Source organism: Oncorhynchus mykiss, chromosome 2 (genome assembly GCF_013265735.2).
Source record: "Oncorhynchus mykiss isolate Arlee chromosome 2, USDA_OmykA_1.1, whole genome shotgun sequence".
NCBI classification, from domain to species: domain Eukaryota; kingdom Metazoa; phylum Chordata; class Actinopteri; order Salmoniformes; family Salmonidae; genus Oncorhynchus; species Oncorhynchus mykiss.
This window is the reverse complement of record NC_048566.1, coordinates 98456865-98528953: the sequence shown is the minus strand read 5'-3', so window position 1 is coordinate 98528953 and position 72089 is coordinate 98456865. Positions and strand designations below refer to the sequence as shown.

General features: G+C 44.9%; 2 protein-coding genes across 2 annotated transcripts in view; both read left to right on the top strand.

Moving 5' to 3' along the window:
- Nucleotides 1-6956, top strand: part of edc3 (enhancer of mRNA decapping 3 homolog (S. cerevisiae)) — a 13693-nt gene extending 6737 nt beyond the window's left edge. Inside the window, exons 4-7 of the mRNA XM_036960421.1 lie at nucleotides 2249-2599; nucleotides 4823-4976; nucleotides 5417-5634; nucleotides 6311-6956. Of these exons, the coding sequence (XP_036816316.1) occupies nucleotides 2249-2599; nucleotides 4823-4976; nucleotides 5417-5634; nucleotides 6311-6645 (1058 nt within the window). The 3' untranslated portion in view covers nucleotides 6646-6956. The remainder of the gene's footprint in view (nucleotides 1-2248; nucleotides 2600-4822; nucleotides 4977-5416; nucleotides 5635-6310) is intronic.
- Nucleotides 6957-15092: 8136 nt separating this feature from the next.
- On the top strand, nucleotides 15093-54220 carry LOC110500720 (tyrosine-protein kinase CSK). Its single transcript, XM_036960381.1, has 12 exons — nucleotides 15093-15588; nucleotides 33390-33473; nucleotides 34799-34915; nucleotides 35972-36084; nucleotides 41842-42061; nucleotides 44569-44728; nucleotides 45045-45144; nucleotides 45751-45841; nucleotides 45975-46048; nucleotides 46394-46589; nucleotides 50031-50117; nucleotides 53005-54220. Exons 2-12 carry the CDS (start codon nucleotides 33459-33461, stop codon nucleotides 53185-53187), a joined length of 1356 nt encoding a protein of 451 aa, XP_036816276.1. The 5' UTR covers nucleotides 15093-15588; nucleotides 33390-33458; the 3' UTR covers nucleotides 53188-54220.
- Nucleotides 54221-72089: the final 17869 nt, after the last annotated feature.

The following is a 72089-nucleotide window of genomic DNA, read 5'->3' as shown; positions in this document are numbered from 1 at the left end:
TGTACTGCTGACCTGTACTGCTGACCTGTACTGCTGACCTGTACTGCTGACCTGTACTACCACTACTGACCTGTACTGCTGACCTGTACTGCTGACCTGTACCACTGACCTGTACTACTGACCTGTACTACTGACCTGTACTACCACTACTGACCTGTACTGCTGACCTGTACTGCTGACCTTGTACTACTGACCTGTACTACCACTACTGACCTGCACTACTGACCTGTACTACTGACCTGTACTACCACTACTGACCTGTACTGCTGACCTGTACTACTGACCTGTACTACTGACCTGTACTACTGACCTGTACTACTGACCTGTACTACCACTACTGACCTGTACTACTGACCTGTACTGCTGACCTGTACTACTGACCTGTACTACCACTACTGACCTGTACTGCTGACCTGAACTACTGACCTGTACTACTGACCTGTACTACCATTACTGACTGACCTGTACTGCTGACCTGTACTACTGACCTGTACTACCACTACTGACCTGTACTGCTGACCTGTACTGCTGACCTGTACTACTGACCTGTACTACTGACCTGTACTACCACTACTGACCTGTACTGCTGACCTGTACTGCTGACCTTGTACTACTGACCTGTACTACCACTACTGACCTGTACTACCACTACTGACCTGTACTGCTGACCTGTACTGCTGACCTGTACTGCTGACCTGTACTACTGACCTGTACTACTGACCTGTACTACCACCTGTACTACCACCTGTACTACTGACCTGTACTGCTGACCTGTACTGCTGACCTGTACTACTGACCTGTACTACTGACCTGTACTGCTGACCTGTACTGCTGACCTGTACTGCTGACCTGTACTGCTGACCTGTACTACCACTGCTGACCTGTACTACTGACCTGTACTACTGACCTGTACCGCTGACCTGTACCACTGACCTGTACCACTGACCTGTACTACTGACCTGTACTGCTGACCTGTACTACCACTACTGACCTGTACTACTGACCTGTACCACTGACCTGTACCACTGACCTGTACCACTGACCTGTACCACTGACCTGTACCACTGACCTGTACTGCTGACCTGTACTGCTGACCTGTACTACTGACCTGTACTGCTGACCTGTACTACCACTACTGACCTGTACTGCTGACCTGTACTGCTGACCTGTACCACTGACCTGTACTACTGACCTGTACCACTGACCTGTACTGCTGACCTGTACTACCACTACTGACCTGTACTACTGACCTGTACCACTGACCTGTACCACTGACCTGTACCACTGACCTGTACCACTGACCTGTACTGCTGACCTGTACTACCACTACTGACCTGTACTGCTGACCTGTACTACCACTACTGACCTGTACTACTGACCTGTACTACTGACCTGTACTACTGACCTGTACCACTGACCTGTACCACTGACCTGTACCACTGACCTGTACCGCTGACCTGTACTAGATACCATTCTTACGTCTCTCCGTGTATTTTTAAGTTGCTCACTAGCATTAGCTAACGCTAGTTAGCGTTGGCTTGCGAAACTACTTCTAACTTCCTTCATACTGGATGCAGAGACATAAAAATGATATCTACAAGTTAATCTGACTCTCGGAAAGTAGATCCGGCACTGTGGTCACGGCTGGTCATTTTTATAGTAAAGTTGGTAGGAACATATAAAATCATTGTGGAAATCTGTTGCAGCTCAAGTCGACTACAAAACCCACAATGCAATGCGCTCTATGGGCTGGCTAGATAGCTAGCTAGCTAGCTAGCAAGCAAACGTAGCTTCACATAATAATTTCAAGGTCAATATCAGCATGTGAAATAGCTAGTTAGTGCAGTTAATTTAGGTGATTTTACAGCTATCAATTTAGGAATCTACAATCTCACCATGTTAATTCGCGACGGCCATACAACGGCACCATGCAATGCACCTTGGGACTGACGAGGCAGACCAATAGGAGAAATGTAGTGGGACCCTCTGTTAAATTACACATTTCCTCGAGGTAGGAATATTGCAAAAAATATGATCAATGGCTCATTCGAGAAAAGACAACCTCCCACGTTATGACATCGGCCAGTTTTGAAATCGAACCTTTTATGATAGTCGTTATAACAACGTTATAACAACATTCAAAATGGGTGATACCTATGAGGATGGTAGTTTGAATGAAAATCCTCAATTCATTTCCTCATTACATATTCCATCCGTTTTCTAATATCTTTTTATTTTGGTATCATAGGGTCGTCCAGTAGTCGGGGCGCCAACCAGGTCACCCCGAAGAAGAGCGTCGTGAAGAACGGAGGAGGTGGTCAGAGGCAGCACAGGGACGATGAGTGTTTCGGGGACAATATGGACGACGGGCTTGACACGGACTTTGACTTCGAGGGGAACCTGGCGCTGTTCGACAAAGCTGCCGTGTTCTCACAGATCGCCGGGTCGGATCGCCGCGGTAACGGGGCCCGGTCGCGCGGTACGCCGCAAGAGCAGCAGCCGTCGCAATACCGCCACGACAAGAACATTCTGGAGACCAAACCTGTGGTTTACAGGCAGATAGTTGTCCCTCAGCCTGGGGCCAAAGAGTATTGCACTGGTACGCACGCATCTTCTCTTTCCTGCACCTGGCACCTACTACCCCGTTCAAAGCCACTTCAGTATTGTATCTTTCACACTCTGAATGGCACACAAGTCCATGTGTTCATACTTAAAATAAATCTCCTCCCCTTCGTCTCCACTGATTTTGAAGTGGATTTAACAGGTGACATCAATAAGGGATCATAGCTTTCACCTGGTCAGTCTATGTCATGGAAAGGACAGGTGTTCCTAATGTTTTGTCCCCTCAGTATGTGTATATATATACAGTGCCTTGCGAAAGTATTCGGCCCCCTTGAACTTTGCGACCTTTTGCCACATTTCAGGCTTCAAACATAAAGTTAAATAATAAAATAAATAAATAAAATACACACATAAATTACACAACACAATTGTATGAAACAAACTCTTTCTCCAGTAAGAAGGCTCTATAACATCTGCTATAGAGCCACCAACGTTAAAGACGTTCAGAGATCATTCCACATGAGAAGCTCAAAACAAAAATATAAAAACAGAATTACCGAACTCGGTTGAGATGGAAAGGGATTTAAATATTTTTTCAATATTTTTTTAAACTAGGCAAGTCAGTTAAAGAACAAATTCTTATTTACAATGACGGCCTACATAAAGCCTCCCCCAGCCAAACCCTCACCAAACCGGGACGACGTGGTGCCAATTGTGCGCCGCCCTATAGTACGACCAATCACGGCCGGTTGTGATACAGCCCGGGATCGAACACGAGTTAGAAATCCCTGAATCCGGGTTCTGTTAACTTCTTATATATACGTCTGAAGGTTAACAATGAGGTAAGGAGTTTTATGCAAGAGGCTTTTTTATAGACTAAAAGATCTAGGAGACTTCAAGGAGGGCCAACCTACTTTTTTGATCCAAATTATAATAATGTGTACTGATCCTATCGCCCGTAATAAAGCACAATGCGCTGTGATAAACCTTGTCCAATGACTTCGTTACAGTGGCACCTGCATTCATATAGATGGTTAGAGCGTTGGCGTTGGACTAGTAACCGAAAGGGTTGAGAGATCGAATCCCCGAGCTGACAAGGTAAAAAAAATCTGTCGTTCTGCCCCCTGAACAAGGCAGTTTAACCCACTGTTCCCCTGAACAAGGCAGTTTAACCCACTGTTCCCCTGAACAAGGCAGTTTAACCCACTGTTCCCCTGAACAAGGCAGTTTAACCCACTGTTCCCCTGAACAAGGCAGTTTAACCCACTGTTCCCCTGAACATGGCAGTTTAACCCACTGTTCCCCTGAACATGGCAGTTTAACCCACTGTTCCCCTGAACATGGCAGTTTAACCCACTGTTCCCCTGAACAAGGCAGTTTAACCCACTGTTCCCCTGAACAAGGCAGTTTAACCCACTGTTCCCCTGAACAAGGCAGTTTAACCCACTGTTCCCCTGAACAAGGCAGTTTAACCCACTGTTCCACTGAACAAGGCAGTTTAACCCACTGTTCCCCTGAACAAGGCAGTTTAACCCACTGTTCCCCTGAGAACAAGGCAGTTAACCCACTGTTCCCCTGAACAAGGCAGTTAACCCACTGTTCCCCTGAACAAGGCAGTTAACCCACTGTTCCCCTGAACAAGGCAGTTAACCCACTGTTCCCCTGAACAAGGCAGTTAACCCACTGTTCCCCTGAACAAGGCAGTTAACCCACTGTTCCCCTGAACAAGGCAGTTAACCCACTGTTCCCCTGAACAAGGCAGTTAACCCACTGTTCCCCTGAACAAGGCAGTTAACCCACTGTTCCCCTGAACAAGGCAGTTAACCCACTGTTCCCCTGAACAAGGCAGTTAACCCACTGTTCCCCTGAACAAGGCAGTTAACCCACTGTTCCCCTGAACAAGGCAGTTTAACCCACTGTTCCCCTGAACAAGGCAGTTTATCCCACTGTTCCCCTGAACAAGGCAGTTTATCCCACTGTTCCCATGAACAAGGCAGTTTATCCCACTGTTCCCCTGAACAAGGCAGTTTAACCCACTGTTCCCCTGAACAAGGCAGTTAACCCACTGTTCCTGGGCCGTCATCGTAAATAAGAACTGACTTAAAACGGACTTAGAACTGTCGTTAGTGCTGTCGGTTGCTACCGCTCTTTTCCAACCAAGGAGAAGATGAAGAAATATCAACAGTATTTAAACTTCTGAAGTGTTACCTGCCTGTGATCAGCAGCCAATGTCCTTCCCCTTCTCTGTGTTTCTCCGTAGACTCGGGCCTGGTGGTGCCCAGTATTTCCTATGAGCTGCACAAGCGTCTGTTGTCAGTAGCTGAACGTTATGGCCTCTCATTGGAGAGGAGGCTGGAGATGACAGGTGTGTGTGCCAGTCAGATGGCCTTGACGCTGCTGGGCGGGCCCAACAGGTAAGAAGCACACAACCTTGGACACCATTAGTCAGCCATTTTGAGACCTCGAGGAAGTACTCTAAATGAGTCTCATGTCCCAGACAATCTGTTTTGTAGATGCAAGTATTTACAACAATTCAAAATGAATGGAAAGATCTTTTTACCGATTTATATTGTTTATTTTGTCCACTTATTTAATGTGGTACAGATTCAATCAAAGTTAAATGGTTTATTGATTTGTATCCGATATTTATTGCTAGACACAAAAAAACAAATAGAATCCTCTTATGATACTCTCGCTCCCTCCAGACTGACCCCTAAGACGGTACACCAGCAGCCCATGGTGGCCCCCCTCTGTGGCCCTCGTCTCCATGGGGGGGGCCCAGGGCATCACATCCTGCTCTCTGCTCTCTTCCCTCCAGACTTCAAGCCTAACCCTAACCTTTCATTCATTACAGACTGACCCCTAAGAATGTGCACCAGCGGCCCACTGTGGCCTTACTCTGTGGGCCTCACGTCCAGGGGGCCCAGGGTATCAGCTGTGCTCGTCACCTGGCCAACCACGAGGTGGAGGTCATAATCTTCCTGCCTGACTTTGTCAAGGTGCTGGATGCCGTCTCCAGCGAGATCACGCTTTACACCAAGACAGAGGGCAAACAGGTCTCCAGTGTTGAAGGTGATGTATCAGCGATTGGATAAATGATGAACCAATGAGCGATTGGATAAATGATGAACCAATGAGCGATTGGATAAATTATGAACCAATGAGCGATTGGATAAATGATGAACCAATGAGCGATTGGATAAATGATGAACCAATGACCTGCTGTTATCGAATGCTAGATCTCCAGCTAGCTCTACCTCTACAAGACGAGGGCAAACCCGTCTCCACTGTTAAAGGTGCAGGATGCGTGTGTCTATTCTGTGTCATGGAGTTTAAGGGTTAGTCGGTAGGGTCAGGGCATTGTGAATAATGTTTTGTTTGCCATCTGCTCCTGTTTATCTTTTATTATCAGGCATGAGCAAGCCCTCTCTGTAAAAGTGCATGCAGTCCTCTATGGGCGGCAGGGTAGCCTAGTGGTTAGAGCGTTGGACTAGTAACCGGAAGGTTGCAAGTTCAAATCCCCAAGCTGACAAGGTACAAATCTGTCGATCTGTCCCTGAACAGGCCCACTGTTCCTAGGCCGTCATTGAAAATAAGAATGTGTTCTTAACTGACTTGCCGAGTTAAATAAAGGTAAAATAAAAAAAATATGGGACGGTTGAAAAGCAACTAATCTGTATAGAGGAAGAAAAATAAAATAAAATTGTCCCTGTAACCTAAAGTGAGAATGTTTTATGTCACCTCCCAGAGCTTCCGGACAGCCCCGTGGACCTTATCATCACCTGCCTGGACTGTCACGAGGACACCTTCCTTATGGACCAGCCGTGGTACCAGACCGCTGTAGACTGGGCCAACCAGAACAGAGCTCCCGTGCTCAGCCTGGATCCTCCAGTCAGCGGACAGGGCCACGCCGTAGAAGCCAAGTGGACACTGTCTCTGGGTCTCCCGCTACCGCTGTCAGAGGGAGTAGGTAGGGTTTACCTGTGTGATATTGGGGTTCCCCGACAGGTGTTCCAGGAAGTTGGGATCAAGTATCATTCTCCGTTCGGTTGTAAGTTTGTGGTGCCGTTGCACTCTGCGTAACTGAAGGGTTTCGAATTACACATGGACTCTTGGGCGCCCCCTACGTCTCTTGGGCGCCCCCTACGTCTCTTGGGCGCCCCTCTACGTCTCTTGTTCTGAGAAGTAATTTGAACTGTGTTTAACTGGACTGCACTGACCTTTCACCTTCAGATTGAACTTTGAACTCTCTCACTGACCATTCAGGGTAGTGTTCACTATGTGTGAAACTAAAGAAAACTCTGAAATTAAACTGGTGGAAGTTAGTATCTGAACTTAAGAAATGCTTGTTGGAGTGCCCTAATAAACACAACCCCTGGGTTTGAGGGATTGACTACAAGCAGGCCTTAAATTCTTGACATTTAACTTAAGTGTTAAAAAGCATTTATCCTTTTTATTACTAATGACCCTCGAGAAGACTTGTCCAATATACATTCATACAACACTTTTACAGGATTGAACCAAGGAATGACAGGAGAAGTATGACGATGACAACCTGGAGACATGGCTGGAAACTCCTCTGACCACCTCCTTTTATAATATAGACTATGTCCTCAGATAACGTTGGGTTCAGAAACCATGAGGCCGAGACAGGGGAAAACTAACCAACAGTCTGGCAGCCTGCTGCCGATGTGGAGAACCCATTTCATCCGGATCGGTAACCTCAGTTTCTGTGAAGGGTAAAGCGGGTCACCGCTAGATGTACTGTCTTGGGTACAGTCAAGTGATTCAACATCAAGAATGGCTACCGTTCCATCAACAGGAATGACACCATAGAAGAAGTCCTGGTGTTAATACACTGACTGGGATCAACATCCTCTGAGGTAGGCTTTAGAGGGAAAAAAAACAAGGAAATACCATCTCAGTGTTGGAGAAAATGGAGACCCCCCCCCTCCCCAGGAAATGCCATCTCAGTGTTGGAGAAAATGGAGACACCCCCCCCCCCCCCCCCCCCAGGAAATGCCATCTCAGTGTTGGAGAAACTGGAGACCCCCCTCCTCAGGAAATGCCATCTCAGTGTTGGAGAAAATGGAGACACCCCCCCCTCCCCAGGAAATGCCATCTCAGTGTTGGAGAAAATGGAGACACCCCCCCCCCCCCCCCCCAGGAAATACCATCTCAGTGTTGGAGAAACTGGAGACCCCCCAACCCCCCCCCCCCCCCAGGAAATACCATCTACAGCCATGTCTCAGGGCAACAGGTTTACTTTGTTAAATGTGATCTCGGAACAATTGTCTTTTGAACTTTTTAATTTGTTTTTTATGTTCTGTACCCCTGCAGATGTAAAAATGTTCTATAATGTTATTCTGCTAAGTAATGGTTGTCATGGTAATGTCATGGCATGCTATTTTCTGATAATGTGATGAGTGTAAGAGGGTGCCTCAGATCACTCTCTGTTGGTGTCTTGGTACTACAGTATGATGAAGAACAGGCCTGAGCCTATTGGCCGAGGACGGCCTGAGCCTATTGGCCGAGGACGGCCTGAGCCTATTGGCCGAGGACGGCCTGAGCCTATTGGCCGAGGACGGCCTGAGCCTATTGGCCGAGGACGGCCTGAGCCTATTGGCCGAGGACGGCCTGAGCCTATTGGCCGAGGACAGCACAGGACAGGTTGAAGGGATGTTTTGCTCAGGCCTAGTACAAAGACTCCACCTATCACGTCCTCTCCTTTAGTGAAAGTTGTGTGAAAACAGTCATGCAAAAAATGTTACCTGCAAGATGTCTGCTTTCTTTGGTATGTAAAATAGTGAGATGGACCTCACTTGACGTGGTCTTCTTTATCTTCTGCCTCCTGGACTTCCTTTGGACAGTCTTTACACTCGCCTAAACCAAATGTCAATCAGTCTTTAAAACTATGCTACAATTTGCATCATTCTACTACCTGCATTTGAGGTGACTGCTGTGCAAAGAGGATAGAATATGAGGATATATGTCTTTATTAGAATATGAGGATATATGAGGATATATGTCTTTATTAGAATAAGAGGATTTATGAGGATATATGTCTTTGTGTTTCAAAGTATGATATAACATTTCTTTTGTTCAACTTTTTTTTTTTTGGGGGGGGGGGGGGGGTTTGAGAAAGGAGAGATCTGTTGCTAATATGAACCAACTCGGTTCTAGATATTTCTACAGTACATTTCTACATTTGTATAATGAGGAAATGGTTTCGAGCAGATATTTGTGTTGATATGGGCAGCTGGCAATGGTTGATACGTCACCTTGTCTGTTATTTCCACTTTTTAAAAACTTTAAAATATTTTTTTTCAGTTTGAATTGCCTGCATGCTTGAGAGAGAGCCACATATCCCTGTAAAGCTCTCCTGCCTAGATGCTAGTTATCGTTGGTATCAATTACATTTCAAACCGTGTGAATGAATCTTGTTTACACACAGTTAAAAGGGGTTGTTCTCACTAACTTTTGTCTGTGGTTTTCATGGGAGTGCCCTAAAGTCATGCTGTGTGCCTGCCCAGTGGTTAACGGGTCTTTCCAAGTCGACACCGTTTGGGACTATAAGGTTCAATCTGCGTCAATATGATTGAGGTAATTGGCTTGAAAGTTCAGAGGGTTTGAATGGTGTCAGTCTTGTATTCTTTTGAATTTAACAACATGAATTGGGGTACTTAAGAGTACTAAATAGGTGGAAAACAGGTAACAGAACAAGGGCTATGTCAATAACTCAAATTTGACCAAAATGCAGATGAAACCTTGGTCCCAAGCTCTCATATTTTTTTAGAAGAGCCGCTAGACTATCAACTGCCTCGTTTTAAAAGGTGCTGTGAGAATAGTGTTGTCAAGGATCAAACACATTTTTAAAGTTTAAAAAAAAAAAAAATTCCTCCAGAGAATGGGTAGGCCTAATAGTTTCTCTGGGTCCTTGTTGAATAGTGTGTGGCAGACGAGGGAGGACATCTCAATCTGTAGATACGGGTTGGTTGACCGGTGAAACCCTCACTCTTTTCCAACACGTTTTAATGTATGTTCATTTAATTAACCAATAACGTCAGATTACAGATTATTCTGTAATCTGTGGCCAAATGTGATTTATGAATGGGATTATATCTGTAGTAGTCTCGTGCTCCAAACTTCATCCCTAATTCATCTGTGGGTCTACTGGCCTCCTCTCGGTGGGTCTACTGGCCTCCGCTCGGTGCTTCTACTGGCCTCCTCTCTGTGGGTCTACTGGCCTCCTCTCGGTGGGTCTACTGGCCTCCTCTCGGTGGGTCTACTGGCCTCCTCTCTGTGGGTCTACTGGCCTCCTGTCTGTCGGTCTACTGGCCTCCTGTCTGTCGGTCTACTGGCCTCCTCTCTGTGGGTCTACTGGCCTCCTCTCGGTGGGTCTACTGGCCTCCTCTCGTGGGTCTACTGGCCTCCTCTCTGTGGGTCTACTGGCCTCCTCTCTGTGGGTCTACTGGCCTCCTCTCGTGGGTCTACTGGACTCCTCTCTGTGGGTCTACTGGCCTCCTCTCGGTGGGTCTACTGGCCTCCTCTCGGTGGGTCTACTGGCCTCCTCTCGGTGGGTCTACTGGCCTCCTCTCTGTGGGTCTACTGGCCTCCTCTCTGTGGGTCTACTGGCCTCCTCTCGTGGGTCTACTGGCCTCCTCTCTGTGGGTCTACTGGCCTCCTCTCTGTGGGTCTACTGGCCTCTTCTCGGTGGGTCTACTGGCCTCTCGGTGGGTCTACTGGCCTCCTCTCGTGGGTCTACTGGCCTCCTCTCTGTGGGTCTACTGGCCTCCTCTCTGTGGGTCTACTGGCCTCCTCTCTGTGGGTCTACTGGCCTCCTCTCGGTGGGTCTACTGGCCTCCTCTCGGTGGGTCTACTGGCCTCCTCTCGGTGGGTCTACTGGCCTCCTCTCGGTGGGTCTACTGGACTCCTCTCGGTGGGTCTACTGGACTCCTCTCTGTGGGTCTACTGGCCTCCGCTCGGTGGGTCTCTGTGGGAATACTGGCCTCCTCTCGGTGGGTCTACTGGCCTCCTCTTGGTGGGTCTACTGGCCTCCTCTCGGTGGGTCTACTGGCCTCCTCTCGGTGGGTCTACTGGCCTCCTCTCGGTGGGTCTACCTGCCTTTTGAGAAAGGAGTAGCAAATCAATTGAATTTCTATTCAAACCATAGGGGCTGCTTTCCTGGATACAGATTAAGCCTAGTCCTTGACTGAAATGAATTAATTTTTCCATGGATAATCTCCCATTGTGCTTTTTAGTACTAGTCTGTGTCTGGGATACCACTCCTAAAGCTCATGGCAATATGTCTGGGACTTTAGGAATAACATGTTATGGTGAATCGAAGCAATCCTTAGTGTTTTTTAAAAAGGGGATCTTTGGTTTTCTTCTGGCTAAATCCATTCAGTCCAGGGCCCAGATTCATAACGTGTCTCAGTGTAGGAGTGCTGCTCTACGATCATTTCTTACATTGTTGATCATATGAATACGACATGGGTCCTAGATAGTGAATACGACATGGGTCTTAGATAGTGAATACGACATGGGTCCTAGATAGTGAATAAGACATGGGTCCTAGATAGTGAATACGACATGGGTCTTAGATAGTGAATAAGACATGGGTCTTAGATAGTGAATAAGACATGGGTCCTAGATAGTGAATACGACATGGGTCCTAGATAGTGAATAGGACATGGGTCCTAGATAGTGAATACGACATGGGTCTTAGATAGTGAATAAGACATGGGTCTTAGATAGTGAATACGACATGGGTCCTAGATAGTGAATAAGACATGGGTCCTAGATAGTGAATAAGACATGGGTCCTAGATAGTGAATAAGACATGGGTCCTAGATAGTGAATAAGACATGGGTCCTAGATAGTGAATACGACATGGGTCCTAGATAGTGAATACGACATGGGTCCTAGATAGTGAATACGACATGGGTCCTAGATAGTGAATAAGACATGGGTCCTAGATAGTGAATACGACATGGGTCCTAGATAGTGAATACGACATGGGTCCTAGATAGTGAATAAGACATGGGTCTTAGATAGTGAATACGACATGGGTCCTAGATAGTGAATAAGACATGGGTCCTAGATAGTGAATACGACATGGGTCCTAGATAGTGAATACGACATGGGTCCTAGATAGTGAATAAGACATGGGTCCTAGATAGTGAATAAGACATGGGTCCTAGATAGTGAATAAGACATGGGTCCTAGATAGTGAATAAGACATGGGTCCTAGATAGTGAATACGACATGGGTCCTAGATAGTGAATAGGACATGGGTCCTAGATAGTGAATACGACATGGGTCTTAGATAGTGAATAAGACATGGGTCTTAGATAGTGAATACGACATGGGTCCTAGATAGTGAATAAGACATGGGTCTTAGATAGTGAATAAGACATGGGTCTTAGATAGTGAATACGACATGGGTCCTAGATAGTGAATAAGACATGGGTCCTAGATAGTGAATACGACATGGGTCCTAGATAGTGAATACGACATGGGTCCTAGATAGTGAATAAGACATGGGTCCTAGATAGTGAATACGACATGGGTCCTAGATAGTGAATACGACATGGGTCCTAGATAGTGAATACGACATGGGTCCTAGATAGTGAATACGACATGGGTCCTAGATAGTGAATACGACATGGGTCTTAGATAGTGAATAAGACATGGGTCCTAGATAGTGAATACGACATGGGTCTTAGATAGTGAATAAGACATGGGTCCTAGATAGTGAATACGACATGGGTCCTAGATAGTGAATACGACATGGGTCTTAGATAGTGAATACGACATGGGTCCTAGATAGTGAATACGACATGGGTCTTAGATAGTGAATACGACATGGGTCCTAGATAGTGAATACGACATGGGTCCTAGATAGTGAATACGACATGGGTCCTAGATAGTGAATAAGACATGGGTCCTAGATAGTGAATACGACATGGGTCCTAGATAGTGAATACGACATGGGTCCTAGATAGTGAATAAGACATGGGTCCTAGATAGTGAATACGACATGGGTCCTAGATAGTGAATACGACATGGGTCCTAGATAGTGAATACGACATGGGTCCTAGATAGTGAATACGACATGGGTCCTAGATAGTGAATAAGACATGGGTCCTAGATAGTGAATACGACATGGGTCCTAGATAGTGAATAAGACATGGGTCCTAGATAGTGAATACGACATGGGTCCTAGATAGTGAATAAGACATGGGTCCTAGATAGTGAATACGACATGGGTCCTAGATAGTGAATACGACATGGGTCCTAGATAGTGAATACGACATGGGTCCTAGATAGTGAATACGACATGGGTCCTAGATAGTGAATAAGACATGGGTCCTAGATAGTGAATACGACATGGGTCCTAGATAGTGAATACGACATGGGTCCTAGATAGTGAATACGACATGGGTCCTAGATAGTGAATAAGACATGGGTCCTAGATAGTGAATACGACATGGGTCTTAGATAGTGAATACGACATGGGTCCTAGATAGTGAATAAGACATGGGTCCTAGATAGTGAATAAGACATGGGTCCTAGATAGTGAATACGACATGGGTCTTAGATAGTGAATACGACATGGGTCCTAGATAGTGAATAAGACATGGGTCCTAGATAGTGAATAAGACATGGGTCCTAGATAGTGAATACGACATGGGTCTTAGATAGTGAATACGACATGGGTCCTAGATAGTGAATAAGACATGGGTCCTAGATAGTGAATAAGACATGGGTCCTAGATAGTGAATACGACATGGGTCTTAGATAGTGAATACGACATGGGTCCTAGATAGTGAATACGACATGGGTCCTAGATAGTGAATACGACATGGGTCCTAGATAGTGAATACGACATGGGTCTTAGATAGTGAATACGACATGGGTCCTAGATAGTGAATACGACATGGGTCTTAGATAGTGAATACGACATGGGTCCTAGATAGTGAATACGACATGGGTCTTAGATAGTGAATACGACATGGGTCCTAGATAGTGAATACGACATGGGTCTTAGATAGTGAATACGACATGGGTCCTAGATAGTGAATACGACATGGGTCCTAGATAGTGAATAAGACATGGGTCTTAGATAGTGAATACGACATGGGTCTTAGATCTACACTCCTACTCTGAGAGAGTTTATTTTTTGTTTTTTTATTTACAGTAATTGTTGTTTTTTTTTTAAATCACATTTTAAATCCATCTGTTTCATTTTGGTCTCATTATAGCTTCCTGAAGAAAGGAGAGCACATTTCAATTTCAATTTGTGATCCTACAGGGGTCACCTGACGGAGGCTGACTCCTACAGGGGTCACCTGACGGAGGCTGACTCCTACAGGGGTCACCTGACGGAGGCTGACTCCTACAGGGTATAGGAGTTAGGGCCCTACGTTTGATCAGGGTCTAAATAGGTAAACTCAACTGACCATTAACAGCATGCATCTGACCAATATGGAATGATTGATTTATTCCCATCTGGTCCACCAGGGGGCCATAACAGCATGCTTTGTTGAGTTACAGGATACATAGTATTTTGTAAAACATTTTATACCAAAGGCCTTGTGAATGTCGGCGTTAATTGGTTTTCACGTGGACAGAGTTAAGGCAATGGAATGAGCCACAATGGAAAGGCGCCAGCTTCCGGAGTAGTAACCACCATGCGGTGAATAAAGATGGTTTCCTGGCTAAATTGGCCTGGATGAAATGTCTCGTTGAGGATGACGTATTATTCTGGGGTGATGGACAATCTTCAAATGTCAATTGTTATTCTGTGCTCATTGTCCACATACGGTATTAGAATTTTTCTTTGTCATGAGAAAAATGTACAAAAATAAAAAGGTTGATTTAACTCACTCATTGCTTACTTTTATTTCAGCCATTTGTAAATACATGTTTGGTATTTTATTAGGATCCCCATTAGCTGTTGCAAAAGCAGCAGCTACTCTTCCTGGATTCACACAAAACATGAAACATGACATAATACAGAACATCAATAGACAAAGAACAGCTCAAGGACAGAACTAAAGAAATAAAATAATAAATACAGAAAGGCACACGTACATATCAATACATACGCATTAAACGATCTAGGTCCAATAGGGGAGAGGCGTTGTGCCGCGAGGCGTTGCTTTATCTGTTTTTTTAAACCAGGTTTGCTGTTCACTTGCGCAATAGGGTAGCAGCGGATGTAGAAACAATGTAACGCTTTTTCACATCTTATCTATCAAACAGAACAAAATGTCAATAGATGCATCTATCTCTATGATACATTAAAGAGGATTTACATTATTTTTTTGATCTAAGAGGATATTTTCCTTTGTTAAAAATAATGAAATATTATCTGAGAAGCAGAGCAATCTGTTATGTATTAATTTCCGTGATGGGGTGGGTCATATTTTAATTTGGTCTTTTTGAGTAGCTATTGTACTTTCATGGACCAACGCGCGCATGCGTAGTGCAAGGGCTCACGGTAGGGGCGGAACACGCAGAACGTTGCAGATAGCAATTCAACATCTAGAACTGCTACAGTTCTCGGCAACAATGTTCTAATGATAAATGCGATACATTTCTATCTTCAACGTTCTGAACTTTGCGCTCGGTGACCCTCTTGGCTAACTACGTGCATTTCGTACTACTAAGGCCGACAAAACGGCGCAGGAGCACGATTTGAAGTTTTGTGCATTCATTTAGCTAGTTTTCACAGTCGGATTAATTTCCAGGAACACTGTGCTTCATCTCACTCGTTTTGTGACTGGGTTGAGTTGTTTCGATGGTTATATCGCTCGACGGTTGAGACTCCGCCGTGTTGTTTTTCATCAAGCTCAAGAACAATTGACTGCATCACCATTATTATTATTTTTTTGAATCGTTTTAACTGACTCGAATGTATATCACAACTGTCTCTGACATCTATTCCATCCACGTGTTTGCCACCTCTGCGTTCTTCTCATAGAGATGTATCGATTGACGTGTTGTTCCATTTGATAGGTAAGATGTTACAATTTTTGCAACATCCGCTGCTATTACTACTGTGTTCTGAAATTGACCGCAGAGTCATTTAGCCTTTATTTATGTTAGTCAAACAAACAAAATGGACAGATCCGGATTCATGAGTGGTCCCTCTGAAGAACACTTATAACAATCTAGCTGTTTGCATCGTGTGTTCTTACTCACTCGGCATCTTCCAAAACCACAGGTATTGGCTGCTGTTTATCATAGTTGAAAAGGGATTGGTTGGTCAGAATCTTGAGTTGTAGGGGCCTGTTTAGGGTTCTGGTCCCCCTCCCAAAAAACGGTTTACTGTGTAGAGAATAGGATGCTATTTGGGAAACAGTCACATTTTTGTACAGTAGCCGAGTCACACAGCCTAACGGATGACACAGTTCAAGGAACTGAAGCTCAGACGTATCGTTTTCCATCTCATTGCGTGATTTGAAATATTGGTGTGAATCCAATACTTAGGCTCAGCATTATAGTAAGGCAGTGTTTTAAACCCTAGAGATCTTCTATGAATGTAATTGCGATGACCACTTGTTCTGAATCCTACCAGCCTATTGGGCATCATGCTAAGGGGATTGATTGCACTCTGTCTGCACCAGGTGTATGGCACAAATATAGTATAGTGATTTAACAGGCACTCTTATCCCGACGCAGATATCAGTTGCCGCCTATATGTACCCCTCACTAAGGAGATACATCATGCCTTAACCATAAGGAATGTGATGGTGATGGGAAGTCATAATTATTCGCCCTACTCTCTTTCTCTTCCTCTCTCTCTATGCCCCTCTCTCTCTCTATGCCCATCTCTCTCTCTCTATGCCCCTCTCTCTCTCTCTATGCCCCTCTCTCTCTCTCTCTATGCCCCTCTCGCTCTCTCTATGCCCCTCTCTCTCTCTATGCCCCTCTCTCTCTATGCCCCTCTCTCTCTCTATGCCCCTCTCTCTCTCTATGCCCCTCTCTCTCTCTATGCCCCTCTCTCTCTCTATGCCCCTCTCTCTCTCTATGCCCCTCTCTCTCTCTATGCCCCTCTCTCTCTCTGCCCCTCTCTCTCTCTGCCCCTCTCTCTCTCTGCCCCTCTCTATCTCTATGCCCCTCTCTATCTCTCTCGCTCTCTCTGCCACTTCCTTTGGCTCGCTGGGTGCAATAGCGACAGCTGTCAGAACCACCAGACATCCTCCCACACAGCCTGCGCTCTGTCCTCATCTCCCTTCGCCTTTTCCCCCTCTCCTTCTCTCCCTTTGAGCTCACAGAAAGGCTGCATTATGCCTGTTAGGTACAAGGGGCCAAAATAGAGTGGCAGAGGGAATGGCCGAGCACGCAGAGGGTAAACGGACTGCTTCTGAAGAGGGTGTCACTCGGCCTTTAGCATTGCCAGACCAGAAACATGTTATCTGTAGGGGTGGATGGGCAGCAGCTTGAAGAGACAGTGGGCAGCAGCTTGTAGAGACAGTGGGCAGCAGCTTGTAGAGACAGTGGGCAGCGGCTTGTAGAGACAGTGGGCAGCAGCTTGTAGAGACAGTGGGCTTGTAGAGACAGTGGGCTTGTAGAGACAGTGGGCTTGTAGAGACAGTGGGCTTGTAGAGACAGTGGGCTTGTAGAGACAGTGGGCTTGTAGAGACAGTGGGCTTGTAGAGACAGTGGGCTTGTAGAGACAGTGGGCTTGTAGAGACAGTGGGCTTGTAGAGACAGTGGGCTTGTAGAGACAGTGTGCAGCAGCTTGTAGAGACAGTGGGCAGCAGCTTGTAGAGACAGTGGGCGGCCTTTGTTTTTGGACCCTTTTGGAGGACTTGGCTGAAATAGGGCTTTAACAACTCATTTGTATTTGCGGATGATGATGTATTGCTGTTTGGTATCCTTTTAAATTTCAAGTTAATTATGGCGTAATAAATACATGGGAAATCTTACTTAGCTGAGCTTGCACATAAAAAAAAAAATTAAAAAAAGCATTCACACTCACAGGAACTAACTCGGGTTCATATAATACCCTTTGGCCAAGCAATAGTGTGTGTGTCAGTCTTAGAGAGAAAATGGTCGCCTTGGGCCAAGGCAGTAGTTCTCCCAGTTAGGTCACTGACCTCTGGCTCTGACCCTCTCTATAAACAATAGCCAGCATACAGAGTTGCAGTTCTCACACACAGAGAGCTCCTTTGTAGCCGGATGGAGCTAAACAACAGAGAGAATAGTCAAATGGCACACCAGTGAAGGAAAGAATTGAGCCGGATGGAACTAAATGAGTGAAACTGTTACCCTGACTTGCGGACTGGTGCCTAGCTTGAGCAACACATGGAGCCGTGCAGAACAAAAGCTCTTAGCACTATTGTGGTTGCAGCAACATGCATTCTGACTCTGCCTGTAGTGTCTAGCTTGGAATCTGCACTGATATGTGCTGTTTCACTTCACCATGTCGATGGGAGTATATCAGTTTGAGTTCCAGGCTATATAGTTGCCGTGGCTACCAGTGAAATGCTCAATGCTGCCTAACTAATGCTGTAGGTGATATCCACCTCTCAGCCAATCAGATAATGCCGGGTCACATATATATCATCATCATCAGGCATATCCAGGTCAGTTAATGGTCTGTCCTAATGTGATTGACTGTGCTTTAGAATTGATTGGTTTACTTTTAATATCCCATAGAGAAATTGACTCCGGACAGGCATATTTGACATGCAATTTCTATGTTGTTGTCTTAGGTCTTTATGTAGTGTTGTCTGTCTCTTGTCGTGATGTGTGTTCTGTCCTATATTTCTATTTTATTCATTTATTTTTAATCCCAGACCCCGTCCCCGCAGGAGGCCTTTTGGTAGGCCTTCATTGTAAATAGGAATTTGTTCTTAACGGACTTGCCTAATTAAATCATAAAATAAAATAAAAATACAGATCACATACATCAGTTGACATAGCCTACTTACATAACCAGACATATAAATACACAGTATTGCCACAACTATATCTTCTACTGTGTTTCATTTCTACCGTCACCAACGTGAAGTTCACAGGAGCATGTCAAATTGAATGTCAAATGAAAGCGAAGAGTCAATATTTTTGTTGTTGTTGATATTAAGGCATATATACATTTTTAACCATTGTCCATCCTAAAAATTAAGTATAAGCAAAGGCTTAGATTTGTGGTCAAACAGATGAAACAAGGAAACATCTACCAGAAAAAGTCTTAAGTGTAGGGTAGCCTAGTGGTTAGAGCGTTGGACTAGTAACCGGAAGCTTGCAAGTTCAAACCCCCGAGCTGACAAGGTACAAATCTGTCATTCTGCCCCTGAACAGGCAGTTAACCCACTGTTCCTAGGCCGTCAGTGAAAATAAGAATTTGTTCTTAACTAACTTGCCTTGTTAAATAAAGGTAAAATAAAATAAATAAATTCAAAATGCATGAAAACAATGTTGTGAACTAAAGACTCCTGCCAACTAAAACACTTTACAGGGCATTCGGAAAGTATTCAGACCCCTTCACTTTTTTCCACATTTTTGTTACGTTAGACTTGTTCTAAAAGGGATTCAATTGTTTTTTTCCCCTCATCAGCCTACACACACTACCCCATAATGACATCACAATACCCCATAATGACATCACAATACCCCATAATGACATCACAATACCCCATAATGACAAAGCAAAAATGGGTATTTAGACATTTTAGCAAATGTACCAAAAATAGAAAACTGATATCACGTTTACATATGTATTCAGACCCTGTACTCAGTACTTAGTTGAAGCACCTCTGTCAGCGATTACAGCATTGAGTGTTCTTGGGGAATGATGCTACAAGCTTGTCACATCTGTATTTGGGGAGTTTCTCCCATTCTTCTCTGCAGATCCTCTCAAGCTCTGTCAGGTTGGATGGGGAGCGTCGCTGCACAGCTACTTTCAGGTCTCTCCAGAGATGTTCGATTAGGTTCAAGTCGGGGCTCTGGCTGGGCCACTCAAGGACATTCAGACACTTGTCCTGAAGCCACTCCTGCGTTATCTTGGTTGTGTGCTTAGGGTCGTTGTCCTGTTGGAAGGTGAACCATCGCCCCAGTCTGAGGTTCTGATCGCTCTGGAGCAGGTTTTCATCCAAGATCTCTCTGTACTTTGCTCCGTTCATCTTTCCCTCGATCCTGACTAGTCTCCATTAGACTCTTAACGGTTTTAAAGTCACCTTTGGCCTCCTGATAAAAATCCCTGAGCTGTTTCCTTCCTTATTCACACACTTATCAAGAAAACATCCCTGGTCATCCCTGCTGCCTCTGGTGTTGCAGACTCACTAAGCATATGCTTCGTTTGTAAATCAAGTCTGAGTGTTGGAGTGTGCCTCTGCTTATCCATAAATGTCAAAAAACAGCAGCAGTACTATTAGTAGTAGCAGCAGCAGTAGTAACAGTAGAAACAGCTCCAGTAGTGACAGTAGAAACAGCAGCAGTAGTATTAGTAGTAGTAACAGTAGAAACAGCTGCAGTAGTAACAGTAGAAACAGCAGCAGTAGTATTAGTAGTAGCAGCAGCAGTAGTAACAGTAGAAACAGCAGCAGTAGTAACAGTAGAAACAGCAGCAGTAGTAACACTAGTAACAGTAGAAACAGCTCCAGTAGTAACAGTAGAAACAGCAGCAGTAGAAACAGCAGCAGTAGTATTAGTAGAAACAGCTGCAGTAGTAACACTAGTAACAGTAGAAACAGCTCCAGTAGTAACAGTAGAAACAGCAGCAGTAGTAACACTAGTAACAGTAGAAACAGCTCCAGTAGTAACAGTAGAAACAGCAGCAGTAGTAACAGTAGAAACAGCAGCAGTAGTAACAGTAGAAACAGCTCCAGTAGTAACAGTAGAAACAGCTGCAGTAGTAACAGTAGAAACAGCAGCAGTAGTAACAGTAGAAACAGCAGCAGTAGTAACAGTAGAAACAGCTCCAGTAGTATTAGTAGAAACAGCAGCAGTAGTAACAGTAGAAACAGCTGCAGTAGTAACACTAGTAACAGTAGAAACAGCTCCAGTAGTAACAGTAGAAACAGCAGCAGTAGTAACAGTAGAAACAGCAGCAGTAGTATTAGTAGTAGTAATAGTAGAAACAGCTGCAGTAGTAACACTAGTAACAGTAGAAACAGCTCCAGTAGTAACAGTAGAAACAGCAGCAGTAGTAACAGTAGAAACAGCAGCAGTAGTAACACTAGTAACAGTAGAAACAGCTCCAGTAGTAACAGTAGAAACAGCAGCAGTAGTAACAGTAGAAACAGCTCCAGTAGTAACAGTAGAAACAGCTGCAGTAGTAACAGTAGAAACAGCTGCAGTAGTAACAGTAGAAACAGCTCCAGTAGTAACAGTAGAAACAGCTGCAGTAGTAACAGTAGAAACAGCAGCAGTAGTAACAGTAGAAACAGCTCCAGTAGTAACAGTAGAAACATCTGCAGTAGTAACAGTAGAAACAGCTCCAGTAGTAACAGTAGAAACAGCTGCAGTAGTAACAGTAGAAACAGCAGCAGTAGTAACAGTAGAAACAGCTCCAGTAGTAACAGTAGAAACAGCTGCAGTAGTAACAGTAGAAACAGCTGCAGTAGTAACAGTAGAAACAGCAGCAGTAGTATTAGTAGAAACAGCTGCAGTAGTAACACTAGTAACAGTAGAAACAGCAGCAGTAGTAACAGTAGAAACAGCAGCAGTAGTAACAGTAGAAACAGCTGCAGTAGTAACAGTAGAAACAGCTGCAGTAGTAACACTAGTAACAGTAGAAACAGCTGCAGAAGTAACAGTAGAAACAGCAGCAGTAGTAACAGTAGAAACAGCAGCAGTAGTAACAGTAGAAACAGCTCCAGTAGTATTAGTAGAAACAGCTGCAGTAGTAACAGTAGAAACAGCAGCAGTAGTAACAGTAGAAACAGCAGCAGTAGTATTAGTAGTAGTAACAGTAGAAACGGCTGCAGTAGTAACAGTAGAAACAGCTGCAGTAGTATTAGTAGTAGTAACAGTAGAAACAGCTGCAGTAGTAACAGTAGAAACAGCAGCAGTAGTAACAGTAGAAACAGCAGCATTAGTAACAGTAGAAACATCTCCAGTAGTATTAGTAGAAACAGCTGCAGTAGTAACAGTAGAAACAGCTGCAGTAGTAACAGTAGAAACAGCTGCATTAGTAACAGTAGAAACAGCTCCAGTAGTATTAGTAGAAACAGCTGCAGTAGTAACAGTAGAAACAGCTCCAGTGGTAACAGTAGAAACAGCTGCAGTAGTAACAGTAGAAACAGCAGCAGTAGTAACAGTAGAAACAGCAGCAGTAGTAACAGTAGAAACAGCAGCAGTAGTATTAGTAGTAACGGCTCCAGTAGTAACACTAGTAACAGTAGAAACAGCTGCAGTAGTAACAGTAGAAACAGCAGCAGTAGTAACAGTAGAAACAGCAGCAGTAGTAACAGTAGAAACAGCAGCAGTAGTATTAGTAGTAACGGCTCCAGTAGTAACACTAGTAACAGTAGAAACAGCTGCAGTAGTATTAGTAGAAACGGCTCCAGTAGTAACACTAGTAACAGTAGAAACAGCAGCAGTAGTAACAGTAGAAACAGCAGCAGTAGTAACAGTAGAAACAGCTGCAGTAGTATTAGTAGTAACGGCTCCAGTAGTAACACTAGTAACAGTAGAAACAGCAGCAGTAGTAACAGTAGAAACAGCAGCAGTAGTATTAGTAGTAGCAGCAGTAGTATTAGTAGTAGTAACAGTAGAAACAGCAGCAGTAGTAACAGTAGAAACAGCAGCAGTAGTATTAGTAGTAGTAACAGTAGAAACAGCTGCAGTATTAGTAGTAGCAGTAGAAACAGCAGCAGTAGTAACAGTAGAAACAGCTGCAGTAGTAACAGTAGAAACAGCTGCAGTAGTAACAGTAGAAACAGCTGCAGTAGTAGTATTAGTAGTAGTAACAGTAGAAACAGCTGCAGTAGTAACAGTAGAAACAGCTGCAGTAGTAGTATTAGTAGTAGTAACAGTAGAAACAGCTGCAGTAGTAACAGTAGAAACAGCAGTAGTAGTAACAGTAGAAACAGCAGTAGTAGTAGTAGTAGTAGTAACAGTAGAAACACGAGTAACAGTAGAAACGGCAGCAGTACAAACAGCTGCAGTAGTATTAGTAGCGTAACAGTAGAAACAGCTGCAGTAGTAACAGTAGAAACAGCTGCAGTAGAAACAGCAGCAGTAGTATTAGTAGTAGTGACAGTAGAAACAGCAGCAGTAGTAACGGTAGAAACAGCAGCAGTAGTAACAGTAGAAACAGCAGCAGTAGTAACAGTAGAAACAGCTGCAGTAGTAACGGTAGAAACAGCAGCAGTAGTAACAGTAGAAACAGCTCCAGTAGTAACAGTAGAAACAGCTGCAGTAGTAACAGTAGAAACAGCTGCATTAGTATTAGTTGTAGTAACAGTAGAAACAGCTCCAGTAGTAACAGTAGAAACAGCAGCAGTAGTAATGGTAGAAACAGCAGCAGTAGTAACGGTAGAAACAGCAGCAGTAGTAACAGTAGAAACAGCTCCAGTAGTAACGGTAGAAACAGCTGCAGTAGTAGTATTAGTAGTAGTAACAGTAGAAACAGCAGCAGTAGTAGTATTAGTAGTAGTAACAGTAGAAACGGCAGCAGTAGTAACGGTAGAAACAGCTGCAGTAGTAACAGTAGAAACAGCTGCAGTAGTATTAGTAGAAACAGCAGCAGTAGTAACGGTAGAAACAGCTGCAGTAGTAGTATTAGTAGTAGTAACAGTAGAAACAGCTGCAGTAGTATTAGTAGAAACAGCAGCAGTAGTAACGGTAGAAACAGCTGCAGTAGTAGTATTAGTAGTAGTAACAGTAGAAACAGCTGCAGTAGTAACAGTAGAAACAGCAGCAGTAGTAACAGTAGAAACAGCAGCAGTAGTAACAGTAGAAACAGCAGCAGTAGTAACAGCTCCAGTAGTAACAGTAGAAACAGCTCCAGTAGTATTAGTAGAAACAGCTCCAGTAGTAACAGTAGAAACAGCTCCAGTAGTATTAGTAGTAACAGCTGCAGTAGTAACAGTAGCAACAGCAGCAGTAGTATTAGTAGTAGTAACAGTAGAAACAGCAGCAGTAGTATTAGTAGTAGTAACAGTAGAAACAGCTGCAGTAGTATTAGTAGTAGTAACAGTAGAAACAGCTGCAGTAGTAACAGTAGAAACAGCAGCAGTAGTAGTAGTAACAGTAGAAACAGCAGCAGTAGTAACAGTAGAAACAGCTGCAGTAGTAACAGTAGAAACAGCAGCAGTAGTAACAGTAGAAACAGCAGCAGTAGTATTAGTAGTAGTAACAGTAGAAACAGCTGCAGTAGTAACAGTAGAAACAGCAGCAGTAGTAACAGTAGAAACAGCAGCAGTAGTATTAGTAGTAGTAACAGTAGAAACAGCTGCAGTAGTAACAGTAGAAACAGCTGCAGTAGTATTAGTAGTAGTAACAGTAGAAACAGCTGCAGTAGTAACAGTAGTAACAGCAGCAGTAGTAACAGTAGAAACAGCAGCAGTAGTATTAGTAGTAGTAACAGTAGAAACAGCTGCAGTAGTAACAGTAGAAACAGCTGCAGTAGTATTAGTAGAAACAGCAGCAGTAGTATTAGTAGCAGTAGTAACAGTAGAAACAGCAGCAGTAGTAACGGTAGAAACAGCAGCAGTAGTAACAGTAGAAACAGCAGCAGTAGTAACAGTAGAAACAGCAGCAGTAGAAACAGCAGCAGTAGTAACAGTAGAAACAGCAGCAGTAGTATTAGTAGTAGTAACAGTAGAAACAGCTGCAGTAGTAACAGTAGAAACAGCTGCAGTAGTATTAGTAGTAGTAACAGTAGAAACAGCTGCAGTAGTAACAGTAGTAACAGCAGCAGTAGTAACAGTAGAAACAGCAGCAGTAGTATTAGTAGTAGTAACAGTAGAAACAGCTGCAGTAGTAACAGTAGAAACAGCTGCAGTAGTATTAGTAGAAACAGCAGCAGTAGTATTAGTAGCAGTAGTAACCGTAGAAACAGCAGCAGTAGTATTAGTAGAAACAGCAGCAGTAGTAACGGTAGAAACAGCAGAAGTAGTAACGGTAGAAACTGTAGAAACTGCAGTCGAAACGGCAGTAGTAACAGTAGAAACAGATGCAGTAGTATTAGTAGAAACAGCAGCAGTAGTATTAGTAGCAGTAGTAACGGTAGAAACAGCAGCAGTAGTATTAGTAGAAACAGCAGCAGTAGTATTAGTAGAAACAGCAGCAGTAGTATTAGTAGCAGTAGTAACGGTAGAAACAGCAGCAGTAGTATTAGTAGAAACAGCAGCAGTAGTATTAGTAGAAACAGCAGCAGTAGTAACGGTAGAAACAGCAGCAGTAGTATTAGTAGAAACAGCAGCAGTAGTATTAGTAGAAACAGCAGCAGTAGTAACGGTAGAAACCGCAGTAGCGGTAGTAACTGTAGAAACTGCAGTCGAAACGGCAGTAGTAGATGTGATTTATTAGGACCCCAATTAACCGAAACCAATGGCAACAGCTAGTTTTACTGGGGTTCCGACATATAACGAAAAATACATTGCATACAAGACTTTTTAATTAAAAAAATGTGTGTGTGCATCTATCAGTTACATACATGTCAGTACATACACAACAACAAGTATATCACATGGGGGAGAGGCGTTGTGCCATGAGGTGTTGCTTTAATGTTTCTTAAAGCAAGAAATGACAGTCAGTCTTTCCTCAACTCTCAGCCAAGAGAGACTAGCATACATACATAGTATTAGTATTAGCCCTCTAACTACAATGAAGAGCAAGATGTGCCGCTCTGTTCTGGGTTCTGTTCTGCAGCTTAACTAGGTCTTTCTTTGCATCAGTTGACCATATGACTGGACAATAATCGAGATGAGATCAAACTTGAGCCTGCAGGACATGTTTTGTGGAGTGTGGTGTCAACTCGGAGCATCTCTTTTATTACGGACAGACCTCTCCCCATCTTTATAACCATTGAGTCTATATGTTTGGACCATGACAGTTTACAATCTGGTAATACCAAGTAATTTAGTCTCCTCAACTTGTTCAACAGCCACACCATTCATTACCAGATTCAGCAGAGGTCTAGAACTGAGGGAATGATTTGTACCAAATACAATGCTCTTAGTTTTAGAGATGTTCAGGACCAGTTTATTACTGGCCACCCATTCCAAAATAGACTGCAAGTCTTTAAGGGTTTCAGTGACTTCATTAGCTGTGGTTGCTGATGTGTATATGGATTAATCATCAGCGTAAATGGACACACATACTTTGTTTAATGCCAGGTCATTGGTGAAAATAATAGAGGGCCTAGAGAGCTGCCCTGCGGTACACCACACTTTAGATGTTTGACATTAGATAAGCTTCCGTTAAAGAAAACCCTTTGAGTTCTATTAGATTGCCATATCGTGGATTCAGAGCTGAGGTTGAAAAGCCATAACGCATAAAGTTTTCTCAACAATAGATGATGGTCAATATCAAAAGCTACATTGAAATCTTACTGTACAGCTCCCACAGTCGTCTCATCAATTTATTTTTCACCAATCATCAGTCATTTGTGTCAGTGCGGTACTCTATAAGCATGCTGAAAGTCTGTTGTTAATTTGTTTACAGAGAAATAGCATTGTATTTGGTGAAACACTATTTTTTTCCCCAACAGTTTGCTAAGAGCTGGCAGCCAGCTGATAGGTCTGCTGTTAGAACCAGTAAAGGCCACTTTACCACTCTTGGGTAGAGGAATTACTTTAGCTGAGAACAGACTTTCCTCTTGGCTCAGATTTAAAGATGTGACAGGTAAGAGTGGCTATAGAGTCAGCTATTATCCTCAGTAGCTTTCCATCTAACATGCTGACCAAACTGGACGTGCGCACATTGTTTTTGTTCACCCACACCAGAAGCGATCAGGACACGCAGGTTAAAATATCAAAACAAACTCTGAACCAATTATATTAATTTGGGGACAGGTCGAAAAGCATTAAATACTTTTGACAATTTAGCTAGCTAGCTTGCTGTTGCTAGCTAATTTGTCCTGGGATATAAACATTGTGTTATTTTACCTGAAATGCACAAGGTCCTCTACGCTGACAATGAATCCACAGATAAAACGGCAACCAACTTTACAGCGTCACACTCCAGTAGGTTGTAGTAGAAGTTCATCTTTCAATCACCCATGTGGGTATATGCTCATAAAAACCTATGAGGAGATGTGAGAGGCCAGACTTGCAGCGTGTTGAGCGTCACAAATAGAACCGATTCTCTATTTTAGCGCCTGTCCACCGAGATGTTCGCGAGGCAATGTGGGTGCAGTGATTGAATAACATGTATGTGTAAGATTAATTTTGCAGTGCTTGCGCACGTGACGTGTCTAGTATGGTCAGCATGTAAGTTGTCAATGCCAGGAGGTTTGTCATTTTTATTTTGTTGTTTTATTTAACCTACGTTTTAACTAGGCAAGTCCGTTAAGAACAAATTCTTATTTACAACGACGGCCTACCCCGGCCAAACCCGGACACGCTGGGCCAATTGTGCACTGCCCTATGGGACTTGTTAACAGTTATTGTCCATAATTGTTGGTTACACGATTGCTGTATATGATAGTTGTGCCATCCTTAGCCTTTAGACTATCGACCAACATCGTAGAGATGTTGGGTTGACGTACTTCAATATCTTCTCTCTGGGACTGTCTATTTCATGATGTTAGTTAGCTGTGCCTCTACCTCTGTAGTCAGTCTGTATCACAGAGCACATCATGTCTCCATGCTGAGAGAGGCTTTCATTGAAGCCAACTTCCTGGTTCCTGTTGTAGCCTCAGGCACATGTCACGCAGCACGACAGGCATTCTACTCTACTGTACTGCATGCACTGCAGCATGTATAGAGGAAACGGTGTGTGTGTGTGTGTGTGTGTGTGGGAACCTTAGTGTGGGTGGAAGCCTGGTGGTGTCCATCAGAAAATATGTAGGCTGAGTTCACTTTGCTGAATTGTCAGTCAGGAACCAAGGCTAGCAGAGATTCGACTGCACTTCAGACCTCTGCAACTAAAGTATGTCTGACCCACACACACTCTGAGATCAGTAGGACCAGACCACAAAGACTGTGTAGTGTCTTCCTGTAAAGGGAAGGGCTGTGTAGTGTCTTCCTGTAAAGGGAAGGGCTGTGTAGTCTTCCTGTAAAGGGAAGGGTTGTGTAGTGTCTTCCTGTAAAGGGAAGGGCTGGGTTAGGGGGTGGGGTAAGGGTTGGGTTAGGGGTAGGGGGTTAGGGTTGGGTTAGGGGTAGGGGGTTAGGGTTGGGTTAGGGGTAGGGGGTTAGGGTTGGGTTAGGGGGTGGGGTAAGGGTTGGGTTAGGGGTAGGGGGTTAGGGGTGGGGTTAGGGTTGGGTTAGGGGTGGGGTAAGGGTTGGGTTAGGGGTAGGGGGTTAGGGGTGGGGTGGGGTTAGGGGGTGGGGTAAGGGTTGGGTTAGGGTTAGGGGGTTAGGGTTGGGTTAGGGGATGGGGTTAGGGGGTGGGGTTGAGTTTCCCTACACTATGATGTGGGCCTATCCAAGGAGTTTCCCTACACTATGATGTGGGCCTATCCAAGGAGTTTCCCTACACTATGATGTTGGGCCTATCCAAGGAGTTTCCCTACACTATGATGTTGGGCCTATCCAAGGTGTTTCCCTATGCTATGATGTTGGGCCTATCCAAGGAGTTTCCCTACACTATGATGTTGGCCTATCCAAGGAGTTTCCCTACACTATGATGTGGGCCTATCCAAGGTGTTTCCCTATGCTATGATGTTGGGCCTATCCAAGGTGTATCCCTACACTATGATGTTGGCCTATCCAAGAAGTTTCCCTACTCTGTGATGTGGGCCTATCCAAGGTGCTTCCCTATGCTATGATGTTGGGCCTATCCAAGGTGTATCCCTACACTATGATGTTGGCCTATCCAAGGAGTTTCCCTACTCTGTGATGTGGGCCTATCCAAGGAGTTTCCCTACACTATGATGTTGGGCCTATCCAAGGTGTATCCCTATGCTCCTTGGATAGGCCCACATCATAGCATAGGGAAACTCCTGGGATAGGCCCACATCATAGCATAGGGAAACTCCTTGGATAGGCCCAACATCATAGCATAGGGAAACTCCTTGGATAGGCCCAACATCATAGCATAGGGAAACTCCTTGGATAGGCCCACATCATAGCATAGGGAAACTCCTTGGATAGGCCCAACATCATAGTGTAGGGAAACCCTAACCCCTTGGATAAGTCCATGTTGCCCAGCAACAGCCCCAAAATATCACTGCTCTAGAGGAGATCTGCATGGAGGAATGGTCCAAAATACCAGCAACAGTGTGTGAAAACCTTGTGAAGACTTACAGAAAAAGTTTGACCTCTGTTATATACCCTTTGTTGGCAATGACAAAGTATTGAGAAACTTTTGTTATTGACCAAATACTTATTTTCCACCATAATTTGCAAATAAATTCATTAAAAATCCTACAATGTGATTTTGTCTGTCATAGTTGAAGTGTACCTATGATGAAAATTACAGGCCTCTCTCATCTTTTTAAGTGGGAGAACTTGCACAATTGGTGGCTACTTTTTTGCCCCCACTGTAATTCTTCGTGTTGTTTTTTTTTAGCATTTTCCAATTTTCCCAGAAGTGGTTAGATTCTATGGATTATTCAATTACATTGAGCTGATTTCTGACGTGCTGTTCCTTCTTTTTCCGTAGTGTATTTCTGTATTGTTTTAGTGATTCACCCAAGTGAAGGTGTCTTTGGGTCTTTCTTGGGTTTTTACGTTCTTCATCAAAACATTTGTTGTTGTTTTTTTTCTTAGGTTGTCTGCTTAAATTTCTTATATTTGATAGAGAAGCTGAGAGGTCAAATATACTGTTTAGATTTTCTACTGCCAAGTTTACACCGTCACTATTACAGTGAAACATTTTGTCCAGGAAGTTGTCTAGAAGGGATTGAATTTGTTGCCTAATTGTTTTTTGGTAGGTTTCCACACTACTTTCCTTCTATAGATAGCATTTGGCATGATTGAGCATTGCTCTGTCCAAGTAGACTGTGATTTTGCTGTGGTCTGACGGGTGTCAGTGGGCTGACTGTGAACGCTCTAAGAGAGACTGTGTTGAGGTCAGTGATAAAGTAGTCTACAGTACTACTGCCAAGAGATGAGCTATAGGTGTACCTACCGTAGGAGTCCCCTCGAAGCCTAACATTGACTATGTATTGACTATGTACATACCCATTGATTTCCCCCACCAGGATGGAGAAGCTGTCATCATTAAAGTATGGGGATTGTGTCTCTCTCTCTCTCTCTGTCTCTGCCTCTCTCTCTCTCTCTCTCTCTCTCTGTCTCTCTCTGTCTCTCTCTGTCTCTCTCTGTCTCTCTCTCTCTGTGTCTCTCTGTCTCTCTCTCTCTCAATTCAATTTGCTTTATTGGGATGACGTAACAATGTACATATTGCCAAAGCTTATTTTGGATATTTACAATATTAAGATAATAAGAATCAACATTGTCAATGGGACAACAATAACCATACATTGAACAATAACAATAAGCATACAGTAGAGGACATGTGCAGGTTGATTGGTCTGTCAGACACTGTCGCTCATCTTATGGCAGGCAGCAATGTAGTGCTCTGTCAACCCACAGCTCTCTGCGTCCTCCCCCAACAGGATGGGTAGCCTACTCTCATCAGAGAGGTCTTTTGAATTGAAACCTTGAATCAGGGTTTAAAATTTAGGGAAATGACACTAATTGTTTTATGTTTTTTACATTTTGTCAGGAAATGCAGCTCTGTCTCAGGTTCTGCTGTGGTGAAGTGGTTGTACAGCCTTTCCTCTACAGGGAGACAGGTTCTGCTGTTGTGCAGTGGTTGTACAGCCTTTCCTCTACAGGGAGCCAGGTTCTGCTGTGGTGCAGTGGTTTCACAGCCTTTCCTCTACAGGGAGACAGGTTCTGCTGTGGTGCAGTGGTTTCACAGCCTTTCCTCTACAGGGAGACAGGTTCTGCTGTGGTGCAGTGGCTGTACAGCCTTTCCTCTACAGGGAGACAGGTTCTGCTGTGGTGCAGTGGTTGTACAGCCTTTCCTCTACAGGGAGACAGGTTCTGCTGTGGTGCAGTGGTTGCACAGCCTTTCCTCTACAGGGAGCCAGGTTCTGCTGTGGTGCAGTGGTTGCACAGCCTTTCCTCTACAGGGAGCCAGGTTCTCCTGTGTCTTCCCTTCTCAATGGCAAGGCTGTGCTCACTGAGCCTGTACTTTGTCAAGGTTTTGATCAGTAACCATGGTCTAATAGATAGCCTCGGTGTACTCGGGCCAGACAGGACTGCATTTTGCTTTGTGTTTGTGTTTCCCAATAAGCAATGTAGTTTTGTTTTGACTGTGTTGTAATTTGTTTTATTCTGATTGATTAGATGTTCTGGTCCTGAGGATTCAGTGTGTTTAGTCTTTCTCTCTCTCTCTCTCTCGCTCTCTCTCTCTCTCTTTTCTCTCTTTCTCTCTCTCTCTCTCTCTCTCTCTAAGCATGTTTTTTAGTGAACCTACCCTAGTGTGGATTAATCAGTCTTGGCTCTCTGTCGTACAGGAAGTTCACCATTGGCAGTCCTCTCTAGCTGTAATGGGTTCTCTCTGTGATATGTCTCTAGGAGGAAATGATCTCACGTCGTTACTCAGCAGCCAGGGTCCTGTTCATTAGGGCATGCAACAAAAAACCTTTTATAAAACAGCGGAATAGGGAAATGTGCATTTCACATTGGAATAGGTCCAAGTAGTCTCTCCCTGTGTTCAGTCATTTCTTTTCATGTGGTCCCTAATGAACACGGCCCAGGACTCATCCATGGCAACTGACCCTGGCTGGGAAGTGGTTTGTCCCGGGATGATGACATCACTCATGGGCCGTGCACCCCCCGTGTGCATGGAAACAGAATTACTAGAATGGGTTTGTCTGTTCTGTTAATGACATCATCTATTCTTCTACATGCTGCTCTGTGTTGTGTATAAATACTATTTCAATGCATCCATATGTCATTTACTGCGGCCGATTTTTGTTAGAATTAAATATACTTTAAAAAAGGCTTCACTCCCTATGGTTGGTGTCTGCCAACCTAGAAAATGAAGACTGAGAAGAATCCTTTCATGGTCCAACCACTGGTTTCCATTCCAGTGTTGAGGAGAACTATATTAACCCTACAGTAGATTCACTGGGGCTGAAAGTATCAACTCTGTTTTGGTGAGAAAAGGAATCCAGATGTCTTCTCCATATGGAATGAAACTATATTTTTAGTTTTTGGTTCATAGTTGCTTTTAACTAGCCTGGTTCCAGATCTGTTTGTATTTTCTTGCCAACTATTATGGTCATTGAGTTGTTTATACAGATCTGGGACCAGGCTAGTTTTAAGCTGAGTAGGAGGAGATATACTGTTTTTGAAACCAAGTGGGAATTTGCCACCATAGAGTTGGATAGAGGACTCTAGGTGAATATACACTGTTTTGGCATGGACATTGAGGGCTTCACCATTTAAAAAAAATAGTCAACTGGGTGGGCCTTCCTATGGGTGAATGAGGGTTTCACCATTTTAAAATAGTCAACTGGGTGGGCCTTCCTATGGGTGAATGAGGGTTTCACCATTTTAAAATAGTCAACTGGGTGGGCCTTCCTATGGGTGAATGAGGGTTTCACCATTTTAAAATAGTCAACTGGGTGGGCCTTCCTATGGGTGAATGAGGGTTTCACCATTTTAAAATAGTCAACTGGGTGGGCCTTCCTATGGGTGAATGAGGGTTTCACCATTTTAAAATAGTCAACTGGGTGGGCCTTCCTATGGGTCAAAGAAGGATCACATGACTCTATCCGGGTCATCAGAAACCAAAGAATTATAGTTGAAAGCAAATACTCCATAACTGTGATGTAGATGGCAGTAAATCACCGTGGAGCCCTCGGTGACGCTGCCCGTGCGCTCATAGACGCCATAGTGGGACATATAAAGATGATATCTCTGTCTTTCTCTATGTTTAAATAGATTCTTCACAGGAATATGTGGTAAACGGACCTCGTACTGGTCATTACGAGGATCTCTTTTTCATCTTTAAGCTCAGGCCCAGAGGCTCCGTACGTGTGACGCAATTGCGGTACCTCTAGAGGCTTGCAGAGGCCAAATCAAGCTCCGTATCGCATTGCCGTGTGCCTCCCAAATTCTGTAACAATGTGGAGGGCTCTGCATTGACATGATTGGGGGGGGGGGGGGGGGGGTACGTCCTGTATAAACTCACTACTTTTGACAACTTCCTTCACAACAGCTCTGCAGAGCGCAAGAAGAAGTAGGAATGCCTTGACTTCTGCGGAGGCCGCATCACATCTAAATATTGTACGGCCAATGCAGATTCCAGGAATGACCATAAATCGTCTTCTACATACGCAGCATTAATCTGCAGTTCTGTCTACCGTATTAGATTGTGGGCTGGGCCGAACTAAAATGTTGCCGATAACTCGGGAGTATGGTTATTATTGATTTGAACCAAAGATTAGCCCCCCCCCCCCCCCCCCCCCCCCATCACCACACGGTGACACCATTGGATCGTAATGGAAACTTGCTAACCCACAGTTGCGAAAGTGAGATGAAAAAAAAAAAAAAGAAGAATTATCAAAAGACCTACTTACTTCTGCTTTCTACAGCCGGCTGTTATTTATACTCCTCCCTGTTCACATGTTTTACTTTCAGATGGGTCTACTGACTGCCTCATTTTGAATGTTGAGTTTAGGTGGTGGTTGTCTACTGTGTTGTATGTAACGGTCGCTTCTTGTCTCTCCACAGGTGTGTGTGTGCTATGGTAACGTCTGGTGTGTGAGGCCTGCGTCAGGAGACCCCACTGCCTTGTTCAGCATGTCTGAATCCCAGGTGAGACCCGGAGATCACAGACGAAGATGGCTTCATGTTGAATAGAGAAAACACTACACTATATACAAACATGTCCATTTGATTTTAGTTGTAGCCCTGAACCAGCTCACCTGATTCACCTATTCAGGGAGCTTGATGATCAGTCGACTAGTTGAATCAGGTGTTCTGGCCCCTGGAGTAGTTGAATCGGGTGTGCTGGCCCCTGGAGTAGTTGAATCGGGTGTGCTGGCCCCTGGAGTAGTTGAATCGGGTGTGCTGGCCCCCGGAGTAGTTGAATCAGGTGTGCTGGCCCCCGGAGTAGTTGAATCGGGTGTACTGGCCCCCGGAGTAGTTGAATCAGGTGTGCTGGCCCCCGGAGTAGTTGAATCAGGTGTGCTGGCCCCCGGAGTAGTTGAATCAGGTGTGCTGGCCCCCGGAGTAGTTGAATCAGGTGTGCTGGCCCCCGGAGTAGTTGAATCAGGTGTGCTGGCCCCCGGAGTAGTTGAATCAGGTGTGCTGGCCCCCGGAGTAGTTGAATCAGGTGTGCTGGCCCCCGGAGTAGTTGAATCAGGTGTGCTGGCCCCCGGAGTAGTTGAATCAGGTGTGCTGGCCTCCGGAGTAGTTGAATCAGGTGTGCTGGCCTCCGGAGTAGTTGAATCAGGTGTACTGGCCCCCGGAGTAGTTGAATCAGGTGTGCTGGCCCCCGGAGTAGTTGAATCGGGTGTACTGGCCCCCGGAGTAGTTGAATCAGGTGTGCTGGCCCCCGGAGTAGTTGAATCAGGTGTACTGGCCCCCGGAGTAGTTGAATCAGGTGTACTGGCCCCCGGAGTAGTTGAATCAGGTGTGCTGGCCCCCAGAGTAGTTGAATCAGGTGTACTGGCCCCCGGAGTAGTTGAATCGGGTGTGCTGGCCCCTGGAGTAGTTGAATCGGGTGTGCTGGCCCCCGGAGTAGTTGAATCGGGTGTGCTGGCCCCCGGAGTAGTTGAATCGGGTGTGCTGGCCCCCGGAGTAGTTGAATCGGGTGTGCTGGCCCCTGGAGTAGTTGAATCGGGTGTGCTGGCCCCCCGGAGTAGTTGAGGTACATGAAACGCCTGGTGGTCCCCGAGGAGACGTTTCAGATCCCCTTGCCCTGGAGTAGTTGAGGTACATGAAACGCCTGGTGGTCCCCGAGGAGACGTTTCAGATCCCCCTGGTGGTCCCCGAGGAGACGTTTCAGATCCCCTTGCCCTGCACCACCTATTGTCATTGAGCTGGTTTATTGCAAGGGTTGAATAAATAAATAAAATAAATCAATTCCACTTTTGCTTTTTTGTGATGACCTTTTCCTCACTCGTCCTGTCCCTCAGACCCCATCATGGCCACGGGGCACAGAGTGTATGGCCAAGTACAACTTCAAGGGCACCACGGAGCAGGACTTGCCCTTCAACAAAGGAGATGTCTTAACCATCATCGTTGTCACTAAGGTAAAGTACCTAACTCTCCGTGTTTAGGAAGCAGGTTGTTTTTCACCACAGCTGCCATTGTCTCTGGCAAGCCAGACTAGTAAAACAGACCCAAATAAATGGTTTATCGTTTTAAGGAGAAACGTAGGCTTAATCTTTCACATTTATTTTTGTCGTGTTTCTTGAAATTCTAAAGAGAGAAAAAAATAAAAAAGTTTAGACAAAGTTTTTTTTTAAATTTTTTTTTTAAAGGAGGCGTAGTACTAAATAATATTTAACAATCTCTATTTTATTATGTTACCTTTTTTATTTAACTAGTCAAGTCAGTTAAATTCTAAATTCTAAAGTCAAATTCTGAAATGAATTCAGATCACTATTATCAACAAATGGTCATGATAATAAGCAAAATGCAAAAAACACAAGTGTTATTACATATCATCGTAAAAACTAAATCAAATGTAAGACATACATCTTTAATTAAATCTTTAATAATTAAAAAATTAAAAAAATACAAATTTTTAATTACAAGACAATACTGACATTTTTAACAATAACATTCGCAGTCTAGGGTTACATATCTTATGGGGTTACGAGACCAACCATGACCATAGAGATGCCTGCTAGGCCATTGGGCCGGGAAGCCTAGGAAATGAGAATTGATCATACACCCTTTCCATGGCGGGCTGAACAAGGACAATTTTAAAACCATGTTTTTTTATTTTTTATTTCACCTTTTTATATCAAGTCAGAGGGAGAAAAAAATACGTTCATTCCATTTATCTGACTTCAAAAATCAATTGTTGACCAATCCAAAAGGTTATAAGCCATCCAATCAGATGGAAGCAGCCAGCATCCTCTAGGAAAGGGGTCACATCTATGATGGTCTGAGGAGGTGGGCTGTAAATCACTCTCCTTTTGTGTTTTCTGGGTATTTACCATGCAGCCCCAGGTGACAGAACACATCATGTAGGACCGAGTACTCAGAGGGTTTCAGTTTATGTTGTCCATCTCTCTACGTTATTTACTCAGTCAACCCTGATCTTCTAATCAGAGTAACGGTGACATGTTTTATCTCAGGACCCCAACTGGTACAAAGCCAAGAACACAGCAGGTCGAGAAGGCACCATCCCAGCTAACTACGTCCAGAAGAGGGAAGGGGTGAAGCAAGGGGGCAAGCTGAGTCTAATGCCGTGAGTACAGTCTCCATAGCCTGGTTAAACCAGTCTGAGTCGGAGGAAGTACAGTCTCCATAGCCTGGTTAAGCCAGTCTGGGTCAGGGGAAGTACAGTCTCCATAGCCTGGTTAAACCAGTCTGAGTCGGAGGAAGTACAGTCTCCATAACCTGGTTAAACTAGTCTTGAGTCGGAGGAAGTACAGTCTCCATAGCCTGGTTAAACTAGTCTGAGTCGGAGGAAGTACAGTACAGTCTCCATGTTGTACTGAAATTACTTCCCATGGATACACTGTCAGTGGCGCGGTGTTGCTGCAGGACTCGTCAGTGGCGAGGTGTTGCTGCAGGACTCGTCAGTGGCGCGGTGTTGCTGCAGGACTCGTCAGTGGCGCGGTGTTGCTGCAGGACTCGTCAGTGCCGCGGTGTTGCTGCAGGACTCGTCAGTGGCGCGGTGTTGCTGCAGGACTCGTCAGTGGCGCGGTGTTGCTGCAGGACTCGTCAGTGGCGCGGTGTTGCTGCAGGACTCGTCAGTGGCGCGGTGTTGCTGCAGGACTCGTCAGTGGCGCGGTGTTGCTGCAGGACTCGTCAGTGGCGCGGTGTTGCTGCAGGACTCGTCAGTGGCGCGGTGTTGCTGCAGGACTCGTCAGTGGCGCGGTGTTGCTGCAGGACTCGTCAGTGGCGCGGTGTTGCTGCAGGACTCGTCAGTGGCGCGGTGTTGCTGCAGGACTCGTCAGTGGCGCGGTGTTGCTGCAGGACTCGTCAGTGGCGCGGTGTTGCTGCAGGACTCGTCAGTGGCGCGGTGTTGCTGCAGGACTCGTCAGTGGCGCGGTGTTGCTGCAGGACTCGTCAGTGGCGAGGTGTTGCTGCAGGACTCGTCAGTGGCGAGGTGTTGCTGCAGGACTCGTCAGTGGCGCGGTGTTGCTGCAGGACTCGTCAGTGGCGCGGTGTTGCTGCAGGACTCGTCAGTGGCGAGGTGTTGCTGCAGGACTCGTCAGTGGCGCGGTGTTGCTGCAGGACTCGTCAGTGGCGCGGTGTTGCTGCAGGACTCGTCAGTGGCGAGGTGTTGCTGCAGGACTCGTCAGTGGCGAGGTGTTGCTGCAGGACTCGTCAGTGGCGAGGTGTTGCTGCAGGACTCGTCAGTGGCGAGGTGTTGCTGCAGGACTCGTCAGTGGCGCGGTGTTGCTGCAGGACTCGTCAGTGGCGCGGTGTTGCTGCAGGACTCGTCAGTGGCGCGGTGTTGCTGCAGGACTCGTCAGTGGCGAGGTGTTGCTGCAGGACTCGTCAGTGGCGCGGTGTTGCTGCAGGACTCGTCAGTGGCGCGGTGTTGCTGCAGGACTCGTCAGTGGCGCGGTGTTGCTGCAGGACTCGTCAGTGGCGAGGTGTTGCTGCAGGACTCGTCAGTGGCGAGGTGTTGCTGCAGGACTCGTCAGTGGCGCGCTGTTGCTGCAGGACTCGTCAGTGGCGAGGTGTTGCTGCAGGACTCGTCAGTGGCGAGGGGTTGCTGCAGGACTCGTCAGTGGCGCGCTGTTGCTGCAGGACTCGTCAGTGGCGCGGTGTTGCTGCAGGACTCGTCAGTGGCGCGGTGTTGCTGCAGGACTCGCCAGTGGCGCGGTGTTGCTGCAGGACTCGCCAGTGGCGAGGTGTTGCTGCAGGACTCGTCAGTGGCGAGGTGTTGCTGCAGGACTCGTCAATATATACATAGGAATGTGTTTTTGTAAGGGCTCTCGTCAATTAAAGAATAAACCCATTCAATGTAAAGTCAAACTATGAAACATTTACAACTTTCAGTTGTAGTTCACCGCTCAGTGACTGATACTCAGGTTGAACGGTTTCTGTTTTTCTGTGTGTTTCGGTATGTTTCTGTGTTTCGGTATGTTTCTGTGTATCGGTATGTTTCTGTGTGTATCGGTGTGTTTCTGTGTATCGGTGTGTTTCTGTGTATCGGTGTGTTTCTGTGTATCGGTGTGTTTCTGTGTATCGTGTGTTTCTGTGTGTATCGGTATGTTTCTGTGTGTATCGGTGTGTTTCTGTGTGTATCGGTATGTTTCTGTGTGTATCGTTGTGTTTCTGTGTGTATCGGTGTGTTTCTGTGTGTATCGGTATGTTTCTGTGTGTATCGGTGTGTTTCTGTGTGTATCGTTGTGTTTCTGTGTGTATCGGTGTGTTTCTGTGTGTATCGGTGTGTTTCTGTGTGTTTCTGTGTGTATCGGTATGTTTCTGTGTGTATCGGTATGTTTCTGTGTGTATCGGTGTGTTTCTGTGTGTATCGGTGTGTTTCTGTGTGTATCGGTGTGTTTCTGTGTGAATCGGTGTGTTTCTGTGTGTATCGGTGTGTTTCTGTGTGTATCGGTGTGTTTCTGTGTTTCGGTATGTTTCTGTGTATCGGTGTGTTTCTGTGTTTCGGTATGTTTCTGTGTTTCGGTATGTTTCTGTGTGTATCGGTGTGTTTCTGTGTATCGGTGTGTTTCTGTGTATCGGTGTGTTTCTGTGTATCGGTGTGTTTCTGTGTATCGGTGTGTTTCTGTGTATCGGTGTGTTTCTGTGTGTATCGGTGTGTTTCTGTGTATCGGTGTGTTTCTGTGTATCGGTGTGTTTCGGTGTGTTTCTGTGTGTATCGGTATGTTTCTGTGTGTATCGGTATGTTTCTGTGTGTATCGGTATGTTTCTGTGTATCGGTATGTTTCTGTGTGTATCGGTGTGTTTCTGTGTATCGGTGTGTTTCTGTGTGTATCGGTGTGTTTCTGTGTATCGGTGTGTTTCTGTGTGTATCGGTATGTTTCTGTGTATCGGTGTGTTTCTGTGTGTATCGGTGTGTGTTTGTGTGTATCGGTGTGTGTTTGTGTGTATCGGTGTGTTTCTGTGTATCGGTGTGTTTCTGTGTGTATCGGTATGTTTCTGTGTGTATCGGTATGTTTCTGTGTGTATCGGTATGTTTCTGTGTATCGGTATGTATCGGTGTGTTTCTGTGTATCGGTGTGTTTCTGTGTATCGGTGTGTTTCTGTGTGTATCGGTGTGTTTCGTTGTGTATCGTTGTGTTTCTGTGTGTATCGGTATGTTTCTGTGTGTATCGGTGTGTTTCTGTGTGTATCGGTGTGTTTCTGTGTGTATCGGTGTGTTTCTGTGTATCGGTGTGTTTCTGTGTATCGGTGTGTTTCTGTGTGTATCGGTATGTTTCTGTGTGTATCGGTGTGTTTCTGTGTATCGGTGTGTTTCTGTGTGTATCGGTATGTTTCTGTGTGTATCGGTATGTTTCTGTGTATCGGTATGTTTCTGTGTATCGGTATGTTTCTGTGTATCGGTATGTTTCTGTGTATCGGTGTGTTTCTGTGTGTATCGGTGTGTTTCTGTGTGTATCGTTGTGTTTCTGTGTGTATCGGTGTGTTTCTGTGTGTATCGGTGTGTTTCTGTGTGTATCTGTGTGTTTCTGTGTGTATCTGTGTGTTTCTGTGTGTATCTGTGTGTTTCTGTGTGTATCGATGTGTTTCTGTGTGTATCGTTGTGTTTCTGTGTGTATCGGTGTGTTTCTTTGTGTATCGGTGTGTTTCTGTGTATCGGTGTGTTTCTGTGTGTATCGTTGTGTTTCTGTGTGTATCGTTGTGTTTCTGTGTGTATCGGTGTGTTTCTGTGTGTATCGGTGTGTTTCTGTGTGTATCGGTGTGTTTCTGTGTATCGGTGTGTTTCTGTGTGTATCGTTGTGTTTCTGTGTGTATCGGTGTGTTTCTGTGTGTATCGGTGTGTTTCTGTGTGTATCGTTGTGTTTCTGTGTTTCGGTATGTTTCTGTGTTTCTGTGTTTCTGTGTGTATCGGTGTGTTTCTGTGTGTATCGTTGTGTTTCTGTGTGTATCGGTATGTTTCTGTGTATCGGTATGTTTCTGTGTATCGGTGTGTTTCTGTGTTTCGGTGTGTTTCTGTGTGTATCGGTGTGTTTCTGTGTGTATCGTTGTGTTTCTGTGTGTATCGTTGTGTTTCTGTGTGTATCGGTATGTTTCTGTGTATCGGTATGTTTCTGTGTATCGGTGTGTTTCTGTGTTTCGGTGTGTTTCTGTGTGTATCGGTATGTTTCTGTGTTTCGGTATGTTTCTGTGTATCGGTGTGTTTCTGTGTGTATCGGTGTGTTTCTGTGTATCGGTGTGTTTCTGTGTATCGGTGTGTTTCTGTGTATCGGTGTGTTTCTGTGTGTATCGGTGTGTTTCTGTGTTTCGGTGTGTTTCTGTGTATCGGTGTGTTTCTGTGTGTATCGGTATGTTTCTGTGTATCGGTGTGTTTCTGTGTATCGGTGTGTTTCCGTGTTTCCGTGTATCGGTGTGTTTCTTTGTGTATCGGTATGTTTCTGTGTATCGGTATGTTTCTGTGTATCGGTATGTTTCTGTGTATCGGTATGTTTCTGTGTGTATCGGTATGTTTCTGTGTGTATCGGTATGTTTCTGTGTGTATCGGTGTGTTTCTGTGTATCGTGTGTTTCTGTGTATCGGTATGTTTCTGTGTGTATCGGTATGTTTCTGTGTATCGGTATGTTTCTGTGTGTATCGTTGTGTTTCTGTGTTTCGGTATGTTTCTGTGTTTCTGTGTTTCTGTGTGTATCGGTGTGTTTCTGTGTGTATCGTTGTGTTTCTGTGTGTATCGGTATGTTTCTGTGTATCGGTATGTTTCTGTGTATCGGTGTGTTTCTGTGTTTCGGTGTGTTTCTGTGTGTATCGGTGTGTTTCTGTGTGTATCGTTGTGTTTCTGTGTGTATCGTTGTGTTTCTGTGTGTATCGGTATGTTTCTGTGTATCGGTGTGTTTCTGTGTTTCGGTGTGTTTCTGTGTGTATCGGTATGTTTCTGTGTTTCGGTATGTTTCTGTGTATCGGTGTGTTTCTGTGTGTATCGGTGTGTTTCTGTGTATCGGTGTGTTTCTGTGTATCGGTGTGTTTCTGTGTATCGGTGTGTTTCTGTGTGTATCGGTGTGTTTCTGTGTTTCGGTGTGTTTCTGTGTATCGGTGTGTTTCTGTGTGTATCGGTATGTTTCTGTGTATCGGTGTGTTTCTGTGTATCGGTGTGTTTCCGTGTTTCCGTGTATCGGTGTGTTTCTTTGTGTATCGGTATGTTTCTGTGTATCGGTATGTTTCTGTGTATCGGTATGTTTCTGTGTATCGGTATGTTTCTGTGTGTATCGGTATGTTTCTGTGTGTATCGGTATGTTTCTGTGTGTATCGGTGTGTTTCTGTGTATCGTGTGTTTCTGTGTATCGGTATGTTTCTGTGTGTATCGGTATGTTTCTGTGTATCGGTATGTTTCTGTGTATCGGTGTGTTTCTGTGTATCGGTGTGTTTCTGTGTTTCGGTGTGTTTCTGTGTATCGGTGTGTTTCTGTGTATCGGTGTGTTTCTGTGTATCGGTGTGTTTCTGTGTATCGGTGTGTTTCTGTGTGATTGAACAGTGCAGATAGGCTGTTTGTCGTGGCAGTGTGTTATGTGAATCTAAACCCCAGTTGGGCCGTGCAGGGCCGAGTCCTGCCTCTGTCTACTCAGCCCTGTAATTGTAGTGCACTGTCTGTTTCCAGCACCGCTTTGTGCTGTGTGTCTGTCTATCTATCTGTCTGTCTGTCTGCAAGGTTTCCTGTTGGTTCCTTTCAATCTCCCACATTTAGCCACATACTTCAGTTCTGAGAAGTGTGTGTGTGTGTGTGTGTGTGTGTGTGTGTGCGCGCGCGTGTGTGTGACTCTTTGTTGTAAAAAGAAAAGCACTTTGTGACAACCGTTGACAACAATGTTGACCCCTGCCCCCCCATTTCCAGATGGTTCCATGGTAAGATCACCAGGGAGCAGGCAGAGAGTCTCCTGATCCCCCCAGAGACGGGCCTGTTCCTGGTCAGGGAGAGCACCAACTACCCCGGAGACTACACTCTGTGTGTCAGCTGTGACGGCAAGGTGGAGCACTACCGTATTGTGTACAAGGAGGGTCAGCTCAGCATCGACGAGGACGAGTTCTTCGAGAACCTCATGCAGCTGGTGGAGGTACAGGGGAAGACACACACATATATATATATATATATATATATATATATATATATATATATATAAGCCACCCAATCGCTCCCTACCCCCTAAACCTGACCCCCTGACCCCTTTACCATTTTGACTGTAGTAGATCTGAATATTCTAGATGGGTTTAAACAGTGTAGTTGTGGAGATTCCACCATATTGCGTCCACCTTACAGGTCTGCGAACATCAAAGGGCCAAGGGAAAAATGTAGGGAAGGAATTGGGACCGGCTCCTAAAGCAAGCTGGTACCAATGAGCTTTCCACTTGGTCAAAAAAGCTGTCTATTATTTTGCAAGCAGAGTGTGTGAGCACTGAGCACCGTTGTTGACTATACAGACATGGTTTCGCTGTTAGTGAGGTGTTCTGGCCTCTGAAACGGTTTGTTAGCGGTAGGTTCTAGATCATTTCCCCTGAAGACACCTGATCCGGCTTTCACTTTCAAAACCACCCTCTCTGTTCCTTCCTTCTAAACCCCCCTCTCTCCTCCTTCCTTCTAAACCCCCCTCTCTCTTCCTTCCTTCTAAACCCCCCTCTCTCTTCCTTCCTTCTAAACCCCCCTCTCTTCCTTCCTTCTAAACCCCCCTCTCTCTTCCTTCCTTCTAAACCCCCCTCTCTCTTCCTTCCTTCTAAACCCCCTCTCTGTTCCTTCCTTCTAAACCCCCCTCTCTGTTCCTTCCTTCTAAACCCCCCTCTCTCTCTGTTCCTTCCTTCTAAACCCCCCTCTCTTCCTTCCTTCTAAACCACCCTCTCTTCCTTCCTTCTAAACCCCCCTCTCTTCCTTCCTTCTAAACCCCCCTCTCTTCCTTCCTTCTAAACCCCCCTCTCTTCCTTCCTTCTAAACCCCCCTCTCTTCCTTTCTTCCTTCTAAACCCCCCTCTCTCTTCCTTCCTTCCTTCTAAACCACCCTCTCTTCCCTCCTTCCTTCTAAACCACCCTCTCTTCCCTCCTTCCTTCTAAACCACCCTCTCTTCCCTCCTTCCTTCTAAACCACCCTCTCTCTCTTCCTTCCTTCTAAACCCCCCTCGCTTCCCTCCTTCCTTCTAAACCTCCCTCTCATCCTTCCTTCTAAACTCCCCTCTCTTCTTTCCTTCCTTCTAAACCACCCTCTCTTCCTTCCTTCCTTCCTTCCTTCTAAACCCCCCTCTCTTCCCTCCTTCCTTCTAAACCCCCCTCTCTTCCTTCCTTCTAAACCCCCCTCTCTCTTCCTTCCTTCTAAACCCCCCTCTCTTCCTTCCTTCTAAACCCCCCTCTCTCTTCCTTCCTTCTAAACCCCCCTCTCTCTTCCTTCCTTCTAAACCCCCCTCTCTGTTCCTTCCTTCTAAACCCCCCTCTCTGTTCCTTCCTTCTAAACCCCCCTCTCTCTTCCTTCCTTCCTTCTAAACCCCCCTCTCTTCCTTCCTTCTAAACCACCCTCTCTTCCTTCCTTCTAAACCCCCCTCTCTTCCTTCCTTCTAAACCCCCCTCTCTTCCTTCCTTCTAAACCCCCCTCTCTTCCTTCCTTCTAAACCCCCCTCTCTTCCTTCCTTCTAAACCCCCCTCTCTTCCTTTCTTCCTTCTAAACCCCCCTCTCTCTTCCTTCCTTCCTTCTAAACCACCCTCTCTTCCCTCCTTCCTTCTAAACCACCCTCTCTTCCCTCCTTCCTTCTAAACCACCCTCTCTTCCCTCCTTCCTTCTAAACCACCCTCTCTCTCTTCCTTCCTTCTAAACCCCCCTCGCTTCCCTCCTTCCTTCTAAACCCCCCTCTCATCCTTCCTTCTAAACTCCCCTCTCTTCTTTCCTTCCTTCTAAACCACCCTCTCTTCCTTCCTTCCTTCCTTCTAAACCCCCCTCTCTTCCCTCCTTCCTTCTAAACCCCCCTCTCTTCCTTCCTTCTAAACCACCCCCCCTCTCTTCCTTCCTTCCTTCTAAACCACCCTCTCTCTCTTCCTTCCTTCCTTCTAAACCACCCTCTCTCTCTTCCTTCCTTCCTTCTAAACCACCCTCTCTCTTCCTTCCTCCCTTCTAAACCACCCTCTCTCTCTTCCTTCCTTCCTTCTAAACCACCCTCTCTCTCTTCCTTCCTTCCTTCTAAACCACCCTCTCTCTCTTCCTTCCTTCCTTCCTTCTAAACCATCCTCTCTCTCTTCCTTCCTTCCTTCTAAACCACCCGCTCTCTCTTCCTTCACTGTACATGTGCTTTAGGTCCACAACTCAGTCCATGTTGATGACATGCATGTATATATATTGTTTTAAACCCAACCAATGCTCTGCTGTTTTTAACAATGCTGCCCTCTGTTGGTTACTGCTAGGTCCTGCTGAATAAATCCTACGGTTCCTACCAGGGTTGGGATCAACTCTATCTTTACTTCCTGAATTGACCCCAAACCTGGTTAAAATCTAACGCATCAACCATCACCAGTATTCACAACCTTTAACCCTTCCTGGGTCATGTTATTGACCTACGCCTTCTCTCTCTCTTTGTCCTCTCCTTGTCCTCAGCACTATACCAAAGACGCAGATGGTCTCTGCACCAAACTGATCAAGCCGAAGCTGGAGGAGGGAACTGTGGCAGCCCAGGATGAGTTCTCTAGGAGTGGCTGGGCTCTGAACAGGAAGGAGCTTAACATTCAGCAGTCCATAGGCAAGGGAGAGTTTGGAGGCAAGTATGTGTGTGCCTGTCCATGTATGTCTGCGGTTGTATGGGGATGTTAGGCCCTCGGTGGGGCTCAGTCACTCCTCTGCGTCACACCCTGTTCTGGGATGTCAGTTCACTGGACCCAATATCTGTTCTGTTGGAATGTGTGTGAAAAATGGTCTTAAATGGATGCTCTCACTTACGCAGACGCAGGATGGGTGTTTAAACCGTTTACACAGAGTGTGCCGCTCATTGGCCACCCATGACTATTGAGCCAAGGTATTTCCAGGATGTGGAAGGGTTAAGCACCCATCCTGAGTCTGTGTCTCTCTCTCTTCAGATGTGAAGGTGGGAGACTACAGAGGGACCAAAGTAGCTGTGAAGTGTATCAAGCATGATGCCACGGCACAGGCCTTCATCGCAGAGGCCTCAGTTATGACGTAAGTTTCAGAGCTTTCAGAGAGGACCACAACTCTGGTCAGTTTCAGAGAGGACCACAACTCTGGTCAGTTTCAGAGAGGACCACAACTCTGGTCAGTTTCAGAGAGGACCACAACTCTGGTCAGTTTCAGAGAGGACCACAACTCTGGTCAGTTTCAGAGAGGACTACAACTCTGGTCAGTTTCAGAGAGGACCACAACTCTGGTCAGTTTGAGCTTTGGGGGAGGACCACAACTCTGGTCAGGTTCAGAGAGGACCACAACTCTGGTCAGTTTCAGAGAGGACCACAACTCTGGTCAGTTTCAGAGAGGACCACAACTCTGGTCAGTTTCAGAGAGGACCACAACTCTGGTCAGTTTCAGAGAGGACCACAACTCTGGTCAGTTTCAGAGAGGACCACAACTCTGGTCAGTTTCAGAGAGGACCACAACTCTGGTCAGTTTCAGAGAGGACCACGACTCTGGTCAAGTGTTTAACATCCTTATTGTTTTCTTAGATCAGTGAGGTTTTGGTTGAATGAAACGTGTTGGTTTACTGTGCAGCTATTTAAAAAGCTTTTCTAAAATGTTGAACTCTTGCTAATGCGTGTTGGTCCTCTTCTGCAGGCAGCTGAGACACAATAACCTGGTTCAGTTGATAGGTGTCATCGTTGAGGAGACGGGAAGCCTGTTTATTGTCAGCGAGTACATGGCCAAGGTAGGAAGGCTCTTTATGATTCAGTTAAGTTAAAGGGAGTTCAGAAATAAATAAATATATATACTTATATATATATATATATATATATATAAATAAAGAACCCAGATAGCACTGAAGACTTCTCTTTTTATAGGGCAGTCTAGTGGACTACCTGCGCTCCAGAGGCCGGACAGTGATCTTCGGGGATTGTCTACTCAAGTTCTCACTGTGAGTATGATAATGATTGATCTGTACATCTTCAATAATATTACCAGAAGTCTGTTGACAGTGGCTTAGAGCAGCCAGTTGGAATTGTAACATTGTCAATTTTGGTTAGCATTGTCAGACTCTTTACATGTCGACCCATCCCCCCCCCATTGTGACTTGCGTGTGAGGCGATGGAGTATCTCGATGCCAACAACTTGAACAGAGACCTCACTGCCAATGTAAACTGTACATGAAATAATTAAACTAAATGTTGCCTGTGTCCCTCCTCCTCCTCCCCCTCCTCCCCCCGCCCCTCCTCCTCCCCCCGCCCCCTCCTCCTCCCTCCTCCCTCCTCCTCCTCCGTAGTGACGTGTGTGAGGCCATGGAGTATCTGGAGGCCAATAACTTTGTCCACAGAGACCTGGCGGCACGAAATGTCCTGGTGTCCGACGAAAACATCGCTAAGGTCAGCGACTTTGGCCTGACCAAAGAGGCCTCATCCAATCAGGACACGGCCAAACTGCCCATCAAGTGGACCTCGCCAGAGGCTCTGAGAGAAAAGGTAGGCTAGAACGTGCTAGAGCTAGCTTGAAATGTTCTCAATGTCGCTATCGAATTTGATCGTTTTCCATAGCTCAACTGGTTTGTATTTTGTCAAGGAGGGCAGTGCGCTCTGTTTCCCCAATAGATGGTGCTGTGGCCTGGTGGTGCTCTCTGTGTTTCTAATAGATGGTGCTGTGGCCTGGCGGTGCTCTCTGTGTTTCTAATAGATAGTGCTGTGGCCTGGCGGTGCTCTCTGTGTTTCCAATAGATGGTGCTGTGGCCTGGCGGTGCTCTCTGTGTTTCCAATAGATGGTGCTGTGGCCTGGCGGTGCTCTCTGTGTTTCTAATAGATGGTGCTGTGGCCTGGCGGTGCTCTCTGTGTTTCTAATAGATGGTGCTGTGGCCTGGCGGTGCTCTCTGTGTTTCCAATAGATGGTGCTGTGGCCTGGCGGTGCTCTCTGTGTTTCCAATAGATGGTGCTGTGGCCTGGCGGTGCTCTCTGTGTTTCCAATAGATGGTGCTGTGGCCTGGCGGTGCTCTCTGTGTTTCCAATAGATGGTGCTGTGGCCTGGCGGTGCTCTCTGTGTTTCTAATAGATGGTGCTGTGGCCTGGCGGTGCTCTCTGTGTTTCCAATAGATGGTGCTGTGGCCTGGCGGTGCTCTCTGTGTTTCCAATAGATGGTGCTGTGGCCTGGCGGTGCTCTCTGTGTTTCTAATAGATGGTGCTGTGGCCTGGCGGTGCTCTCTGTGTTTCTAATAGATGGTGCTGTGGCCTGGCGGTGCTCTCTGTGTTTCTAATAGATGGTGCTGTGGCCTGGCGGTGCTCTCTGTGTTTCCAATAGATGGTGCTGTGGCCTGGCGGCGCGCTCCGTCATCACAGCCACTTCATTCCTTGACGACTTTTGACGTGAAAAACGAGTGCTGCGAAAATGAGAAGTGGACTGAATGTTGTTTTAAAGAAGAATGGACAGCAAAATACGTGTTTCACTAATATTGGACATATGTGCCAAGAAAGTGTTGCCGTTTAACCTCTCTGGGATATTCGGGACGCTAGCGTCCCACCTCAACAACAGCCAGTGAAAGTGCAGGGCAAAAAAACAGAAATCTCATAATTAAAATTCCTCAAGCATACAAGTATTTTACACCATTTGAAAGATAAACTTCTTGTTAATCCAGCCACAGTGTCTGATTTCAAAAAGGCTTTACGGTGAAAGCAAACCAAACAATTATGTTAGGTCAGAGCCAAGTCACAGAAAAACAGCCAAAACAGTCAGAAAAAGCAGAAATGGAGAAAATGAATCACTAACCTTTGATCTTCATCAGATGACACTCATAGGACTTCATGTTACACAATACATGTGTGTTTTGTTCGGTAAAGTTCATATTTATGTCCAAATATCTGAGTTTACATTGGCGCGTTATGTTCAGTAGTTCCAAAACATCCGGTGATTTTGCAGAGAGCCACATCAATTTGCAGAAATACTCATCATAAACATTGATGAAAATACACGTGTTTATGCATGAAACTTTAGATAAACTTCTCCTTAAGGAATATAATCTCAATTGTCATTTTTCAAGCAAGCATGCTAATAACTACGCTAGCAATCTGTCCTCTCAGGAAAAGGCAAGGAAGGCCTCATGTTCAAGGCCAAACGTACGATGTTCAAGGCCCAACGTACGATTGTTCTCCAGGCCAATGAGCAGCAAGTCTTTTGCTCATGTTTCGCCACAGAACACACCCACATCAGGACATAGTTGCATGCAGAGTTTTCCCACCTCTTCTCAGACTTCACCAAGATCTAAACTGAGATGGAGCTTGTATCATGGCCCCCTGTCTGTCGACAGTGAGAAAGCACTACCACACACACACAGACACACACACAGACAGACACAGAGACACAGAGACACAGAGACACAGAGACACAGAGACACAGAGACACAGAGACACAGAGACACAGAGACACACAGACACACAGACACACAGACACACAGACACACAGAGACACAGACACACAGACACACAGACACAGACACACAGACACACACACAGAGACACACAGACACAGAGACACACAGACACACACAGACACACACAGACACACACAGACACACACAGACACACACAGACACAGAGACACAGAGACACAGACACACACACAGACACACACAGACACACACAGACACACACAGACACACAGAGACACAGACACACAGACACACAGACGGAGACACACAGACACACACACAGAGACACACAGAGACACACAGACACACACAGACACAGAGACTCACAATTGTAGCTCATCGACATCTAATGTGACAGTGTTTTAAAAGGAGAAGTACAAAACGGCAACAATAGACCACCAGTTCTACGGCTCACTGAATGTAACAAAGTTCCCAAACATTAAAAAAAGCCCAAACGGTGCTTGTTTTATTCAGGCCCAGATATGTGTGTGAAAAAAAACATTCTCAGTCATGAATTACAACAAATCCCATCACAGGTCAAATGTAATAAATGACCACTTGTCAGCTGTTTATGAGAATCTCAATATCAAAGACGACCACAGACTTTTTTAAATTCCCTTGCCAAGATAGGTGACCCAGACCCATTGTTCACATTTTAAGACTCATATAACCGTGACTGGGGTAGGCAAGGATGATGCTTTTCCAAGGTGATGGTGATGCAGTGAGAATTATCCAGCAATGCACCTGGATACAGGTAATAACTAATCAGTCAGGTTTGGGCTGAGGTGATTGGATAACTGTAAATATGGCTCACAACGGAGATGAGAATTGTTCCTTAATATGCTTTCAGAAACAGACAGTTCCAAAGGAAACAGATGTTTCACTCAAATTTTAGAATCTTTTATTATTTTTTTACACATGTGCTTTTTACATTTTGCATGTGTCCAGTCATATAATATTTTTTAAGTTTGCACATTACAAGGGTAGAGATGCAGGATCTGTGTATGTGTTTGACGGTGTCTGTGATGATATAAATGATATCAATTTTGTGAAAAATGTGTTCACAACAAAACAAGGGGTACGAGGGCAGAAATGGTTCTGCAGGCATATGCACACCTACAGTTCACTAGTTGTTGCTGTGTCGACGTGAAAATGAATAAAGGCTTCACATGTTTTGTCACACGTATAATATGTGGCCCTTGAGCCAAAAGGTTTGGCCCCACCCCTACTCTTGGAACGTGTTTTGATTGGAGGAGATTGGATAGGTGTAAAGCAATATGGTAGCAATTACATCTCGCCTATCAAGAGGACAAAATGGAGCTACCACCATATTGCTTACACTTATCTAATCCTCTGAGATCTACAGGGAGTGTAGGGGTTAGAGGTCGACTTGAGATTTTAGAATATATCGATAGTATTGTACTGCTGATTGGCACCATTTTAATGATGTAGTGTATGTGTTACACATGAGCTGAAATGCTGTGTTGATCAACAGAAATTCTCCACCAAGTCAGATGTGTGGAGCTATGGGATCTTGCTGTGGGAGATCTACTCCTTTGGCCGAGTGCCTTACCCCAGAATTGTGAGTATATGTTTTTGCCTGGACAGATTGGCAGGTGTGTGACAGCTATAGAGTATATATGAATCTAAGCCGTTAAGAGTTGATGTAATAAATCTGAAATGTGTCCACTCTGATCCTCTATAAATGACTCCCGTGTCCACTCTGATCCTCTATAAATGACTCCCGTGTCCACTCTGATCCTCTATAAATGACTCCCGTGTCCACTCTGATCCTCTGTAAATGACTCCCGTGTCCACTCTGATCCTCTATAAATGACTCCCGTGTCCACTCTGATCCTCTATAAATGACTCCCGTGTCCACTCTGATCCTCTATAAATGACTCCCGTGTCCACTCTGATCCTCTAAATGACTCCCGTGTCCACTCTGATCCTCTAAATGACTCCCGTGTCCACTGATCCTCTAAATGACTCCCGTGTCCACTCTGAGCCTCTGTAAATGACTCCTGTGTCCACTCTGAGCCTCTGTAAATGACTCCCGTGTCCACTCTCTGAGCCTCTATAAATGACTCCCGTGTCCACTCTGATCCTCTATAAATGACTCCCGTGTCCACTCTGATCCTCTATAAATGACTCCCGTGTCCACTCTGATCCTCTATAAATGACTCCCGTGTCCACTCTGATCCTCTATAAATGACTCCCGTGTCCACTGATCCTCTAAATGACTCCCGTGTCCACTCTGAGCCTCTGTAAATGACTCCTGTGTCCACTCTGAGCCTCTGTAAATGACTCCCGTGTCCACTCTCTGAGCCTCTATAAATGACTCCCGTGTCCACTCTGATCCTCTATAAATGACTCCCGTGTCCACTCTGATCCTCTATAAATGACTCCCGTGTCCACTCTGATCCTCTATAAATGACTCCCGTGTCCACTCTGATCCTCTATAAATGACTCCCGTGTCCACTCTGATCCTCTATAAATGACTCCCGTGTCCACTCTGATCCTCTATAAATGACTCCCGTGTCCACTCTGATCCTCTATAAATGACTCCCGTGTCCACTCTGATCCTCTATAAATGACTCCCGTGTCCACTCTGATCCTCTATAAATGACTCCCGTGTCCACTCTGATCCTCTATAAATGACTCCCGTGTCCACTCTGATCCTCTATAAATGACTCCCGTGTCCACTCTGATCCTCTATAAATGACTCCCGTGTCCACTCTGATCCTCTATAAATGACTCCCGTGTCCACTCTGAGCCTCTATAAATGACTCCCGTGTCCACTCTGATCCTCTATAAATGACTCCCGTGTCCACTCTGATCCTCTATAAATGACTCCCGTGTCCACTCTGATCCTCTATAAATGACTCCCGTGTCCACTCTGATCCTCTATAAATGACTCCCGTGTCCACTCTGATCCTCTATAAATGACTCCCGTGTCCACTCTGATCCTCTATAAATGACTCCCGTGTCCACTCTGATCCTCTATAAATGACTCCCGTGTCCACTCTGATCCTCTATAAATGACTCCCGTGTCCACTCTGATCCTCTATAAATGACTCCCGTGTCCACTCTGATCCTCTATAAATGACTCCCGTGTCCACTCTGATCCTCTATAAATGACTCCCGTGTCCACTCTGATCCTCTATAAATGACTCCCGTGTCCACTCTGATCCTCTAAATGACTCCCGTGTCCACTCTGAGCCTCTATAAATGACTCCCGTGTCCACTCTGATCCTCTATAAATGACTCCCGTGTCCACTCTGATCCTCTATAAATGACTCCCGTGTCCACTCTGATCCTCTAAATGACTCCCGTGTCCACTCTGAGCCTCTATAAATGACTCCCGTGTCCACTCTGATCCTCTATAAATGACTCCCGTGTCCACTCTGATCCTCTATAAATGACTCCCGTGTCCACTCTGATCCTCTATAAATGACTCCCGTGTCCACTCTGATCCTCTATAAATGACTCCCGTGTCCACTCTGATCCTCTATAAATGACTCCCGTGTCCACTCTGATCCTCTATAAATGACTCCCGTGTCCACTCTGATCCTCTAAATGACTCCCGTGTCCACTCTGATCCTCTAAATGACTCCCGTGTCCACTCTGATCCTCTAAATGACTCCCGTGTCCACTCTGATCCTCTATAAATGACTCCCGTGTCCACTCTGAGCCTCTATAAATGACTCCCGTGTCCACTCTGATCCTCTATAAATGACTCCCGTGTCCACTCTGATCCTCTAAATGACTCCCGTGTCCACTCTGATCCTCTAAATGACTCCCGTGTCCACTCTGATCCTCTATAAATGACTCCCGTGTCCACTCTGATCCTCTAAATGACTCCCGTGTCCACTCTGATCCTCTATAAATGACTCCCGTGTCCACTGATCCTCTAAATGACTCCCGTGTCCACTCTGATCCTCTAAATGACTCCCGTGTCCACTCTGATCCTCTATAAATGACTCCCGTGTCCACTCTGATCCTCTAAATGACTCCCGTGTCCACTCTGATCCTCTAAATGACTCCCGTGTCCACTCTGATCCTCTATAAATGACTCCCGTGTCCACTCTGATCCTCTAAATGACTCCCGTGTCCACTCTGATCCTCTATAAATGACTCCCGTGTCCACTCTGATCCTCTATAAATGACTCCCGTGTCCACTCTGATCCTCTATAAATGACTCCCGTGTCCACTCTGATCCTCTATAAATGACTCCCGTGTCCACTCTGATCCTCTATAAATGACTCCCGTGTCCACTCTGATCCTCTATAAATGACTCCCGTGTCCACTCTGATCCTCTATAAATGACTCCCGTGTCCACTCTGATCCTCTATAAATGACTCCCGTGTCCACTCTGATCCTCTATAAATGACTCCCGTGTCCACTCCCCTCTTCACCTTTTTATTATTTTCCGATTTCCTCATCCCGACCTTCTCCTCCTCCCTCAGCCTCTGAAGGAGGTGGTACCACGCGTAGAGAAGGGCTACAAGATGGACGCCCCGGACGGCTGTCCTGAGGTGGTGTATGAAGTCATGAAGCAGTGCTGGACCCTGGACCCCCTGGTGCGACCTCGCTTCAGAGTCCTCCGGGAGAAACTGCATCATATCCTAGCCAAGGAGCTCTACCTTTGAGAGGATAGGAATAGGAGGAAGGGGAGAGAGGACAAGGGCGGCTCTCCTTTCATTGAGGAAGAGGGGGGAGGTAGAGAAATGATGAGAGAGAGAGAGAGAGAGGACAGACAAGGATTGCTCTTCTTTTGTGATGGGACCTGCCTTTATCGAGACCTCAGTCAGAGATCTTCCTTCCTCCCTTTATTTTTCTCCATAAATGAAAGAATCCCACCCGATTGTGTTAAGTTCACTGCTTTTCTGACTTGATGTTTTATAATTTCTCATTCTGTTGAAATGTTTTTGCCACTTGTTGGCACCCCCCCCCACACCTCAGGGTTGCCTGTACTACAGTACAGTAGTGGGTGTGTCTGTCTGGCTGACTACAGTGTGTACCCAGTGTCAAACAAACCAATCCTGCCCTGTCGTGAGGTACTATACTCCTTTCACACTCTCGCACCGTGCTGGCTCAAATATGTTTGTTTTTTTTTACATTAGATGTATAACCAGGCCAGTGCAGTAGGTAGAGCTTGGCTCAGTAGTGTGAATCCACCCAGAGCCAGGTATTACACTTCCCATGTCCCTGCGCTCTACCCATACGGGTTAAAAGGGTATTAATCTGTGCCAAAGTGCCTCCAGAATGAACGCAGGACTATCCCCACAGACACGTCACGCCTCTACACGCTTGCCTTTTTTCTTTCTTTCTATTTTTCTATGTTTTATACATGGTCTAATTTTCATTCCACATCCTTCTCTCTTATGGACAAGTGTTCATCTCACATTTACCAAACTGGAAAGCAGGACAAATCCTCCAGGAAAAAAAGTATTTGATGACCTGTAACATGACAAAGAGCATGGGTACCAGAGGGAAAATACATTCTGGAGAAGGAAAAAAATAATACTTTTGTAACAGATAAATTTAAGGGTCTTGGAATATTCAGAGTAAAATAAATAAAGTTGAGAACTCAAATGGAACTGTGCATGTGGGATGAAAAGCCCTGATTCTAATGTTATTTTTTACTTTGCTGAGATGATTAAATCATTCCACTTAAATGTTTTGAGACTTGTCTTATTTTGTTCTTTGGTGATTTTGCGTTTGTGAATATAGTTGTGGAACTATTATTTAGCTTCCGGTGGAATGGGGGACTTGTTTCACGGTTGCAACGTAGTGGTGCAACAGGGAAATGAGCACTGAAAACAAAAAGCAAGCATCTGCGCTGAAAAAGTAATCGCGCAGGTTTAAAGATCCTTGCGTACATTTATTTCCCAGTAAAATGTGCATTGGATGAAGCTGATGTATTCTATTGACAGCTGCCGACAGTGCTAAGTATCCAAGTCTACAATATATATTGTTTTTGACCTGGCTGAAGACAAAGTTATTTTTGAGAAGTGAAAATAAATAGCCAGCCAGTTCGAGAAGCCGAGACATTTCACTCCCAACAGCTAGCTTGTTATCCTTTATCTACTCCGGAGTTCCCATCTCAATGGCTTCGTCAGCTTCTCAACCTTCGAGAAACTATATCTATTTAACACAGAATGACTGCGATCCACAGTGGTCCGAAAAGGACACTGGACGAGTACGAAATTTTGACAGATTGTTTCTCTGAGTCCATGATGCATTGATTTGAACATATATAGTACATGATAATCGGACAGGAAATAATACTGTTCACCTTACTGTGTATAAAAACACTTGTCTGGTCCCCGCAGAGCTTCACAGTCATCCATTATTTAGTAGATACAGAATAGCAATATTATCATGGTAAATGAGATATTGGTTGTCTGTCACTATCAAATGTTATAATTGTGATTTTGAACTCTATCGGGTGGTTGTGTTATATTTCAGTCTTCTGTGATGTATATAAAGGTGGTTTTCGTAAATTCAATCTGGAGTGCAGAGTGTGCTCAGATAGCACTCTAAATCCAGATTGTCCATTTGTAAATTGAGTTTCGCTCTCAGGGCGTTCATAAATTCAGAGCGCACACTGGACGCTTTGACCTCACAACGGCACCCAAGATTAACTGGCAAACATTGGCTCGTTTACTAGCTATTTCCAGACACAAATGAGAACCTCACTGACAATTTTACTCGCCCTAGCAGAGCTGGGTAGGCTGTTTTCATGTTATCCAGAGCGTTTGTAACTGCTGCTGGCAACAATTTTTAATTACGCTTTTTTTTGTGCTTTACTGAAACCGGCCTCATCAGCTATTCTGCGCTCTGAAATCCGAGTAGATAGCCAGAGTGAATTTACAAACGCACTCAAAATGTAATACATTTCAAATATGACATGATACAGGTGTATTTTTTTAAGCTCATAACCATGTGTGTGAGGTGTATACTTTGGTTTCTAAGTATATTTATTTATGACTACCAAGAAACACTGTGACCCTGATTTAGCCCACTGGACTCAGCGTTGAATACATGGATTTAACCTGCCCTGTTTTAGGTTACCAAAGATGTCATCAGGGAGTTTGCAGCTGATGGAGTGAAGATTTTTTTTTAGATTGGACATCTTGACTAGAGGTCGACAGATTTAATTAGGGCCGATTTCAAGTTTTCGTACACCGATTTGGCAGATAATAAAAATAAAATGTTTATACCTTTATTTTAGTAGGCAAGTCAGTTAAGAACAGTGGGTTAACTGCCTGTTCAGGGGCAGAACAACAGATTTTAACCTTATCAGCTCGGGGATTCAATCTTGCAACCTTACTAGTCCAAGGCTCTAACCACCTGCCTCTCATTGCACTCCACGAGGAGCAGTAAGAAGCCAAGGTAAGTTGCTAGCTAGCATTAAACTTACCTTATAAAAAAACTATCGATCAATCATAAATCACTAGTTAATTACACATGGTTGATGATATTGCTAGTTTATCTAGCGTGTCCTGCGTTGCATATAATCGATGCGGTGCGCATTCGTGAAAAAGGACTGTCGTTGCTCCAACGTGTACCTAACCATCAATGCCTTTCTTAAAATCAATACACAAGTATATATTTTTAAACCTGCATATTTAGTTAATATTGCCCGCTAACATGCATTTAACTCGGAAAAATGTGTCACTTCTCTTGCAACAGAGTCACGGTATATGCAGCAGTGTGGGCCGCCTGGCTCGTTGTGAACTGTGTGAAGACCATTTCTTCATAACAAAGACAGCCAACTTCGCCAAACGGGGAATGATTTAAAAGCGCATTTGCGAAAAAAGCACAATCGTTGCACGACTGTACCTAACCATAAATATCAATGCCTTTCTTAAAATCAATACACATAAGTATTTATTTTTAAACCTGCATATTTTGCTAAAAATAAATCCAGGTTAGCAGGCAATATTAACCAGGTGAAATTGTGTCACTTCTCTTGAGTTCATTGCACGCAGAGTCGGGGTATACGCAACAGTTTGGGCCTCCTGGCTCATTACGAACTAATTTGCCAGAATTGTACATAATTATGACATAACATTGAAGGTTGTACAATGTAACAGGAATATTTAGGATTTAGGGATGCCACCCGTTAGATAAAATACGGAACGGTTCCGTATTTCACTGAAAGAATAAACGTTTTGTTTTCGAAATTATAGTTTCCGGATTCGACCATATTAATGACCAAAGGCTTGTATTTCTGTGTGTTATGTTATAATTAAGTCTATGATTTTATATTTGATAGAGCAGTCTGACTGAGCGATGGTAGGCAGCAGCGTTTTGCCAGCAGCTCTTCGCAATGCTTGAAGCACAGCGCTGTTTGACTTCAAGCCTATCAACTCTTGAGATTAGACTGGTGTAATTTATTTTCCACCATAATTTGCAAATAAATTCATAAAAAATCCTACAATGTGATTTTCTGGATTTTTTTTCTCTCATTTTGTCTGTAATAGTTGAAGTGTACATAGAACTTGCACAATTGGTGGCTGACTAAATACTTTTTGCCCCACTGTATATAAACACTGCTCAAAAAAAATAAAGGGAACACTAAAATAACACATCCTAGATCTGAATGAATGAAATATTCTTAAATACTTTTCTTTACATAGTTGAATGTGCTGACAACAAAATCACACAAAAATGATCAATGGAAATCAAATGTATCAACCCATGGAGGTTTGGATTTGGAGTCACACTACAGGCTGATCCAACGTCCTTAAAGAAAGTCAAAATGAGGCTCAGTAGTGCGTGTGACCTCCATGTGCCTGTATGACCTCCCTACAACGCCTGGGCATCCTGATGAGATGGCGGATGGTCTCCTGAGTGATCTCCTCCCAGACCAAAGCATCCGCCAACTCCTGGACAGTTTGTGGTGGATGGAGCGAGACATGATGTCCCAGATGTGCTCAATTGGATTCAGGTCTGGGGAACGGGCGGGAACTGCTGACACACTCCAGCCACATGAGGTCTAACATTGTCTTGCATTAGGAGGAACCCAGGGCCAACCGCACCAGCATATGGTCTCACAAGGGGTCTGAGGATCTCATCTCAGTACCTAATGGCAGTCAGGCTACCTCTGGCGAGCACATAGAGGGATGTGCAGCCCCCCAAAGAAATGCCACCCCACACCATGACTGACCCACCGCCAAACCGGTCATGCTGGAGGATGTTGCATGCAGCAGAACGTTCTCCATGGCGTCTCCAGATTCCGTCACGTCTGTCACATGTGCTCAGTGTGAACCTGCTTTCATCTGTGAAGAGCACAGGGCGCCAGTGGCAAATTTGCCAATCTTGGTGTTCTCTGGCAAATGCCAAACGTCCTGCACGGTGTTGGGCTGTAAGCACAACCCCCATCTGTGGACGTTGGGCTCTCATACCACCCTCATGGAGTCTGTTTCTGACCGTTTGAGCAGACACATGCACATTTGTGGCCTTCTGGAGGTCATTTTGCAGGGCTCTGGCAGTGCTCCTCCTGCTCCTCCTTGCACAAAGGCGGAGGTAGCGGTCTTGCTGCTGGGTTGTTGCCCTCCTACGGCCTCCTCCACGTCTGCTGATGTACTGGCCTGTCTCCTGGTAGCGCCTCCATGCTCTGGACACTACGCTGACAGACACAGCAAACCTTCTAGCCACAGCTAGCATTGATGTGCCATCCTGGATGAGCTGCACTACCTGAGCCACTTGTGTGGGTTGTAGACTCCGTCTCATGCTACCACTAGAGTGAAAGCACCGCCAGCATTCAAAAGTGACCAAAACATCAGCCAGGAAGCATAGGAACTGAGAAGTGGTCTGTGGTCACCACCTGCAGAAACACTCCTTTATTGGCGGTGTCTTGCTAATTGCCTATAATTTCCACCTGTTGTCTATTCCATTTGCACAACAGCATGTGAAATGTATTGTCAATCAGTGTTGCTTCCTAAGTGGACAGTTTTGATTTCACAGAAGTGTGATTGACTTAGTTACATTGTGTTGTTTAAGTGTTGCCTTAATTGTTTTGAGCAGTGTATATATATATATCACACACGTCACCCAACAATGTGAAATATATACACACACACACCAGAATTTATAATGATGGTCAAATCGTGTGATTTGGAAACATGTTCTAGTAATCCACACTGTCCTGTTTTACTCCAAGTTATCCATCTGCTGCAATCTCTATGGAGAAGACAATTCAACAAGGAAACCATCTTGTTCGATCCTTGCTGCTCCTGAATCACTCAGCAATAGACGACACTGGACGCATTCGACCACAAATCAAGGATAATGCAACATCATCTTTATTGAAACCCTTCGATGCAACATCAATTTACAAACTGAGGAATTGAGAGATTCTTTAAAAAAAAACAATTAAAAACAAAAATACTTTTTTAGAACCCAAAATCACATTAATGAAAATAAGAGGGGGGGGGGGGGGGGGGGGGGGGGGACTGGGCAAGAGAACAGAGAAGTACTCCTGGGGGTTCGGACCAGCAGTGACAGAGTGTGTGTTATTTCCTAAAAATGAAAACTTTCAAGTTTACAGGAATATTTGTTTCAAAAAACAGGGAATGCTTAAACCCGTTTGTTGGATTTACAGCTTGGCTTGTATATTCAGACTCATTTTAAAACCAATCTGTTTTTCTTTTAAATGTCAATGCAGGCATAACTTTGATCCAAAAGTCAGGATTTTTTAAATATTTTTTTTTTATCTATTGAGGAACACCACATGACAAATAAAAAGTGAGGTGGGGGCAAACTGCATTCTGGATATCTTGAATAAGTGTGGCGTGGCATGTTGTCGCTCAGTTAAAACCTGTCCCAATTCGCTCCTTTACACACACCCCCCCCCGCCCCATCCACCTTGGACCCTTACATTTTTTTTTTTTACAGATCTGTAAGACGCAATATGGTGGAGACTCCACATGCGATTGTTGCATCCTTGTCTCACTCGGGACAACAAAAAAAGAGAGACCTAAGTCAGTCTACCAGTACACTGGTTTTACGTCTCCAGACAGACCAGTAGCTTTTTCTAGCTGACAATACTTAACACCTCTGTTCAGAGGTGTTGACTGCAAACAGATTTTGCACGAAAATGTCACATGTCCACCAGCGATCAGGTGGTCGCTGAACAAACAGCAGATCAACATTCAGTACGGTGTGTGTGATCCCTTAGGGCCAAAAGGACAAGGAGTGAGTTGGAACCAGCAGTCGGAGTCAATCAAACAGGCCCGATCAGGACCTGATGGCCTGGGCATTGCCTCCTCGAGACACACCTCTGGGTCCCTGACCCGCACCACGTTTGTAGTTCTGATTCAGCATTTCACGGTCTACCTGATTATAACCGTCCTGAAGCGGCGGGGGAAAGAGGGACAAAACATAATTGACAGTTCTTAGAGAGTAGAGTCCTTTATAGATTCCTAACAAATACAATGAGACTATTCAGTAATATGGCAAGGAGAAGGAACACAAAACCAGTCCGCTCTGGGATACCGGCCCACTGCTCGTAACCGCTAGGCAACCTGCCACCCCCTGCTCTTATAGATGCCAAACAGAACATTTGTGACCATCCAAGATCCCTTATGGCAAAAGGGAAGGACAACTTCCCAGACACAGATTAAGTCTAGTCTTGGACTACAAAAAAATAAAAATAATAATAATTATCCACCAATTGAAAGTGCTTTCTAGTCCAGAGCTTAATCCGTGTCCGGGAAACTGGTCCTGAGCATGTTAGCTCAACATCCATCCCAAACCTGTGTGAGTGATAAGGTCAAAAGCTATTTACCCCCCGTTGGTAGTTGCCCCCGTTGGAGTAGTCCCGAGGTGTGTTGAACTGGGCCTGTTGGTATCCAGAGTTAGGAGTGTTGGTGAAGGCAGACCGGTAACTGTCACACCCTGGAATGGATCGTTACACTCAAGTTAGATGCACTGCCATTTAAAAAAGTCTCACTTCTCAAACACAATATCATCAACTCCAAAAGCGAACAGGAGTTCGGAGTTTGGAGTTGATGAAGATGCTGGGCGGCAGGGTAGCCTAGTGGTTCGAGCGTTGGACTAGTAACCGGAAGGTTGCAAGTTCAAATCCCCGAGCTGACAAGGTACAAATGTGTCGTTCTGCCCCCGAACAGGCAGTTAACCCACTGTTCCTAGGCCGTCATTGAAAATAAGAATTTGTTATTAACTGCCTAGTTAAATAAAAGGTAAAATATAAAAATAAATGCTGTGTGGCCCTGCAGTAGTTAACAGTGACCTCTGTAGCCGTTGGCATTACGTGGCCCTCCGCGGGTCATGCCTCTGCTGTTGTAGAAGGACTGGGCCTGGTGACTGGCCCCAGGGCCAAACCCTGTACCCTGCTGGCTGAGCTGCTGCCCCTGGGACAAGTCCTGGCTGGGCAGGGATAGGTCCTGGGAGTGGAAGGCACTAACCACTACAGGGGGGGGGGGGGGGGGGGAAATGTTTATGTAAAATGGCAATTTTGTGTTCACATTGTGTTCACATTGTCCTTCCAGGATGGTTACAGTAGCACAATGGTGCTCCACTCGGTTTTGCTCAGAAGTGGGAAAAGAGCCAAAAACTGCTCTAACCCTGCTAGCTCACCAGACTGCAGCTGTTCCGTCTGCATCTCCGTCTGCTGTGATTGGCTGCTGATGCCCTGTTGGCTGTAGCTGTTCTGGTATTGGCTGGCCTGGGTCAAGGCTTCCGTCTCATTGGCTGGCGGGACAGGGGCGTTGAGGTTGAATACCTGAGGGGAATAAGGCAGCCTGGTGAGTACTGTGGTTCAACCATGAACAATAGGTACTTCCTGAAAAGATTGAGAAAAGGTCAGAGTTAGTCACAATCTGGGACTTGTGTTTCAGGCCAATCCCTGCCACAAACTAAGGAATGTAATCTGTTGCTACTCAACCTTGTCCAAGTGTAGCTCGTCAAATCAAACTTTGTCACATGCGCCGAATACAAGTACGCCGTGAAATTCGTACTTACAAGCCCTTAACTCTTCTTGAACTGCGCTGTTGGTTAAGAAAATATTTACCAAATAAACTAAAGGTTTAAAAATAAAAACAAAATAACGAGGCTATATACAGGGGGCACCGGTACCTAGTCAGTGTGCAGGTTAGTTGAAGTAATTTGTACATGTAGGTAGGGGTGAACTGACATTTGCATAGGTAATAAACAGCGAGTAGCAGCAGTGTACAAAATAAAGAGGGAGGGGGGGAGGGGGGGGGGGTCAATGCTTATTTTAAATTGTATTTTTATTTAACCAGGTAAGCTAGTTGAGAACAAGTTCTCATTTTGCAACTGCGACCTGGCCAAGATAAAGCAAATTGTAAATTGTCCAGGTGGCCATTTGATGAATTGTTCAGCAGTCTTATGGTTTGGGGAACTGTTAATAGGAACCTTTTGGTCCTCGACTTGGAACCGCTTGCTGGGCAGTAGCAGAGAGAACAGTATGACTTGGGAGACTTGAGTCTCTGACATATTTATGGGCTTTCCTCTGACATTATATACAGTTGATGTCTGAAGTTTACATACACCTTGGCCAAACACATTTAAACTCAGTTTCACAATTCCTGACATTTAATCCTGGTAAAAATGCTCTGTTTTAGGTCAGTTAGGATCACCACTTTATTTTAAGAATGTGAAAATGTCAGAATAATAGTAGAGAGAATGATTTATTTCAGCTTTTATTTCTTTCATCACATTCCCAGTGGGTCAGAAGTTTAGATACTAATTGAGTGTATTTGGTAGCATTGCCTTTAAATTGCTTAACTTGGGTCAAACGTTTCAGGTAGCCTTCCACAAGCTTCCCACAATAAGTTGAGGAATGGGCCAAAATTCACCCATGACAGATGGTGTAACTGAGTCAGGTTTGTAGGCCTCCTTGCTTGCACAAGCTTTTTCAGTTCTGCCCACACATTTTCTATAGGATTGAGGCCAGGACTTTGTGATGGCCACTCCAATACCTTGACTTTGTTGTCCTTAAACCCACAACTTTGGAAGTAGGCCATTGTCCATTTGGAAGACCCATTTGCAACCAAGCTTTAACTTCCTGACTGATGTCTTGAGATGTTGCTTCAATATATCCACATACATTTCCTTTCTCATGATGCCATCTATTTTGTTTAGTGCACCGGTCCCTCCTGCAGCAAAGCACCCCCAAAACATGATGCTGCCACCCCCACAACATGATGCTGCCACCCCCATGCTTCACGGTTGGGCTGGTATTCTTCGGCTTGCAAGCCCCTCACTTTTTTTCTCTTTTTCCTTCTAACATAACGATGGTCATTATGGCCAAACAGTTCTATATTTGTTTAATCAGATCAGAGGACATTTCTCAAAAAAGTATGATCTTTGTCCCCATGTGCAGTTGCAAACTGTAGTCTGGCTTTTTTTTTAATGGCGGTTTTGGAGCAGTGGCTTCTTCTTTGCTGAGCGGCCTTTCAGGTTATATCAATATAGGACTCAATTTACTGTGGATAGATACTTTTGTACCTGTTCGCACCAAAGTACGTTCATCTCTAGGAGACAGAACGCATCTCCTTCCTGAGTGGTAGGATGGCTGCTTGGTCCCATGGTGTTTATACTTGCGTACTATTGTTTGTACAGATGAACGTGGTACCTTCAGGTATTTGAAAATTGCTCCCAAGGATGAACCAAACTCGTGGAGGTCTACCATTTTTTTTTTTAGGTCTTGGCTGATTTCTTTTTATTTTCCCATAATGCCAAGCAAAGAGGCACTGAGTTTGAAGGTAGGCCTGGAAATACATCCACAGGTACACCTCCAATTGACTCAAATGATGTCAATGAGCCTATCAGAAGCGTCTAAAGCCATGACATAATTTTCTGGAATTTTCCAAGCTGTTTAAAGGCACAGACAACTTCTGACCCACTGGAATTGTGATACAGTAAGTGAAATAATCTGTCTGTAAACAATTGTTGGAAAAATTACTTGTGTCCTGCACAAAGTAGATGTCCTAACCGACTTGCCAAACCTATAGTTTGTTAAGAAGAAATTTGTGGAGTGGTTGAAAAACAAGTTTTAATGACGCCAACCTAAGTGTATGTGAACTTCCGACTTCAACTGTAGGTCCTGGATGGCAGGAAGCTTAGCCTCAGTGGTATGCGTATGCATGGCTCAAATCAAACCAAACCAATGCTCTTCTTAGTTCAGTAATGTTAACAGAGTGTCAGACCTAGCTTCTTTTCCTAATATCATCACAGAATGGTTCTCAGGAAAGATGACGTGAGCCATTGTGTGTGTGTGTGTGTGTGTGTCTCCAAAAGTGTGTGACCTTACTGTTTGCATGGACTGGAATGGTGCTGCGTTGACATTGATGCCGGAGCTGTGTGGGGGTTTGGGGCCGTTGACAGACTGGAAGACCTCCTGGGTCTGAGAGGAGGCAGTGGGCTGCTCTGACAACAGGGACACCTGGATGGGAAGGAATAATGGCTTTAATTTCACCAGGGAGAGATGGTGGTTGCCCCCACCTAGCTACACTACGTGACCAACTGTATGTGGACACCTGCTCGTCGAACATGTCACTCCAAAATCATGGGCGTTAATATGGAGTTGGTACCCCCCCTTTGCTGCTATAACAGCCTCCACTCTTCTGGGAAGGCTTTCCACTAGATGTTGGAACATTGCTGCTATAACAACCTCCACTCTTCTGGGAAGGCTTTCCACTAGATGTTGGAACATTGCTGCTATAACAACCTCCACTCTTCTGGGAAGGCTTTCCACTAGATGTTGGAACATTGCTGCTATAACAACCTCCACTCTTCTGGGAAGGCTTTCCACTAGATGTTGGAACATTGCTGCTATAACAGCCTCCACTCTTCTGGGAAGGCTTTCCACTAGATGTTGGAACATTGCTGCGGGGACTTGCTTCAATTCAGCCAGAAGAGCATTAGTGTGGTTGGGCACTGATGTTGGGCGATTAGGCCTGGCTCACAGAATGGCTTATTTTAGAGCTCAGTAAACATCGTGTCCTCGGTTGCAACACTCACAACCGAGTTCCAAACTGCCTCTGAAAGCAACGTCAGCACAATAACTGTTTGTCGGGAGCGTCATGAAACGGGTTTCCATGGCAGCCATGGAATCCAAATATGTGGAAGAACTTGACTGGCCTGCACAGAGCCCTGACCTCAACCCCATCGAACACCTTTGGGAATAAATTGGAACGCCGACAGAACCAGGCCTAATCGTTCAACATCGGTGCCCGACCTCACTAATGCTCGTGGCTGAACGGAAGCGTGTGTTGGAGTGTCAGTGTGCATGGGTCAATACAAGGGTCAACTCCCATCTGTGTAGCCAGGTTGTTATCTATTTAGCAGCGTTTTGACGATAGAAGCTGTTTTTTTTTTTTAAAGGTACGGTGATACGCTTGAAACTACTATTTCTCGCTAACTTCTCTGTAGGAACACGCTCCTATGATAGTAAACATCCTAAACCTCTAGAAAATGCAATATCCCTACTGGTCAATTCCTTAGACCAGTGGTCACCAACCGGTTGATGGCAATAAGACCAGTCGATCTTCAAGGCATTCCTAGCAGATCACCAAGCGTTTCTGTAGAAAAGCCAACGAAAGGCTTTCGCTCCTATTTTTGGTTTTATTAGTCTCACGCTGTTGGAGGCAGGTGCACTTGATTCAGAAGCCCTGTCGGGCGAGAGGTGGGTGCACTTGATTCAGAAGCCCTGACGTCGAGAGGTGGGTGCACTTGATTCAGAAGCCCTGTCGGCGAGAGGCGGGTGCACTTGATTCAGAAGCCCTGACGTCGAGAGGTGGGTGCACTTGATTCAGAAGCCCTGTGCGCCAGGTAGCCAAAGTGTTCCCATTTTGAACCATTTAAATGTGTCTTAAAGACAAACTCTGCCTACCCAGCTGACCAGGATAGCTTTATTCAGCACTGTCAACAGTGCTTCTCCCTACTTCCACTTCCACAGCTGCAATGAATGAGTAGCCAAGTGTATCGATAGGCCTGCGTTATTGTTAGCAACTCGTCAATTGTCCATTTCCTCGGGTCATAGGAACAACGTTCATTTGTGCAAGAAGCAAAAAATAATGCAATGAGCCTGGAGTGTCGCCATCAGTTGGAAGACTGCCCCCCCCTTCTCTGGTCAGAGGTGTGTTCATTCCACCGATTCTGTTGCAAAAGGTTTCTTAAATGGAAGCAAAATGGAATGAAAACGGAGAGGGACCTACCCGAACTTGTCCAATAGAAACGCTTGTTTTAGTTGCAAAATGTTTTGCAACTGTTTGGAGGAATGATGCCACCCCAGTCTCACCAGAGGAAAGAGGACCGTGAGAGGCCCTCTGCTGCGGTCTGCTGCCAATGTGACTGAACATCAAAATGTTTTGCAACTGTTTGGAGGAATGAACACACCCCAGTCTCACCAGAGGAAAGAGGACCGTGAGAGGCCCTCTGCTGCCAACGTGACTGAACATCAGGTACTATCAGTCCAGTAAAAAAAATTAAAAAGCGAATTATTTAAATTTATGCTCAGCTATGCCTCGCAAGTGATACAACTGATATATTTTGTTATCAAAGCTCGAGTTTTGAAATATAGTATGGTCCGAGAACAACATTGGCAGTCCAGGCATATAGCCAATATGCTGTGATCATTTTTTTGACTTACTGCACAAACCTCAATCCTTACAAAACAGTTTTTGGTATGTTAATGTTGCATAGCATTTCCCTTTTAAAAATGTTTTTTTACAGTCATTTTTTATTTTATTTTTTTACATCGGAGCTGTAGATCTCGGCTTGCTTTTTGAATGCAAAAGTGATCTTTCAGAAAAGGATGGTGACCACTGCCTTAGACTAAAGGCGAATGATTGAGACTAAAGCTGAACACGGCTACAGTCATGTCTCATCATGGCTCACTAGAGAGAATGAGAGTCACGCCATAAAAGATAAAACGTGAGAAATCTGCTAGGGTTTGTTTTTCCACACTGGTATTATAATATTGTATATATATATATATATATATAAATTGTGACAGAGAGGGGCACTGTGGATCGACTGCTTAGATCGTGTCGAGACTAAGGCTCTGAATGAGCAGCGGTCACTCTCATATGTTTTGTCTCTTGTTATTCAGGTGGAGTGTGTGTGTGTGTAGGAATCTTCAAATGATGATCATACTCATTTGGACAAGCCCATCTAGTTGCTACTCTATTGACCTGATGAGCAGGACACCCCTCTGTGAGGGTATGTAGGTGCCACCCACCTTCCTACTCAAGGCTCTGATGAAGGCGATTCATGCTGAAACCTATTGTTTGTTTTCAATCAATCAGATTTACTCAAACAGAATGCGACTGTTTTTGTTATTCTCCCGGACAGTCACCAGTTGAATTCTCCTGGGGGTAAGGAATGACAGTCACCAGTTGAATTCTCCTGGGGGTAAGGAATTATTTTGGGATGTTCAAGTCCCCCAGTCGAGCACCCGATTCCCCCTTTTTCTTGTTTAAGCTGGGCTGAAGCGTGTTTTTCCACTGTTCAGGAGCCTGTTGGTGCGAGACTCGATGCACCGGTACCACTTGCCGTGCAGAAGCAAAGGGAACAGCCTATGGCTTTTGGGTGGCTGGAGTCTAACAATATTCCAGGACTTCCTTTATTTACCTGGATGGTGCCGATGGAGTCTGTCTGCGGTCGGGATTCTAACGCGTGTGACGAGTTGAACATGGGAGGCGGCGTGGAGTAGACCTCGGGCGTGGGGGACACCATGGGGACCTAGGGAGAACAGAGGACTGAGACATCACACTTCTACCACACCTCAGACAGTAGTACTTTCCAACAATCCCTAAAAGGGAAAACGGATTAATCGCCACAAGCGAGTGGTCGACAATAGAGTTACAGAGAAATCAAGTAATAAACAAGGTCGCAGTAGGAGAAACAGAGGATACAGTCGTATCTGGCCAGGTGGGATGATGATGTTATGGTGCTTTTGGAAAGGACAACCTGTTGTCATGCTGTGGTAAAACCCCTCTGTAAACTCACTTGTGTGGGCTCAGGCTGTACAGAAACAGTGTGTGGTGAGAGGCAGGATTCTGGGTGGGCTGGGGGACAGCCCATCTGAGGCAGGTCTATGTTCTGTGTTGGAGGCTTCATGGGCTGGGCCGATACGATGGCTAGGTCGATGGGCTGGGCCGATACGATGGCTGGGTCGATGAGCTGGGCCGATACGATGGCTGGGTCGATGAGCTGGGCCGATACGATGGCTGGGTCGATGGGCTGCCCATCAAACTCCAGCATTGAGTCCTGAGGCAGGAAGCATAAAACAGTTATGGCTGAATATCAAAAATGCTTCCTTGATCATCATGTCCAAGGTCCAAATAGCGAAACCACAGTCAACCAGCTAGGAGCCCAACGCTCTATATCTGAACCAGTCAACCAGCTAGGAGCCCAACGCTCTATATCTGAACCAGTCAACCAGCTAGGAGCCCAACGCTCTATATCTGTCCCACAGTCAACCAGCTAGGAGCCCAACGCTCTATATCTGTCCCACAGTCAACCAGCTAGGAGCCCAACGCTCTATATCTGTCCCGCAGTCAACCAGCTAGGAGCCCAACACTCTATATCTGAACCAGTCAACCAGCTAGGAGCCCAACACTCTATATCTGTCCCACAGTCAACCAGCTAGGAGCCCAACGCTCTATATCTGAACCAGTCAACCAGCTAGGAGCCCAACGCTCTATATCTGAACCAGTCAACCAGCTAGGAGCCCAACACTCTATATCTGAACCAGTCAACCAGCTAGGAGCCCAACACTCTATATCTGAACCAGTCAACCAGCTAGGAGCCCAACGCTCTACATCTGAACCAGTCAACCAGCTAGGAGCCCAACACTCTATATCTGAACCAGTCAACCAGCTAGGAGCCCAACACTCTATATCTGAACCAGTCAACCAGCTAGGAGCCCAACACTCTATATCTGAACCAGTCAACCAGCTAGGAGCCCAACACTCTATATCTGAACCAGTCAACCAGCTAGGAGCCCAACACTCTATATCTGAACCAGTCAACCAGCTAGGAGCCCAACACTCTATATCTGAACCAGTCAATCAGCTAGGAGCCCAACACTCTATATCTGAACCAGTCAACCAGCTAGGAGCCCAACGCCTCTTATGTGTACTAGGTAGGACGGGCACGATTAAATCTAATATCTGGATATTGGAATGGACATTTGTATTGATTTGAGCCATTTTTTCCCCCCTTTGTTAAAAAGGCAGTTTATGTCTAAATGATCCTTGGTGACATTTTTACCTACACGTATATACCATGACATTTGAAATTCTCAAATTTAATAAAACGAAAACTTTTGAATGTAGTTTTCCTATCTGCGTTGAGCTACTGCAGGACATTTAGCCCACCAGAATGCCCTGAAGTCGGCATGTTATTTTCCCTCACTACAAATACCAATTACAGGCGTTCACCTAACAGAATTTCCACAATAACAGACACAGTTCAATGCAAAACAGAATCAGTTCTATCATGGCGAAAACCACATCTTTTGCTGGTGTGGTTAGCCAAACCGATGTCTACCTCTGCCATGTGCATTTGAGTCATTCTAAATTAGTCAAGAGTCAATAGAAAAATGTTGACTGTTCAGATATCTGAAAAGAAGTGCCCGTCCCTAATCTATACCACAGTTGACCTGCTAGAGAGCAGCTGAGCACTTAACGGAGAGCCTAGAGTTTAGCTCAGCAGGCTAACATTGTTGAAGGCTAACATTGTCCCATCGTTAGATGTATCAACAACAACAAAAATGAGACGGTGATCGACTTGACGCAACTCTACCATACAAAACATCAATGCTGAAAACATGACATCATTTGAGTCAATTGGAGGTGTACCTGTGGATGTATTTCAAGGCCTACCCTTCAATCTCTGTGCCTCTTTGCTTGACATCATGGGAATATCAAAAGAAATCAGTCAAGACCTCAGAAAAAAAATTGTAGACCTCCATAAGTCTGGTTCATCCTTGGGAGCAATTTCCAAACGCCTGAAGGTACCACGTTCATCTGTACAAACAATAGTACGCAAGTATAAACACCATGGGACCACGCAGTCGGCCTACCACTCAAGAAGGCGATGCACTTTGTCTCCTAGAGATGCACATACTTTTGTGCAAAACGTCCAAATCAATCCCAGAACAGCAGCAAAGGACCTTGTGAAGATGCAGGAGGAAACAGGTACAAAAGTATCTATATCCACAGTAAAACGAGTCCTCTATCGACATAAGCTGAAAGGCTGCGCAGCAAGGAAGAAGCCTCTGCTCCAAAACCGCCATAAAAAAAGCCAGACTACAGTTTGCAACTGCACATGGGGACAAAGATTGTACTTTTTTGGAGAAAAGTCTTCTGGTCTGATGAAACAAAAATAGAACTGTTTGGCCATAATGACCATCGTTATGTTTGGAGGAAAAAGGGTGAGGAAAATGATGTGAATATATTGAAGCAACATCTGAAGACATCAGTCAGGAAGTTAAAGCTTGGTCGTAAATGGGTCTTCCAAATGGACAATGACCCCAAGCATACTTTCAAAGTTGTGGCAAAATATTCAGATGACTGACATGCCCAAAGTAAACTGCCCTGTTACTCAGGGCCTGAAGCTAGGATATGCATAGTATTGGATAGAAAACACTGAAGTTTCTAAAATTGAGTAAAACGGTACTGATATGGCAGGTGAAAACCTGTGGATTCTCCTTTCTGATTTTTTTTTTTTTTTTTTGAGGTGTCTGCCCATTTAAATCCTTGTTATTGGGAAAATCAAAGGAATTACCTCCCAGATTGCAGTTCCTAGGACTTCCACAAGATGTTAGTCTTGTGGAAAGAATTTCAGGCTTGGATTTTGATAAATGAGCTAGAATTTGTCATTTTTCTAGGTGGCTCCCATTTTGACTGTAGTATTGTGGTGAGCACTTCGTTATTTATATCCGGTAATACTATTCTCGGTCTTAAATTGTATTGTTTATTTACATATTAGGGTACCTGAAGATTGATTAGAAACGTTGTTTGACTTTGTTTGGACGAAGTTTATTGGTAACGTTTGGGATTCATTTTGAACGAAGGAAACAGGTGGATTACTGAATCAAGCACGCCAACTAAACTGATTTTTGGGGGGATATAAAGAAGGACTTTATTGAACAAAACAACCATTTGATGTGTAGCTGGGACCCTTGGGATTGCAAACATAGGAAGATCTTCAAAAAGGTAAGTGATTTATTTTATCGCTACTTCTGACTTTCGTGACACCTCTGCTTGTTTGGAAAATGTTTGTAATGCGGGGCGCTGTCCTCAGATAATCGCATGGTGTGCTTTCGCCGTAAAGCCTTTTTTAAATCTGACAAAGCAGCTGGATTAACAATGAGTTAAGCTTTTAAACAATGTAAGACACTTGTATTTTCATGAATGTTTAATATTTCGATTTTGTGCGCTCCAATTTCACTGGATGTTGTCGAATTTAACGGGATTTCCGCACAACAAAGTCAAGGTATTGGAGTGGCCATCAAAGCCCTGACCTCAATCCTATAAAACATTTGTGGGCAGAACTGAAAAAGCGTGTGCGAGCAAGGAGGCCTACAAACCTGACTCAGTTACGCCAGCTCTGTCAGGAGGAATGGGCCAAAATTCACCCAACTTTTTGTGGGAAGCTTGTGGAAGGGAAGGCTACCTGAAACGTTTGACCCAAGTTAAACAATTTAAAATGTAGTGCTACCAAATACTAATTAAGTGAATGTAAACTTCTGACCCACTGGGAATGTGATGAAAGAAATAAAGGCTGAAATAAATCACTACTATTATTCTGACATTTCACATTCTTTAAATAAAGTGGTGATCCTAACTGACCTAAGACAGGACATTTTTAACAAGATTAAATGTCAGGAATTGTGAAAAACTGAGTTTAAATGTATTTGGCTAAGGTGTATGTAAACTTCAGACTTCAACTGTAGGCACAGCTTTGACATTACGCCATCTACCTACGTTATATAGGTATGGCACCTCATCTACCTACGTTATATAGGTATGGCACCTCATCTACCTACGTTACACAGGTACGCACCTCATCTACCTACGTTACACAGGTATGCACCTCATCTACCTACGTTACACAGGTATGCACCTCATCTACCTACGTTACACAGGTATGGCACCTCATCTACCTACATTACACAGGTATGGCACCTCATCTACCTACGTTACACAGGTACGCACCTCATCTACCTACGTTACACAGGTACGCACCTCATCTACCTACGTTACACAGGTATGTACGTCATCTACCTACGTTACACAGGTATGTACGTCATCTACCTACGTTATACAGGTATGTACGTCATCTACCTACGTTATACAGGTATGTACCTCATCTACCTACGTTATACAGGTATGTACGTCATCTACCTACGTTATACAGGTATGTACCTCATCTACCTACGTTATAGGTATTATACAGGTATGTAGGTCATCTACCTACGTTATACAGGTAACTCAACTTTGACATTGGTTTTGCACATCGGTGTTAAACTAGACATCGG

Bases quoted from the DNA above. Each gene is read 5' to 3' on its own strand.
- LOC110500720 (XM_036960381.1), top strand. The intron at 34,916-35,971 runs GTAAAGTACCTA...GTTTTATCTCAG, and splicing joins CCATCATCGTTGTCACTAAG to GACCCCAACTGGTACAAAGC. The intron at 45,842-45,974 runs GTAGGAAGGCTC...CTCTTTTTATAG, and splicing joins TCAGCGAGTACATGGCCAAG to GGCAGTCTAGTGGACTACCT.